This window comes from Apus apus, chromosome 15 (genome assembly GCF_020740795.1).
Source record: "Apus apus isolate bApuApu2 chromosome 15, bApuApu2.pri.cur, whole genome shotgun sequence".
Classification (NCBI taxonomy): domain Eukaryota; kingdom Metazoa; phylum Chordata; class Aves; order Apodiformes; family Apodidae; genus Apus; species Apus apus.
Genome location: NC_067296.1, coordinates 11,268,428 through 11,338,900, shown reverse-complemented (window position 1 = coordinate 11,338,900; position 70,473 = coordinate 11,268,428). Strand labels below are relative to the sequence as shown.

The 70,473-nt window shown below is 38.6% G+C and overlaps 5 protein-coding genes across 8 annotated transcripts; 2 read left to right on the top strand and 3 right to left on the bottom strand.

Moving 5' to 3' along the window:
* Positions 1-14,936: 14,936 nt before the first annotated feature.
* On the bottom strand, positions 14,937-26,766 carry CDH26 (cadherin 26). The gene is made up of 16 exons (XM_051633412.1): positions 26,734-26,766; positions 25,106-25,183; positions 24,881-25,003; positions 24,263-24,424; positions 23,346-23,493; positions 22,509-22,675; positions 22,218-22,346; positions 20,208-20,393; positions 19,766-20,034; positions 19,163-19,305; positions 18,687-18,920; positions 17,937-18,164; positions 17,281-17,369; positions 16,724-16,867; positions 15,693-15,776; positions 14,937-15,146 (listed from the first exon to the last, which is right to left on the bottom strand). The coding sequence occupies exons 1-16, from the start codon at positions 26,764-26,766 to the stop codon at positions 14,937-14,939; spliced, it is 2,427 nt and encodes an 808-aa protein (XP_051489372.1).
* Positions 26,767-28,515: 1,749 nt separating this feature from the next.
* FAM217B (family with sequence similarity 217 member B) lies at positions 28,516-34,747 on the bottom strand. 4 transcript variants are annotated; one of them, XM_051633115.1, is made up of 4 exons: positions 33,427-34,747; positions 32,466-32,571; positions 32,285-32,370; positions 28,516-31,925 (listed from the first exon to the last, which is right to left on the bottom strand). In XM_051633115.1, the coding sequence occupies exons 1-4, from the start codon at positions 33,519-33,521 to the stop codon at positions 30,740-30,742; spliced, it is 1,473 nt and encodes a 490-aa protein (XP_051489075.1). In that variant the 5' UTR covers positions 33,522-34,747; the 3' UTR covers positions 28,516-30,739. The 4 variants fall into 4 exon arrangements, with proteins under 4 accessions (XP_051489075.1, XP_051489074.1, XP_051489076.1 ...); XM_051633114.1 differs by having other exon boundaries at positions 32,466-32,577; positions 33,427-34,746; XM_051633116.1 differs by having other exon boundaries at positions 32,466-32,577; positions 33,432-33,529.
* On the bottom strand, positions 33,543-35,365 carry LOC127390946 (sterile alpha motif domain-containing protein 1-like). Its single transcript, XM_051633119.1, has 2 exons — positions 34,964-35,365; positions 33,543-33,629 (listed from the first exon to the last, which is right to left on the bottom strand). The coding sequence occupies exons 1-2, from the start codon at positions 35,363-35,365 to the stop codon at positions 33,555-33,557; spliced, it is 477 nt and encodes a 158-aa protein (XP_051489079.1). The 3' UTR covers positions 33,543-33,554.
* On the top strand, positions 35,133-39,958 carry PPP1R3D (protein phosphatase 1 regulatory subunit 3D). The gene has a single exon (XM_051633118.1). The coding sequence runs from the start codon at positions 36,113-36,115 to the stop codon at positions 37,034-37,036; it is 924 nt and encodes a 307-aa protein (XP_051489078.1). The 5' UTR covers positions 35,133-36,112; the 3' UTR covers positions 37,037-39,958.
* A 4,226-nt stretch (positions 39,959-44,184) lies between these two features.
* On the top strand, positions 44,185-70,072 carry SYCP2 (synaptonemal complex protein 2). The gene is made up of 43 exons (XM_051633305.1): positions 44,185-44,208; positions 44,886-45,026; positions 45,256-45,384; positions 46,300-46,404; positions 46,965-46,989; positions 47,912-47,997; positions 48,836-48,924; positions 49,469-49,503; positions 50,090-50,232; positions 50,311-50,363; positions 51,283-51,328; positions 51,550-51,645; positions 52,100-52,160; positions 52,704-52,852; positions 53,702-53,776; positions 54,223-54,378; positions 55,347-55,446; positions 56,585-56,703; positions 57,675-57,747; positions 57,852-57,909; positions 58,082-58,218; positions 58,500-58,597; positions 59,110-59,228; positions 60,019-60,049; positions 60,645-60,706; positions 60,814-60,871; positions 61,553-61,608; positions 62,058-62,106; positions 62,216-62,390; positions 62,615-62,685; positions 63,189-63,368; positions 63,870-64,059; positions 64,483-64,733; positions 64,851-65,021; positions 65,254-65,347; positions 65,934-66,095; positions 66,413-66,540; positions 67,198-67,292; positions 67,374-67,473; positions 68,233-68,291; positions 68,635-68,713; positions 69,129-69,185; positions 69,483-70,072. The coding sequence occupies exons 1-43, from the start codon at positions 44,185-44,187 to the stop codon at positions 69,549-69,551; spliced, it is 4,254 nt and encodes a 1,417-aa protein (XP_051489265.1). The 3' UTR covers positions 69,552-70,072.
* The last annotated feature ends 401 nt before the right edge of the window (positions 70,073-70,473 follow it).

The following is a 70,473-nucleotide window of genomic DNA, read 5'->3' as shown; positions in this document are numbered from 1 at the left end:
GTATGAAAAATGTGACAGCACCCAGGATGGAAAGGAAGGTAACATGTTCCAGATGACAGGGCATGTAAATAAGTCTCTCATGCTTTTAGGCGCCACAGTAATTGTCATTTTTTAATCCAAAAAGTATAGTCACATCATTTCTTTCTGTGTTGAAGAGCTGACTTGATAACATGAGCTTGTGCTACTGCTCAGGGTTACAAATTCACACAGGCATTTCCCTCCTCTCTTGTTCAGCCCTCATGCTTTGCCCTTTCCCCATCAGCAGGGAGTCCAGGTCACTTTACAAGTCCCTTCACCTTTCCTGAAGGCTGCCAGGTGAGCTGTGGTCTGCTGCTCCTGTTTCACCCAATTAGTGCCTCTCAGTGCAGCATCTCCTGTCAATCAGTGTCATGCCAGTGGTGTTGCTCCCAGCAATGCCAGTTCAACAAAGAAGACACAAACAGTCTAATGGTTGCCAGCAGCTGAAGTGAGGCTCAGGCAGAAGAACTGTTTTGAGTATTTTAGGCATTTCTGAAACATTCACATGCACAAGAACAAATTGCTATACATGTAGATGAATGAATGGCAAAGTGACATCTGAGTTTAGCTCTTTGGTACCAGCTGTAGTTCATTCCTGTTGCCAGTTGCAGAGATGTTCACTAATTGAAAGGAAAGCTCCAGGATTTGCCTGTGCATCCTCTCCTGCTTGGATGCCTGAGTCAGTCAAACACAACTCTGCGATCACCCTGACTTTCCCAGCTCCTCAGGTTCAGCAGAAGGATTCCTCTGTACGAGGAGGAATCACACTGCCAGCCTGGCCCATGGAGGCTGCAGGGCCCAACCTCTGCCATCATGTCATTAAAAGACAGGAACAACAGCTGGTTTACATTTAAGAGACAGGAATTAATCATTCTTGGAAGGAAAGAAAAATAAACAAGTTTCTGAACAAACCCACCTGCAAACACTACTAAGTGCTTCACACAGGTTCCTGTTCCAAGCAGCCTCTGGGCTGAGTGACATGCCAATAAAGAGGTATTACCTCTTCATTCTTGCAGCTCTACTGCACTACTTAACTTGTCAATTTACAGCTGCAGCACAAACTTTTGATTTCATTTTCTTAGAAGTGTCTGATGAGAGAAAAGTGTCTCCTAAGCTACCAAGTCTGTCTCTGACTCACTAACCTGATATTTAAGGGCTGACATATTAATTTCTTCCTACATTGTTCAGAATTTCCTGATCATAGACTCCCTGACTGGAATATACATCCTGAGGACAGGGTGGTGCTGTCATACTTTACATGCTGTTTAACACTGATATGAAATCATTCCTCTTCAGGCATGCAAATATCCTACAGATATATGATCCAGTTATGTGTGTGCACACTAAAAACACAGAAAATACTTGAGTCACTGCTCATAAAAATCAATTTTAAAAGTTAAAGAAAAAAAAAACAAACCCATTGCCATTTTTCTGTCCTAACAGGAATTTGATTCCTAATAGTTATTTAATCTGTGTTATAGTACTAACAGTGTGAAGCCTGTTACCAATGAAAAAAATCTTTGCCCTAAAGGACACAAAAATCATCTTTGCTCTAGGATTCTGCATTTCCTTTAGGACATTTGCAGTGGCCTTGCAGATTACAGCCAACTAACAGTTTGGGTATCTTTTATCTAGTCCATTTCTCCTCTTCTGATGATCAGGTATACTTTGTCCATCCTTACCACTGTTTTTTAAGTTATTCAAAGATGATGATTCCACTGCATCCTTAAGTAATCTGTTCCCATACTAACATTAGAAAACTGACCCTTTCCATTATCCTTTAGTGAAAGGGAAATGATATACTTCTTGTCCTAGTTTCCATGGACAGCTGTAACAATTCAGTAACAACATATTTTAAAAGTATTGTCATCCTCATCTCCTTCAGTCTCTCTTTTCTTCAGCAAACCAGTCCAAGTGTTCTGTTCACATCTACTGCATTTGTATCCCTCTCCTCTGGCTTCTCTTCCTTTTACCAACAGCTTTCCCAAAGCATGAATTTTAGATCCAGGTATAATTGACCTGGTTAGTTTTACATCAATGTCAACATATGCAGGATTTTCAAGCATCATTATATACTGTATTCCTGTTGATGCTTCTCCGCTTATTGCTGTGGTAATACATTTGGCACAAGGGACATATATAATGTTAACATTTTTATATATGTCATTAATTTGACAGGCAGATTCCACTAATACATCCACAACAATCATGTTCCTTCAGAATCAAAGAGAAAAGGATTATTCAAAGTTATAGTCAATACCCTTAATCTCTCCAAATTCACTTTACAATTTCTGTCAACATCAATAATGCCAGACAATATAATCAGGTTTGTAGAAAACATCAGAACTTGGGTATTCTCCAAAGAGAATTTCTTTCCTCACCCAACAGTGCAACTGGTATCTTTTTTTCAGTCACAAACATGTCTCCAAATGCCTCTGGAGAAGATCTGTGCTGTATGATAGCCAGGTTGCAGCTCTCTCATCTCATCCCAGTCTCCATGCTGTACCTTTGATCCATCTTTCTGTTTCAAAACCAGGTCATAAATAATGAGAGGAAAAGGCCTTGCTTTGGAAGAGGAAAGAACTTGGAGAATCCATGTATCTTCCTCTTCAGGTGTGATAGGTTGCATGGGAGTCACCAGAAGTGGAGGCTACTAGCCAGCAGGGAAATTACTTAAGAGTGTGTTGAGAGCTCATTTGTTTGCACTACTGATTTACTCCTCAATATAAGATAGAAGTTGAAATAATATGGCAAGTAATTTTTTGTCCTGGTTTTAGTGTGGATTTTAAAGAATGCTCATTGCACTGTTGTTAGGCTTTATATTTAAAGTGCTCTAGTGGCATTCTTAAACACAGCTAACGTTGGTAGAATTCACCTCTTACTAATTTTGATACATGGAGCAACTAAACCCTTGATAAAATCCACATTTTCATTAAGACATTGTGGGGGGGAAACCATATTATCTTAATGTATATTGCTTCTTAATGAAACTCTACCTACTGATTTCATCTTTCTTTATACTAAATTTTCAATATCAGTATCAACTCTCATTCTGAGCAACCCTGTATTCAACATTTATAAAATCAGTTTCTATCATGGCATTGTACAGAACAACTGTGTGCACCCATATTCATACCAGGCTTATCAGTTAACCTATCAAACAAACAAAGCACAGTTTAGTTTTTCCATTAGTTTCCTGGAAAGGCAAGCTAAGTGTGAGCAGCTGGGGTTTACTACTGGTCTCTGATATGGCTTTCTAACAATTCTATGAGTTGTCAGGCAAAGATTACTAAGATACAGAGGTATTTGTATCTTAAATCAAAAGTAGTTCAAACTGGGAAGTGAGTGACACACTGCTGAATGTCTGTACAGGTTTCCAACAGCGTGTTGTTCAGTAACAACTGCTTAACAGCACCCACTTTATATCACACAAAGGGCTTTTATCCTTTTTTATGCTGATGTTGTCTAAATGTATTGCAAGAATCTCTGACAAGGAAGACACATAACAGAGAATGGCTCCAATGTCTGAGCTGTAACCAAACATCGATAGCATATATAGCATATATGTTTAATAAATTGAACATGAATTATGACCCCTAATCCCAGTACAGTCAGGGCTGCAGTCAGATAATCTGATTCCTCTCTACTCAGTGCCCAGTTAGTAAGATAGATACATCAGATATATGCATATGGATATAGATCAAAAGGGTGACTGCACACGTTGACAGGACGCTAATTAAATTGATCCACAGTTAGTGATTACCTATTCTGAGCTGTTAATTTTGCAAGTGATAAAATAGGCTGCCTTCTTTTTTCTAATTAGAGGCACAGATACTATCTCCTCAAAACAGTGAGTGCCACCTACTGTACACTGCCTGCCTCAGAACTGCCAAGAATTCATAACTTAGCATGAGCACACCTGAACAAAGAGAATATTCTGCAGTAATACAAAAAAGTGCTTCATGGTCAGAGCCAATGCCTTAGTTCTAACCTGCAATATGTAAATCATCTCACAGTACAGATAGAGAATAGACTGAAAGTTTTATGCAAGTGTATGGGAAGTTGGTAAGTAAAGGTTCTTCCATGATCGAAAAGCTGTGACCCTGACACCTGCCAGCACCGTGGCACTGGGTTTTGTGCTGATGGCTCCATAGATATGCTATGGTCCAACCTTGATTAAGATCAGAAAGTAAAAGTACTGAAACAGATTAAAGTGTTGATATTTAGCAAAATAAAACCTGGTTATATCTCTCAGTGAACCAAAGCAGGAAAAAGAGATTATAAGGCATCTGTCAATAATTCCTTACTAAGAGAAACATCATGAATAATCCTGAAAAAAATATGCTTTGTGGGGTTCAACAAGCCCTTGAGTGACTGTCCAAAGACAAATACTAGAAGAATATTGTTAGGAGAAGCTGGATTTAATAGTGTATGTAAGATTCTGTAGTATTTCAGACAGAGGTACCGTTTTTTATCCTTAGGAATAACAGTTATCTCAGGAAATACTACTGAGAGGGTTTCTTGACAAACTGTTACCAAAGAGATTGTGCAAATGCACAGTGTTTTGCATGCAGTTCATTTTTCAAAGCAAAATGGCATATCCATGCCAAAAGGAGATAGGCATGACTTCCCTGATGGATGAGACAGAACAAGGGGATTCCAAACAAAAGGCAGAAATGCTGAAGTTTGACTAAACTCAAAATTAGTTCAAGAAAGGAATTCTAGTTAGTCCATTGTCCTTTGAATTTCACTTTAGTGGGATATTAGAAGCTGAAAATGTATTTCAAATGATCACACAGAAATCTTTGCAACTGTTCTACAAGAGGGATTTGCCTGTAAGCAAAAAGATACAGGCATATGTACCTTGCTTAGGGTCTGAGCCAATGACCATAGAATGAATAATATTATTTTTCTTATTTCAGAGAGCTTTGGTTCAGATAGATGGCAATGAAAAATGAAATAAAAAGTGAAATTAAGAAATAAAAACAGTTCAAGATCATAAGATTTTACAAGTCATGAGCTAACACAACAGAACTAGGTATATTTAATACATAATGATCAGCGTCTCATGAACAAAGGATTTAGGATGGAACCATACTTTATTGCAAACATTTATTTCAATCTGATAGATTTTTTTGTTTATAGGCCAGATTTTTAATTTAAGGGAAGGATTTATAAGAGGAGCCTAAAGGATGTAAGCACTCAGTTGTTTATGAAGTTCAGTGGCATTTCAGTGTCTGAGTCCCTCAGGCTCTCTTACGAATTCAAACTGTAACTTATTCACAAGAGTCTTTCAGTTCAGAAAGCACAAAATTTTTACCCCCTTACAAGAACAGAATATTTGTTTTGTAGCCAAAACAATAATCTAGTCTGCCTTCCAGGGACTATTTTGCACCAAAGTAGTCCCTAATTGACACAATTTACCTCAATGGAAAAATCTGCTTGGTGTATGTGGGAGTGCTGACTTTACTATAGATTTACAATTACAAGTTCCTCCCTCTAAGATGTTATTGCCTTCTCCAGCTTCTCCATTCAGAAAATTTTCTCTCGTCTGCTCCCTGACCACATATATTCAGTAGACCCTCATTCCAGACCAGAAATGTTTCTTCAACTTCTTTAACCTGGACCTGGTCCAAGGCCTCACAGACTTTATTCCCAGCTTCCTTTCCCCAGGAATTAGTCTTATTCCAGAAGACACTCCAGTCCATCATCTCACTGCTGCTGTCTTGCTCTAAGAGTCTAAATTACATCTTAGGACATAAAACCAAGAGTTAGGCGTGATGGAGATGGGTCTGGAGTTTTAGGTAAAGATGCAGTTTGTCTTCTGGTCTTCACAGATAGATTTTGCAGGAGCAAATTCTAATAAATATCTGTATGTGCACAAAAGACACTCTCTCTCTGCAGCTTAGCTACACTTAGTGTGAGGTCTGGAGAAAGGAGCAGACAGGGCCTAGAGACACATCTGCTGTCCTGATAGTTGCACTGGCTAGAGGCAGGGACAGATGCCTGGTTTGTAGTTCATGTTAGATAAAGGATATTAAACCTTAGAGCTGTCCTTGCATAACATTCCTTGTCTACTAAAATGTCTGCTAAAAGGTGCAGAGACAGGAAATTGAATGCCTCTGCAATAGGGCCAAAATAAGGATGGTGATAGCTATTATGGGAATACTTAATAAGGTCTCTGAATTGCTCTAGCAGCTCAACATATCCTTTTGACACAATGCCTATAAACAGTGATTACTGCTTGACTGAGGGTGTGAGGAGGGAAAATCTAAGACAAAGTTAATTTACATCTTAAAAGAGTTTCCTCTTAAAAAACACACCATGGTAACAAAATTTCAGTACTGTGATGATTAATGTCACCACACTGTACTGACTCTACTGCCTCATAATTAAATAGAAGATATTCTGTTGTATAGCACTTGAATACAATAATGGTTTATGTATTAACTTATTCACCTTGCAATTTCTTGACCTATTTCTCATTTTTAGAGACACATAATGATGGAATATGTACAATAGCACAGATTTTGAGAGCAGTGTCTGAGTAGTCATGGAGCAAGGAGAGAGGCTGTTGCTGTTGGCTTTACAGAAGCCTTCCTGATAAACTGAAATCAACACCTGGAAATATATTTTTGGATGACTTTCTGAGTATTCCAATCCAATTTATGGACTAGATACTTAATTCCTAGATTATGGTTCTAAAAATTTTCTGTGAACCAAATGACAGCTAAAAACAAATGTTGGGAACTGTGCTATTCCTTTAGGTGTGAATTGCCTGTTGTTGATTGCAGGGATTGCTGTCAGAGAAAAGAGTTAAACTCCAGTTCAAACACACCTTTCCCATCCGCCAGTAATCCAGGAAGTGCAAATAGTGTAGTCTGTCAGTTTTGCTCCTCATTTCTGACATAATTAGCTTCTCTACATGAAAGCACAGACTATAAATAATACTGGATCTTTAGCTTAAAAAATGTGTATCCTGATTAATATTTATTCAGCAAATTAAAAAATATCATCCATGCTTTGCTGTCCTTTGGCTCAGAAACCTGGATATTGCAAAAAAACTAAAGACAATATTTATTCAGCAGATCAACATAGCATCAGTTAAGGAAAACTTCATATTTCTCTTCAGTATAGTTACACATTTGCTATTACTATCCAGTGAGAACACTTCATAATCTTCAAAAGTATTTCTTTCAGACAGAAAGGACTGTTCATATTTCACTGCTGGAGAGATATAGTAGACAGATTTATGACATTTGATTTCCACTAATTCCTGTGGAGGTAGATGCTGAATGCTGTTAAAATCTAGCTGCAAGTCACTGACCCGGGGTTACAGAGGAATATCATGGAGCATGATTTTCAGAGTTGCTGATCAGTGATCAACCTTCTGGAATGCTTGGCTTCCTGATTTTCCTCTCATGCTGAGGGTACTTTATTTTGAGTACCATGACTAGGTATATACAGCAGTATTAGCTTAGACTTTCAGCTTAAACTTGAGCCAAAACTTCCCCATTACCCATCCATAGTGGCAGCTTACACTCTGTCCCTTTTTTGGAGTAAGACAACTGGATCTTGAAGCAAGAAAAATTACTCTATCTAAATTATTGGCCTTGGCAGTGCTTCCTAGCTCCTGTGATGGATGCAGGCTCCAGTTACCTTTTGCTGTGCTGCTGGAACAAGATGCAAACACGAACTGTCTCCTCCAGCTGATGTCCTGATTTTCTTGGGAAGAGGCACTGCTGTGTCTGGAGAGAGATTTTGCAGTTTAAGTACCTTTCCATGTGTGGAGGTGCTCTGGAAACACAGCACCTCTCTAGTACCCTTGTGTCTAGGTTTGCCTTACACACTTCCCAGCACAGTGCTTTGGTGTTGAGTTACTCCAGATTTCTTTAATCTTGTTAATTCCAGTTTGGATTTGATATATGCTGGGATTTCTAGGAATGTCTCAATAAGAAGTTGCCCGGATTCTGCAGCCCAAGCTTTCTCAACTTTTGCCATCATTGGGAAATTTTAGCTTGTTTTTCCAAATTCTCTAAGTTTATTTCCTTTTGAATATATACTTTCCAAAATGTCCTCTCTTCAGCAAGACATGTGGTTCCTCCTATGTAATGCTGTTATCTGTGAGCAGAAGGCCCTGGACACAATAATGAATGCTCCGACCAAGAAATGTGTGGGGCCCCATCCTCTCTGTTTCCCTTATATGATCACAGTGGCTTTACTGGAATAATTCCCAATTTGTGCTAGCACAATGGAAAGAAGGATCAGGCACTAAAGTGAGAAAATCTTTTCACCATAGATGGAAAGGGGAACTCACTTGTCGCTATTGCTTTCAAATGAATTTCTAAATGAAAATACCTTTTATATTGTCAGTAATATAACACATAGATGACAGGTTCTGTTGGGTTTCCATCGGTTATGGCCTGTGTCAGCAGCTTTTCAGGATCTGGAATACACTCCAGTTTCTACACTAAAAGCCATTTCTTGATCTTTACTTTTTTACTAGGAAAAACTGTGAGTGCTAATTCCTTGTAAAACCTTTGTTATTCTTTTTTTCATAGAAAAATCTGTAACGTGTTCTTTGGAAGATTGTTGCTACAGCTTCCACAGTCACTTTCTATCCTTTTCCATATCTCTTCTAAATGCAGTTCAAATAAATAGATTGATGGTGTTTGCATTAATCTCAGCAGAATTCTTTGCAACATGACAAGCTGAGCTGGATTGAGTTTTTGTGGTTTTATTATACCTGGCCATAGCTGATGTGTCTGAAACTAAATGTTTGAAAACAAACACATAGGTTTATTTTAAATGTGAGCTTCCTATCTCTGGTCATGCGGAAGCTGTTATGGGCAGGAGAAAATACTGCAGGATAAAAAATGCCTTTTCACAGATACCCTGCAAAATATGCTGGAAAAAAATTCAAAAGCACATGTAATAGTTCTGTGTCTTAGTACTTTTATTGTGGAAGCATCTTGGAGCCCTAATTAAGGACCAAAATCTCTTGTTTCAGGCTCTACCAAGGCATAAGAGATGGCTACTCCCCCTACAATATGTAGACTAAGATTCACTGTTGTTTGATGGAGATTAAAAAGGATGGTGAAGTGATGGTTCTGAAAGAATTAGGTAAGTTTAATGTTTTTTCTTCTCTTTTGTATATATGCTCATCTCTTCTAATCCTTTCTCACTTCCTGGGAATTAATTCAGAACTTACAAATGTAATGCTTGCCTTGCCAGCTGTTTACAAATTTCACTACATAAACTATTGCATCTCATAAGTGATTTGCAACAACTGTACTAACTCAGCCCTTCACCTTTCATAAGGGGAGGCTTCAACTATGACATTCTGTGGCCCTTTGCAAATGCCTAGAAAAAAAGATGTGCATGCAGCATCTATTAAGATCACTTCCATCACCTGCATAATCAGGATTTGACCCAAGGTCTAAGAAGAGTGTTTGTTTAATTGCATTTCTCCATGGTTTCAGTTCTGGACAATAACCTTAGTGTGACAGAGAACAGATTTCAGGTTAGAAAATTTCATAGTAATTCCAAGCACATTTATATTGTCAAGAACTACAGTTTGACACTATCATGTGTCTCCCTGAGCCATCATCTAGGCATTTAAAAACACTGAATGAAGAGAAGGAAACTGATCTCCCCTAATTTTTATTTGCTTCTTTGAAGTATCAATTCCTGCAGTCTGCAGAGCATCTTCGCTGTTTCTGGAATGTATGGGTTTGAATACTGAAAATGTACACTGGGATACCTAAATTGCTTCTGTGGAAAGTTACATATTGAAGGCCAGTTGCAAGCACAAATCCCCTTTTTGTGTTTGGAAGTGGCTTTTTGCTAGTGTTAATGGATTCACCCACTTGCTCTATAATTTTAGACATTTTTTTAAATGAAGCCCTCTGGAAAAGCAAACAATGGAATGAGCTAGGCAGAGTACAATACAGGTACAAAAATACAGAGCTATCTTTCTTATCAGTCATTATTGCTGTCTATTCATCAAAAGAAACAGTGGGAAAATAGAAAGTTTTCTATATAATGAACATAGCCTAAAGGTCTGTTTAGGATTTTCATATTAGCCTCCTCATATTCCTTATTCTCAGTACTGCTGTATAGCTATTAAGTGGTACTTTCCTTGCATGATGCTGATGAGGAGAGGGCTGTGTCTTCAGCAAGAGAACTCCTCTCCACTGGCCATATCAAATATACCTTTTTAGAAGTATACTTGTTTTGAAATAGGATATTACTAAGCCTTCCTGAGTTTTACTTCTTGGTACTGGAAAGTCAATAACTGGCCTACTTATGCCATCTTCTGGATAATTACAGAACTGTCTTTACACAGGAAAAGTCTCTATTAAAGCGTTAATGACTATTGGTGCCTTTAAATAATTTGATAATTGAATTTTCTGCTGAATTGTCTTTCTTGTATAGCTTTTAGAACAAACAAAAAACTACAGAATTATTAATAATGTATCATATTCAGCTGTTGTGAATAATCCATAGACTGTACAAAAAAGATCTTTGTGTGGTCCAAATAATATTGATATATTTTGTGAAGTTATGGTTTATGAAAAAAATACCTTTTTATACTGATACTTTACCAGTGATGGTTCCCATTTTATCAGAAGGCTGGGTTTTCATCTCTTGGGAATGATCAGAAAAAAGGAATAGATGTTAGTCATATTGCATAATTTGTTACTGGAGACACCTGTGCTGTGTGACACTTCATTACCATTCTGATGCAAGTGGTAGAGCAGCCTGCAAAGAGCAGATGATGTTGTTTGAGCTTCTGGAAAATTTAGCTTTGGTATTCTATTTATTCAGTTAAACTCTCTCGCCAAATCTCACATTGAATAGTTACATCTGCTTAGGGAACAGGGAAGAAGGCTGAAGGGCCTCTGCTGTCTTCTGTGGTTTCAGTTGGCTTCATTTTCCGTAGTACAGAATGGTTACCTTGCAAACTGGGATTTACTGCAGCATCCTCAGCAGGAGAGATCTGGCACAAGCAGAGCAGAAGAAATGTAGGGGTTTATCTATCAGAGTAAAACATGTTTTGTGAGTTTGAGTTTCAGTTCACACCTCACAGGTAACTGGAAACAGTACAATCCTACCACAAATGTTAAGCAAAATAAATCTGAAATATCAAGGTTTTCCAAATGTCTCCTGTTTTTTGAGAAATGTGCCAGTGCCTGAGTGTGCATTCAACATAGAATTAAGTAATGAGAGTAGACTTTGTGAATTACATTATTCTAGACATCAAAAATGTATCCTGGTCAGATCCAGGTCAATGTGCCATGTTTAACAGGGTTAGCACAAGAGAGATTTCCATTCTAAAGACTTCTCATTACTTTTGAAAAATGTGGAATAATGGGAATAAGAAGAGCACAAGAAGCACAGGGATGTGATGGTTCAGCATCTGCTTCCTGTGCTTTGCATGTGGCTTCCATCAGCTTTCCCATCCAAGTGCAATGTGCAATGGCAGGCTAAAATGTAAAGTCACATTGGAATGATGTAGCTCTACCATTATTCTCAGTCTTCAGCATCAGCACCTATTAAGAAAGAAAAAGTCCATTTGCAATTTCTTTGAAGGTGATAGTGGCTTTTGAACTGAGTTGAGAATCTTTGCCACTACCACAAGTGCTACAATGTCTGTTCCCTGCTTGCTCTCAGAAAACCTTGAGTAAAGTACCCGTCTTGACCTATGGGTTTGTTTTTTTTTAAACACTAATCCAACACTTTGTTACTAGGAGTTTAATTATTGGGACTGTGAAGTACACCTCCACCTAAGGTATTAATAGAAGGAACTAATTATAGCCCACTCAGCACGTGCTTTACCCTTCACTTTTAAAATCTCTTGTCATTTATTTGTCCTTTAAATGGCTTCTTGTAATACCTTAATCAAGAAAAATGGATCCTTCAGAAGGGAGAAAATGACCCCAAACCGGCACAGAAATATTTGATTAAAACTTAATACTCCTTCTGTGGCAGCCTAGAGATCCCCGGGGATCTGCCATTGCTCAGCAGAGTAGAGGAAATGGCAGACAGGGGAAATGCTTCTGTCTGAGACAAAAGATTTTATTGCTAATGTGCTGACATCCACTCTCTGTAGGACCATCCTATGATCAGTCTCTCTTGTTTCCTTTAAAACTCAGTGTCAGGAGTTTGGTTCCAGTGTGATTAATTTCCCCTTTACTGATTGTGTGTCATTTACTTTTAAGTAAGATTTTTATAAATGAGGCAAAACAAAGACAGAGATGAAGACTGTGCGGAGATAAACATTTGTGCTGCTGGGACTCCCACTGACTCGGGCACAGCAGGGGCCAGAAGTAATGGGGATTCACAGGCATCATGATTAGACCTCTCACTGTGAACAGGTAATTGAAACACTATAGCCCATCACCAGCATTTACAAAACAGCAAGCCATGGAGGTACCTAGTTTAAAGCAGACCCTGAACAAAGCAGAGACTTTATACACTCCCTCTGTCATGATGTGTGAGCAAAGCATAAACTGAGGCCATTGATAATATCTCTTTGGGCTTGCACAGACAGCACAGCTCTGCCACCAGCCCTGCAACTGTCCCCTGAGCACTGGCTGTTTCTGTGCAATTCTGGGGGTGATGCATGAGCTGTCTGCCTGGCTTGAGGGGCCACAGGGCACAAGCAGAAGGGACTTGGGAAGAAATATGACGACTTGTCTTGACTCAAGGTCTAGTCCCTCAGGCCAGGTTTGCTGCAGAGCACTGGTGGAGAAGGGGTATCAGGCAGAGACTTCGGATCAACCTTCATGTGAACATTTGAAAGCTCCCTCAGTGACTGGGAGTTGGACAGTTCATTGTCACTCCCAGTGGAAATGGGGTAACAGCAGGTTACCCCAAAGCTGGATTGGGATAGCATCATACTATAAATTGTGTGGCACAAGTACACATGCTGCTCCAGACACTTATCTCTGTCTCCTGGTGGAGATATCAGCTACACATGGTTAAGAGCACTTACTGACTAGCTCCCTGCAATAGTATCTTTAGAAGTGTGATTGATGTAAATGTGTGATGTAGGTAGCAACTGTGGGTCTGAGCACATCTAGTGTTTTGGTGTTTGTAAGCATGGTGTGCTAGAGATCCAACACAAGTGTACATGAACAATAAACACATAGAATACTTTCATTATTGTTTTTAATAATGCCTAATTATCAGAAGAAATAGCAAAACACAGCACAGCTCTAATCTTACCAATATGGTTATAATTAGCAATAAATAAGCCATCTTGGTTATTAGAATCATAGAATTATTTTGGTTGAAAAAGTCCTTTAAGATCATCAATTCCAACCACGAACACAGCACTGCAACTAAACCATGTCCCTCAGCACCACAACTACATATCTTTTAAATCCCTCCAGGGATGGTCATTCAACCACTTTCCTTGGCAGCCTGTGCCAGGGCCTGACAACCCTTTCAGTAAAGAAATTTTTCCTAATCTAAACCTCCCCTGGCACAACCTGAGGCCATTCCCTCTTGTTCTATTGCTTGTTACTTTGGGGAAGAAACCAACACCCACCTCAGTACAATTCAGTAGTGCACTACAAAATAGCAGTGCCATTAGCCGTGCTGCTAAATCACAGGCCTGATTTGAAGTCTCCCATCTGGAATTGTAAGAAGAGTATACCAGAGTAGTGATTTATTGTGTAAACAGAACCTGCTGCTGGCATTTAGGAAAACCTAGCTGCCTGCCACTCAGCCAAATTATCACACTTCACTGAAGATTTCAACCTTGAATTATTAGTTAATAATATCTGAGTAAAAGCATAACTTATTGTTTAAGTACACTTTGAAACAGATGAACAGTGCCTAAGATACCAGAATTAGTGCTTGTTTTAGGCAAAGGATTTTTCCTTTAGCTCAGAATTTTGAGAGAAGTAAAATTTGTGAAGAACTCCATCTTTTATTGCCTGTAAACCTTATCTACTGATAGAATATAGCTCAGAATAGCTCAGAATGTTTTGAGCTATTCTTTCCTCCTGCAGGCATTGTAACACCACTAGCCATCGTGCCATAACTGAGCCTAGGTGAGCTGCACACATTCAGGCCTAACACTGTGGTTTCCATATAGGGAATTTTGATACTATCCTTTCTTATCATGTCATCTCTTTTATCAATGGTGCTTGAGGAAACTCTTTAATTTTTTCATCATGGTCACGTAGTGAACTTAGAGAGGGTAGTTATTTGAATGAAAGGAATAACCATAACTGGTCCTCCGTCAACAGCTTCTTAGCATTCAGAGCATTTACAATATTGTAATAACACTACTAGCCACCAGATGCCAGCATAAGCAAACAGGCACTATCCCTAAAAGTATTTGTGCAGACCTCTTAGGTCACGGTGTGGTTACAGTCACACTAAAAGCAGAAGAGCACTTTCTATTAGATCTTGTGAGGTCATCTAGAAATAAAAGATCTGTTCATCTAGCACAGTGCCATGCAGATCTGACTTAAGTTAATCTTGGATTTAAACAGACCACTTCCTGGATAAAGGACTGTACTGCTGGTCTAGCTCATAATTGCCTTCTCTGTTCCAAACTTTGACTGGACTGTCTAGCCTAGTAGATCTGTTTTTTTTGTTTGTTTTTTTTCCTCTGTATACTAAATTGAGGATCCTTAATATCAGATCTTCTATTCACATAAGCCTGCACGGAATATGCCAAAATCAGTCATCATCTGAGTAGAGTGCTCCTTCCAGACATGTCATATTTCTGCCCCAGGCATAAGCACAGTGTAGGCAGGAAGAAAAAGGCCAGGCAGGTACTCTTGGTGCAAACATACTGCAATGCTTTCTAATGCAGATGGCTCTTTTTTTCCCAAACTTGTCAGTGCTTCTGCTCACAGTCTTTGCAACCCCATAAAGTAGTCAGACTTCTGAAATTAATTGAATGATGGAAATTGCTTCTGACAGATTCCTTCCAGAGCAGAAAACTTTGGTCCCAGAGTGTTCAAAAAATCAGCAGGCACATCCTCACTGCCAATGGAGCCAGAGCAGACAGAGTGACTTTGTTCTAGGTCTCCTTCTTCAGCATATCTGTAGGGTTCATAGATGGCCCCATAATCTTCCAGTGCGTTTTGGTAATACAGTTTCTAAACAAGGGAAGAAACAATGGAAATCATCATGAAAGCTCCTATTTCCCTTTCAGAAATTCAAGTAATTCATTATATGCAAATTAGGCAGGTAAACCAAGTTAAAATGAAGAGTATTAGTCTTTCCCTGATAAGGAAAGTTTTACTGAAACAGCCCTATGAACATCCAGAAAGGACATGGCAAGAGGAACTGGGATTTCCCTTGATAGCACAGCAGTGAAAGAGCAGGCAGCTGGACTTTAACCCCTGCACAGCAGCCGAAAGCATTTTAGCCCTGCTTCCCTTCCCCATCATGAAGAATTTGTTAGAGGTGATAGATCTCAGCCTTGAAGTGACCAGCTAGGGGCAACAAGAAGTTTAAGAGACAAGACTGAAAAGTCTTCAATGTTTCCCCACCAAATATATGCCTTGCTTTTGATTGTAATGCTTCCTAGATGTGGGCTGAGAGAGTAGCTGAAGTCATTTCAGCTTTCCAGTTTTGCCAGCCTTTTTTCCTATTCTTACAAGCCAACTTGACAAAGGAGGGATTCAACATTCGTTTCTTACCTGACCCAGTATTTTGTCCACTGTCTGTGTGATGTGATCAAGGTGTCTTGTTCGGAATGCCTCATAACTAGAGTACAGGCTATCCTGGCAGACAGAGCATCTCAGGTTTGACCAGCATAAAGCCACACACTTTCTTTCAGATACAAATAAATCCAACTATCTTTCTCTCTGTTACATCCATTTCTCTTGTGCTGTCTTATCCAGTTACACTGCAGCTTTTTCTGTTCAGGGACTGTTTCTTATGAGTACATACTCCATGTTGTACATGGAGTCACCAGTAGTAGATGTTCTTCATAATCTCCAGTAATTAAGTATGTTTCTTCCTCTAAATGTATTGGATTCCTTTTCATTAGTAGCATGACCTCAGAACTTAATGTTTATTCACACAGGTAATCCTAGCTCCTAATGACAGCCTTAAGGATTGTGAAATCAGGTTCTCAAATATATTAAAAAGACTATTTTACATTTTCTTTGCCTGCTGTAAGACAGATTGTTCTTAGAGTCTCTTGGTGGTCATGACATACTTATGAACAGAAGACATGGCAGTCACCTACTGATTTAGATCAGAATTTTCTTCAGGTGTTCTTTACAATAAAAACAGACATCTGTTAGAGAATACAGCACAAAAATCTACAGAATGAAACTAAAAAGCCTTCAAACTCCCAGAAGTACATCTTAAGATTCATAAAAATACTCATAAATCCTATCCACACTTTTACAGTATATTAAGTAGATGTTGACCAGCATGTTTTGATAGATATTTGAAGAACAATGGTTCCATTTCACTTATGCCAAGAACTGAATAAAATCTTGTGCATATCAATTCAGTTACTGTGATAAGGATTTTGGAAGAAATTACACTTCCAAATATTTAGAACAATAACTAATGAAAAGTGCCAGTTTCAAACTGAAAGCTGTTAGATAAAAATAAGTTGTCAGCAGTATTTTAAATTCCAGTGGAATCTCCAACAAGTGATATTTTCTAATTTAACTATATTGCAATATTCTTCCCACTATTATTAATATCAAACCTCATCCTTGGGATTATCAAATTGTGTGGTATAGAAAAAGGGCATTTGTATAAGCAAACAGGCGGTTACCTCAGCAATCGATGCTTTTCCAGACTTCACAGACACAGGTGGGAGAGCAGCATGATCTGTTAGATCCAGCTTAACCTGCAGAGAGGGCAACGGATGGTATTAATAAGAAACTGAACTAGGCTGGGAAGGATCACACTTTTTTTGCAGACTATTCCCTTTTTCACTTTCAGTTACTCCTTTGGTGAAAACACTAGTATGTGCAGTGTGAAAAGAGATGATGTGCCTCCTCATCTGTTGGATTCATCAGCAGGATGATGCATCTGGGAAGGTCCTGCAGATACTGAAAAATGGTAGGAGTGATTATAGCCTGTCACCAGAGTAGCATTATCCAGTCCATGCCACTACTCCCAAGACATGCTTAGCAGTAAAAAAAAAGATTGCTTTTGCTTAATACCAAAACCAGAGGAAACATGATGAAAGAGATGAATAGTACCAGATTCAGCCACACAACACTGGTGGGTAATGTGAATGTGTGCTTCTGCACTTACCTGAGACCAATATGTTCCGCTCTCTTCATTATAATTAATGAAAGTCTGTTCACTTTCTCCAGGTAGAATAATGGCTTTGCTTTTAGATCCTGGCACATAAAATTGGCAAAGTAGAATACTGGAAACTGTTGAAAGAAGAAAGGGAATGGTGTAGTGGGCACTGTGACTACATCTGTATGGCTCAATAGAGTGGGTTGGTTGGGTACCCAGCCCAATTCCAAATGAGCAAACTCAGAAACTCCAGCAATGTAGCTCTACAGATAAAATGCTGGGTGTGGACTGGTTCATCTGCTCCAGGAAGCCAAGCTGTTGTCTGCAGAGAGCCTGCACTGAGCAGGCAGACATACTGGGTCACTCAGGGGTAGTCAGAGGAATAGCAGTCAGATAATCTATCAATTTTTGGTTAGGTAGAAAACTAAGGTCTTCCTAAAGTTTAAAGAGAGAATGGGTCATGGACTAGGACACATGGATGAAAGCACCATAAAGAGTGCAAGTATTAACTGCTTAAACCTTGACTACACTCCAACACACAATGGCAAATGGTCTTTCCTGTTAAGGCTGGTAGATTTTAGCACATGTTCACGAGCTGCAATTGCAATGAGAGCCAATGGGCAGGCAACAGATAACTTGCTTGCATAAGTTAGGAGGTTACTTACCCAGTAGTAATAAGAAAACCATCACTATTATTGCAATGGCACTACCTCCAAGTCTCACTGCTGTTTGTGGAAGTGGAGAATCTTTGCATGTATGTCCATCTGGGCAAAAGCAAAGCCTAACTTGCTGATTCTGCCTTGTAGAAAATCCTTGGCTGTCCTGAATAATGATGGGCACCAAGTAGGTACCTTGTGGGAGACTTCTTAACATTAAAAGCTCAACTGACTCCCCTAAAAAGAAGACAAGCAAATCATTTCAAAGCTCATAGAAAGAAGTCTGATATTCTATAGACCCTTCTGTTGATAATTAAAGGGAAACTCATTTGCACCCCATTTTCAAATACTGTTTCAAGCCTTAATGCACCATAGTAAATAGGACAATATGACATCCCACTTTAGCACCCTGCAGAGCCTTCTGGGCAAAGAGATTGTCCCAGTCTTGTTGCATTCTGGTATGGCTGCATTGATAACCCCTGGAATTCACTAGGTTGTTAATCAAAAGTAGAAGTGGTTCCTCCCACTTTCTGCAACTGGAGCACATTGCTTCTGGTCCTGTCCTCAGCAGAGATGAACAACCATGAAACTTGTTTCAAATTGCTCTAAGTTTATATTTTGAAAGCTGTCCTTCTATGTCCTTTCAGTCTCATTGAGACAAATCAGTAACAAACCGTAAAGGTAAAAGACACTGAAATAACTAGCCAGCACGCAAGCGACAATAAGGTTGCCATGAAGGACATGAAAGGAAGAACTCACCAAAGTTTCTTCCTAATTTCCAATTATGCTTCACATCTTCAGAGTCCTCAGCCAGCTCAAATGTAAATGGCCCAGAATGTGAACTGATGGGAGCAGACTTAGCTTTAATAATGAGAGGGGTCCCTTCATTTTTGTCACACACATCTAAAGAAGGATCCACTAACATTGGCATATGATCATTAATGTCAGACAAGTAAAGCAGGATAGTGCCAGTAGCAGTCTGTGGTGGAATACCTAGACAGAGCAAAAGAAACAGAAAAACATTCATAACTAGGTATGGGCAACACCCAGTCCCCTGGCAGGATGTCTGTCATTTATGCTACCATGTCACAAATAATACAAGTTTTAAACGTTAGGGTGTTCTGCTTTATCATTCTCCACTTATATCCTTAGGCTTGCTATCATTTTATATCTAACATGTACCTCATCTCAAACAGGCTGAATACTGTTTAAATATTTGCTGGCTGGCTACTTACCATGATCAATACCATGAACAATGATGGTGTATAGGCTGTTGTTCACATGAGGAGATTCTTGATCAAATTCTTTTGCCACAGTAAGAATTCCAGAATTCTCATCCACACTCAGCCAACTGTCTGGGTCATGGGCTAGTTCATATCTTAAAAAGAAAGGAAAAGTTACAAGTGCCATATTTTCTTAAAAGGATTTTGAATAATAGAAATTTTCTACTGCATTTTTCTTTGTCCTTTTGAGCTCTGTAGGTATTTTGACATGTTAGTGATGCTTAATTTGTTAACTCTATCAAAATCAAAATCTTGACATCAGAAGTAAAATACAAATAATGCAACCTGATTTTATGCAAAAGTATTATGAAGACAATAGAAACATTGAGCAACCAAGGACTGACTGAACCTTTAAATTGTATCTTAGAGAACCAGCTATCTGGATCTGCAGTATCATCAGTAGGAAACCTGCACCTCTAATGCTTATGTTCGTATAACTGTAAATATATATGTGCATGTTTATTCATATATGTACATATACCAAATTAAACTTGAAAGCCGCTTTATATTCCTAAGCTATTTCTTATTCTGAGAGTTAAAAGCATCTCTACTTACTTTATCTTATTGGGCACATCATCTGGATATGTGGCAGGATACCTCCTAAACACTCTCCCAGGCTTCACTGAATCTTCTCTTTGGACAATAAGTATAGGAGGATGAAACCTCAGAACACGTTGTGACTCCAAGACCTTGATGTACACAGTTGTATTTGTGGATTCTAGACTTGGGATCATCACAGTGCCATTTTTACAGAGGAAAAAAGCTTCTTCATTTTCTACAGAAATGACAAGTCTCATCTCAGAGGCATCTTCATAGTCGATAGGCTGAAAACCCCAGACAAAAGTCTGATCAGCAGTTGTGACCTGTGGTTTGGCAGTCATATCTGTCTACCTGGAGCATACAGCTCAGCTCACCAAACTCAGCTCAGTTGCTAAACTATTGGTCCTGTAATCAGACTGGCCACGCGACACAATGCTCATCTGTTACTACTCCTTACCTTGGTAATACTCAAAATGCCTTCGTTTGTGTCTGGGTCTGTCTCAATGGTGAACTGTTCCTTCTCATTGCCTTTCATCACTCTGTATTTTGCTCTCCAAGCAGGAGTGTTGGGAGAGTCTTTATCTTCCACGTGGAGCCTTAGTACAGCTGGATGTTCTTGACCTGCTGAAATCTGCAGCTGGTACTGGGAGGGGAAAGGAAAGAAATGAGGATTATTTCTATTCCCTGAAAGGAAGAAGCTTGTTAGCCAGTTCTGAGCCAGAGCTCCACCACCAGACTATGTGGAGCTATTTTCTGCACAGACTGGCATTATCTGCACTGGTTCATGTGTCTCCACTCGGTGACAGAGAACCCCTATGGGAGTTACAGAATTAACTTTCCTTCAACACATTCCCACTGACTTCATATATTACTAAACCTGATCTTCATCTAAAATCAGGAGACTACTTATCTCTTCTAATATTGGCTATACCAATAGGGCCATAAATGCCACTGCGGCTTTTCATCCAAGATTGTCTTCTGCTGTGTTGGAGAGATTGGTGCATACAGGTTTTGGCCAGAACTAGTCTGCAGATGTTACATACCTGACCATGTAGAAACCAAGTTTGTGTGAGACTTAGGTAATTTCTTCACAGTGGCTGAAGTTTTTGGTGGTGCAATGTAGCCACCAGCTTGCATAACTAGCACTCCAAAGACAGGCTAAAAAATGCCAGTTAAATCACCTGAGGCAGAAATATGACTTAGAAGACAAGATGGTACTAAAATGTATTTTGTGTTAATTTACTTCATATAAGTTGGTCACTGGTTGAGATCTGAAAATTCAGACTCTTGCCTTCTAATATGTAAATAATACTGTCCTTGCATCACAATTTTTAAAAGAATAATACATGCACTCAGGAAGCAAATCACTGCTGTGAGAAGGCTAGGGATCTTACTATACTGGACTTAGTGATGAGGCAGTATGGATTTCTTGTATAAACCTGTTCTGGCAGATTAGCTAACCTTATTCTCTCAAGTCTTCCAAACACCATTCTGCAGATAGGAGACCTACCATAGTAACAGACTCCAGTGTGTTTACCTTCACGGGTGAATTTGTATGCACCGTTGTAACTTGGTACCTCTCTTACTGTTCACACCTTCAAATACTAACACATACCAGTGCCTGACATGACTTTGCACTCTGGAGGCATGCCCTGATGTTGGCTAGGGTAGTTTATTTTCTTCATAGGAGCTTGTCTGATGCTATGCTTTGGATTTGTGATGAAAATGGTGTTGATCACACAGGGTTGTTTTTGTCACTGCTTAAAGGTGCTAACACAGTGTCTAGGCCTTGTTCTGCTTCTCACACTGCCCCACTAGCAGGTAGGCTGGGGGTGCACAAGAAGATGGGAGAGGACACAGCCAGGACAGCTGACCCCAAAGGACCAAAGGGATATCCCATACCATATGGCATCCTGCTCAGCAATAAAAGCTGCAGGCAAGAAGGAGGAAAGGGAGGACACTTAGAGTTAGGGCATTTATCTTGCCAAGTATCTGTTATATGTGATGAAGCCCTGCTTTCTTGGGTATGGCTAAACATCTGCCTGCCAATGGGAAGTGGTGAATGAATTCCTTATTTTGCTTTGTTTCCACATGTGGCTTTTGCTTTACCTATTTTGCCTTTCCTGTCCTCTCCCCCATCCCATCTCAGGGGAGTGAGCAAGCAGCTGCATGGTGCTGCCAGCCAGGGCTGAACCACATCAATGGGCCAACATGCAAATCGCGACAGTCTTTATGGGACCTGAGCTCCTAATGGGACCAGAGCCTGAAAACGGACAGCTCTTATCTGAAATAAAGTGTAGCTGTCTTCTCCTTCAGAGCTTTTCACTCATCAGAGCACATGTTCTGGCCGTGTTCTGCACGTGTCTGAGGGTTCCCATTTCCACTGCTTGGCATGTTTAGCAGCTTGAAGCAGTTTTAAATACCAAACTGCATTAGGGAAGTTCAGTAAAGTAAAGTTTCTCCTTACATTATCACTAGTAAACACAGGACGGTGGTTGTTTGCATCTTCAACAGCTACATTCACTGTTACAGTAGATGACAGCTGGGGAGTTCCATGGTCACTGGCTTTAATCAGAAGTTTGAAAGAGCTGGCAGTCTGAAAAACAGTAGAAAGAAACTTCCAAACTTAGTTCAGAAGCAGTTCCCACATCATGGCTACAAAGCTGGATATGAGACTCTCCATCCCCTTACACCTCATTAACATGTACTTAATACATATAATGCATTAAATGATAAGAAGCTGTCATATGTACATCACCTCATAATCCAAGCATCCTGACAGAAGTATTAATCCTGTGGCAGGATCAATATTAAATTTGAATCCATCTGAAAGGGGCTTTTGCATACTTAGAGAATAGGACACCTGAGAATTTGCACTGCCATCTTCATCTTTGTCCAAGGCAGTAACTTGAAAAACTGGCTCATCTAGGATGAAGAATTGAGATATTAATAAAAGCATTTAGCCTTCACATGGAGTTTCTCATGGCTGTCTTCAGACTTTTGGACACACAAGTCCTAGGAACACCTATAACTTCTCCTGTGGCTATGGTTATCCCTGCAAAGGCTCTGGCCTCCACCTTATTTCTGTAGCAAATCTGCCTAAAATACTTAGACACTAGAGAGAGCTATCACACTCCTGAATTAACTTTATCAAAAACATTCACTAGTTATTTATTTCAGCTCTCATCCAGCTTCTGAGGAGTTGGCACCATGCCTAAATGTCTACACAACCCAGATTAAATCTTTGTATTTCTACAACAGTGTGTCCGACCACCTTCTGTGAAGCAATATGCATGTACAGGTTCTAGATCCAGAGTGCAGATTAGCTGAAGTCTTGGCTTGTAGTTAAGAAGAAGTATCTTCAGAGTTTTTCCAGAATGTCTCCAACATTATGCTAATGTACATTGAGGATAATCAGACAAGGAGTCAAGAGGCAGGAAACAGTCCATCACAGGAAATACCTAAACCCATGAGAGTTTAAGTAAAACCTGGGGGGGAGAACAGACATAGTAACAAAGAAAAAAGAAAGACAGAGGAAATAAAAGAAAGCAGTCATACGCAAACCAGTGTTCTCCCTTGTTTGGATGGCACTTACCTTTACTGTGGGTCTCTCTTATTGTAACACTATATTCCTCCTTGGGAAACTCGGGTGCGTTGTCATTAATATCCTTAACGTCTATCTTGAAAAGTAAAGGATGGTCCAATGGTTGACCAGTTTTTCTGTGCACAATATCAAAACGTATCTAAATGAGCAGAGACACAGATATTAGAATGGAGTGAATGGTATCATTTAGATAACAGAATGGAACAAGGAATGTTGAATTTTGAAGGCGCTTCAGTCAAATTTGGCTGGCATTTGCTTTGACTTGCATCACTAAGTCATTATTTCACCTTTCAAAGGTAGTAGATTCATAATGGCAATTATTTGCATTAAACAATACTTTTCAAAAAGTCAGTACCTGGAGTTGGATCTGGGTTATTTGAAATGACCGCCTAATAGAAAATACGTCATTATCCTTGGGGACAGACAAAATAATTCTTTCACATGTGCTTCCCAGTTCTGAATTATTTATTTGAGTAATGCATTCGGTTTTCTCTAGCTGCATTTCTATGATGTTTTGTCTCCATATCTAACTAATAGTTAGTCCACAGAGACACAAATAGAAATAATCACAGAATAAACCTAAGGACACCACAACTATTTGCTTCCCTTCTCTTGGATTAGGAGTTTTTGGGTTTACAACTCGGGGTTCTGGCCACTATGGCTGTAACATGCTTTGAATTTTAGGACAACCTTTTCATTTTTTTATCATTATCAAAGGTCATGTCAAAAATAAGATAGAAGTGTACAGATATTTGTGTAAGATGAAACAAGCCACAAGGGTTTCTAAACGATAGTGGTGAGGAAGTTACCAGTTCTTAAAGGTGTGTCTCATTCTTGTGAATCATTTAGCCATGAAAAAGCAGTAAATACTTGTAAACAGCTTTAAGTATTTTTCTAAAGAGTGTTACCTGAAAAGTTGAGGTCTTTTCTCTGTCAATGGTACGATGTACAAAGACATGTCCATTAGCATCATCTTCTATAGAAAACAATCCAATCTCTGGAGATTCATCTACCCCAGGTCCACTGATTAAGTATTTTATTGATGTATTAAATGATTTGTTATTGAACAGCTTTTGAAAAGAGGAACAGTACAATGCAGTGTGAGTGGGGAAGACAAAACAGAAATAAAAAGACTTTAGACCAATTATTTTCCTTCCTACATTCTCTTTGTAGATAGGGCCTCACTTACAGGCTTTTTCTCAGCCAACTCAATAACTTCCTGGGTCACAGCATGAGTTGTCTCTGCACAATGTGCAGGTACACAGCTCTCTGCCGTGACTCTCTTACCTCTCTGACCCCATAGTCTTCTTTCTCCTGCCTGCAGTTCCCATAGAAAGGAGCAAATAACCCACTAAATACACAATTCTACACAACCCTGTGTAAGTAAGACAACTCTGAACAAGTAAGTTGTGTGGTTTTTTTTAAAGGTGCTGTTTGATGCACAATTCTTGCCCTCTCCTATCTTTGGTGTTTTATTGTAAAATCTATGTGAGGTTCGAGAACTTCTACTAAAAGGTTGTTTGTACCTGTCCAGCGTATTTTGGGAATGGTCCTTTGTCCTCCTCTTGAATATCAATGGTAGTGATAATCCAGGTCCTTTTTGTACGACGTAGAGGACGTAGACTGTCTAATTGATAATAATCTATCCACTGTCAGATAAAGAAGTGTATTTAGTGTCAGAGTTTACACATTAGCTGTTGTGTATCTGTGTATGTTATACAATCTGTTATTGTATAATATAGGCTACAAACCTGAACATTCCTCTTTTGGATGGCTTGCCTTAGATGGATATTTTCAATCTCACGAGAAAAAGCGTTGGCAGCAGTAACCTTGTGGAGGAGAAAAAGGTGACTGTAACAACATGGTTAACTAGAAACCATTGATACGTTGTCTAGGAGGAAAGTGACTTCACAGAAAAATAATGATCCAGTTTTGACAGCATCGTATTGAATTTTATCTAACCCTGGAAATGCCACAAACTTCATCTCATTCCAAATGAATTGGCATGACAGCTTGGATGTTAATTTCTCTGGTCAGGTGATGCCAGTCCCAGAAACATGCAAACAGTCCATCTAAAAAGCCATGGTATTACCTCTAAGGCTTTTCTCAAATAAAGTATCTCCAGTCTTTAAAATAGTCACCTCTGTCTCAATGTCTAGTGCTCCTTCAGAATTGCCTGGGGCTGGCAGGACACAAATATTCTACTGGAAACAGTTACATCTAGAGAGTATTTCAGGTTCTCAGGGACTCTAATACATGACTTTAAGTGTCCCAAACACAGCTGATTTCCCAGAAGATGAACACTGGACCAGAGTCTCTAATCCAAATGAGTAAAATAAATTGTTGGGAATGGTGACTGCACCCTAATTGGCAGGATTTGCCCTTTTATAAGCACAAAATTCCTGCACCAGCTTCGAACACTGCTTTTTACTTTAAATCTTTCACCACAAAGGAGTATGGCAGTACTCAAATTACACTGCTGCCACTAGCTCACAGGTAACTTGAACACCTTCCTCCTAGTTCTCACTGCTTTTCTTGGAAACTTTGGGGTTTTATGACTCATTCCATCAAATGTTTTCAGTGGCTCTTAAAAAAAAAAACAAGCAGAGCTCTTCCTGCCTAGACTTGGGCAAAGGTCAAGCTTTTACCCTGTGACCATCATATGAAGAAACAAAATACTTATAAAATTGCCATGGTTAGAAACTTGCCAAGCACTGGGGGCTCACCAGGACTGCCTTGGAGCTGTTCAGTAAAGCTGTTGTATGACCTGGGGAAAACCTCTGTGATGGGAAAACAGCAAGGAAGGCTTTAACATGGCACTTACCTGTAGTAGTTACTAGCTTTGTTCCAGGCTCAGCACTGCCAGCTCAATTAAACTTTGTGCTGGACCCCCCAGACAAGCTGCTTGCTGCTTTGTGTCTGTGTGGCCACTTTTAATGATATTGGAAGCTTTGATTGTATATGTTATGGCTTCCACACTCCTCCTTGTGCACCAGTTGCACAGCAATGGCTCAGACCGCTGCCATAGCAGTTCCTGATGTTGTCACTGCTAGAAAGGAACAACCCAATTCAGGCCCACGAATCCCACAGAAACACTCGTGGAAATGCCACTGAATTACTGCTGGGGGTCCTTAATCCCAAAGAGCCAACACCAGTGCCCTATGCGAGGCAGGAACCTTGGTGTCCCTAGCAGGAGGAGCAGAGGGCCCGCGACCCTGGCAGCTCCCTTCCAAGAGACCTGAGCGCGGTACCTGGGGACAGAGGAGCCACCGTTTCTCGGAGGCACCGCGGGACAAGCAACGCGCCCCGCGCGGCCGGAGCCCTCGCCCCTGCGGGAAGGGAAGGGAGCGCAGCTCCCGCAGCCCCGCCCGGCACCCACCTGCAGGAGCAGCAGCGCAGCGAGCAGCTCCATGGGGCGCGGGCAGCGGAGCAGAGCCCGGGAACGTCCCGAAGAAGCCGGCACAGCCCCGAGCATCGCGGAGCGGCGGGAGGAGGGACCGGCCGCCCCGATCCAGCCGCTGCAGCGCGGGGCGCGCCCGGCGGCTCCGGCAGCAGCTCCCGGGACAGCGGCTACAGCAGCTCCAGAATCTCACCTAGCTAGCTCCTCGGAAGTTCATGCAGTGGCTCGTTCAGTCGAAATCTCTTTCGCTAAGTCGCCACCTGTGGTTCCGGGTGGCACTGGAGCCGTCCCAGAGGACAAGCGAAAATCTTCGCCCACCAGGCAAAATTAGAAACGAACGAACTGTCGGTTCTGTGAAACTGAAAGGACTCGAAGCGAAGCTCAGTCCTCTGGTGGCTTTTTGAGTCAGTTTGCAACAGCCACATCCAGTGAACTCACAAATGTTCGATGAGTGCACTTTTATAACCATTATACACCTAGAATAAACAGGTGACTTTCCTTATCAGTTCCTTGGAAATGACATTTCCTAGGAACGTCATGTTTAATGGTGACCTACTTTTATCTGTCATGCCCAGGAGTCTTATTTTTGTGTTACTTCAGACTTTGAACCAAGAGCAAGTTCTGCAAAAGCTTAAAAACTGATGCAAACATTAGATTGTCAATCAACCCAGAAGCCATCAAGGAAGTACGAACTTGCATGCATGAATCTGAACTTCCCCGTCAGCTTGTAAAAAATCAATTTTAAATAAAACTACATAAAGAAGCAGAAAATTAAAAATTAAGTCTTTTAAAACCACATAAAAAGAAGACTGAGTGGGGAAGATCCTGGCTTCTAGGAAAACAACTTTTAGAGCATTTTCTATGCTCCTATATTGCTTTTGCTGGGCACAAGTAAGTTTATTTTTTTAACTGGAAAAATTATTAATTTAGTGTTCAGGAAGATGTGAAAGAACACTTAGTGAGGATCTTCTTTTCAGGGAGAAGCCATAGATCATGTCAAACAGGGTACAATATTTTAAATAAAATAAATTTAAATAAAAGTGTGTGTGAGGAGGAAGGCAGGCAGGTATCTTCTGAGATTCACTATTAACAGGGCAGTAAGTAGCAGGCTTCAAAAAGAGCATGGGATGGGACGGTTGAGACATCAGGAAAACTCAATTAGCAAGGAAGTTCTGATTGTAAAATTCTTGTGTGATATCTAATGAAGGAGTTTTGTAGTGCTTAATATAAAGATTACAGAAAAAGCAAAGGGATTTTCACCAATAGGAAATGCCATTTTTTCCCCTTTGAATCTCTCCCCTTTTTCCTCTGGATCAGTCTCAGCTGAACACATGAACATGGAGTGTGTGAAATGAAGTTGTATTTATCCAGGTATACTAGCAACACCAGAATGGGGGGCTCTGCAAGCATCTACCCACATGTCTTTGCTGTTCTTTGGATCTTGTCTTAAGTGTCCTGAAGATTGTAATACACAATACGAAACTCATTGATTAGTGCATTTAAAACCACCCAACAAATTGTATTAATATGATGAAATCAGTTTTTTTCACCTATTATGATACCTTAGCACAGCCATTACAGAAATGACTGCCACGTGGAGCAGAAATAATCATGAGCTTTAACTACCTGGCTTGGTTAGCAGCAACAATATAGCTGAGATAAACTGAGCTACAAGCTCCATCCTACCCCTCAGGAAAGGAATTTTCTAAAAGAAAACCTCAGAGGCGACATCTTGTGGATGATGAAAGAAATACAACTGGGTCACAGGCAGTATTTCACTTTTAATATAATAATATACAGTAACTCTGAACTACAAGATCACTTTCCAATGAAATCACTAGCAAAAATAGCCACCAAAAATTCAAATAAATAGGAACACATGATCGCCAACACAAAAAGCTGGGCTGCAAATTCTCTAGTTAACTGAGGTCCAGCCTTTGCAGACAGAGGGGTCTGTTTAGTTATTTTTCAGAAGAAAACCCACCAATGCCAATGAGAAACACAATACCTTTAAAATAAGGCAAAAAAAGCTGAAATACATGATGAATCTGAAACAAAACAAAAGGATGAAATAGCAACAATAGAATGTGCTGGTCCTTTGCAGTTGCTGGTGTTGAATGCCATCCTCTGAATTTCACCATACCTCTGACACAGCCAATTTATTTGATCTTTAAGCATGTCAGATTAAGTTTCACTTTAATTGCATAGAGCTGAATGTACATGCAACTACAATTCATTTTAACTGCAACCTCACAAATACTGAACATGGAAATGTAATACTGCACATTACATTTGTTTCCTTTATCAAGTTAAAATTTCACATTTGGTCTCCAGTAGACTAGGAAAAAACCACTAAAAATATTCCTTAGACAATTCCTGAGCAATGTTTTTATGTACTGTAAAATACTCTAGTTTACAATTACATTTATTAACATTCTCACATTTTAAACTACTACAAATCCATGCTTTGAAATTTTAGAAAGCTGAAGATCTGGTAGGCACGATGAAAGAATAGAAACATCTAAGCATCTTAAATACCAAGAGATCAACAAGAGAAGTGCAATTTATCTATATACATAATGTACCCTTTCGTATATGCTACTTTTTCATTTTCTCCCACAATGTGAAGGATCCACTTGTAAAATCTGGTCCATCAGACCTCAGCTCACTTCTCATAAACAGTTCACTGTGACTGAGGATGAAGTTAATGCTGCTCAGTATTTAATTTTAAAATGAAAGTAAGAAACATCCTCTAGAATTCCATCTTTAACAAGATCATGTCCCCAGCTCCTGTGATTGATTTGAAATTGTAACAGATGAACTGACACTTGAATATTCACTGAACTATCCTTCATATTCTCTTGTATCTCACAGACACAAGAGAAAAGACCTGGCTGTACAATTTCGTTCTGTAGGATCTTTCTCCATGTTGCTTAAATCTTTAAACAAGAAGCCAAGCTAACTGGAGTAGACTGGACCATGGGATAAATAATAGTCATATCAGGTAACTGAAAATAGATATCTTTTGTATCAAAATATATCTTTCCTTGAACTTACAATAGTCTTTACATTCATCTACTAAGAGTCTATTTTTGTTTTGAGAGGCTACCAGTTCTGAAAATTAGGTCACAGAGTCTCTAGTAATAACCTCACTTGGCATTAGTCATAAATATCTATGTGCAATTTTAAATTTGGTCATTCCTTCTAAATGGCAAAAACCATCAAGGCTTACAAAATTAACTTCAAGGAAAGCTGTCTGTAAACACAGTGGACATTTCTGGGTATAAAAATACACATTCCATTTCCTTAATCTGTCAGTGTTGAAGCTGTCTGCTGTTTATTAAGTTTTTATCTTAAAAAGAATCCTTTCTGCATTAAAATATTTCAAAACATTGTCTCCCTTCTTCTTATATAAAAGAAAACAAACAACTAAAAACAACTAATGCATAAAAAAATCCAATTCGTCATCTTCTGTGAAGAACTATTTTGACTTTGCATAGATAAGCATGCTCCATTATGTTACAAAAACAGTTGAGCCCTTTTCCATCAGAAACCACCACCATCAAACCTGTCCCACAAAATTGCACATCTGCTCAAGAACATGGCTCCTATTTCCTCAAACACACCAAGGTAAGCATGAGAAACACCACAGACTTCAATGGACTTCAACTGGTGCAAACAGGAGGAAATGTAGTAATTACGTATTTCTCTAAATTTTCATACTCTGCTATTATTATTTTCACTGAACCCTTGTAATTATCTTTGAGGAAAGATCAATGGAAGACACTTGCCTTCAGGGAAAAGATTTCCTGCTGGCCTTGCTGGCTTAAGATCAGATGTATTGAAATGAACTGTGCTGACTGAGAACCCTGCATTGAGAACATACTTTCTCAGGATCTTCCTATGAAGAAAACATGACCCTTCTGCATTGGCCAAATGCTTTCTAGCAGTCAAGAAGCATCAACATTTACTAATGAATTTTTCTTCATTTAAATTTGCACGTTTGCTTTGTGCCATTTGTTTTTATTTTCCTGTCCCCTGTTGGTTTCTTAGAAGGAACATAATTGTTGGCATTGCCATTTTTCTTTGGATTTGTGCTGGCGTATGTTTTTAAGCCTTTGATGGGAGCAGCTGAACCGTGAAATGGGGGTTGCTTAGGGGGTCTGATATTACCAACACTTTGAATTTTAGAACTGTTCTCAGAGGGCTGCAGATTGAGAAGCTGTTGCTTTACAGTTGGTTTTTTTTTCAGTTCACTCCTTACTTCACCAGCTTGTCGCAGAGAAGACAGCGCATATCCTGTCCTCTCAGAAAGTTTCAAGTGACCTGGATGAGAATGTAACTGGTGACTTTCTTCACAGTATGATATTCCCCTGTGACCTGAACAGCTTCTGGGCAGCTTTGTAACACTTTCTTGGGGAACCACTTGCTTGTTGGGCAAAGGGCTGAGCAATGCTTTGCCTTTGCCAGGACTTTTTAGGGTACGGATAGAACCAGGAGTAGTCTGTGGCCTGGCTTTGGCTGCCTTTCCCTTCTCGTTCTGCACAGTCTGCATTTGCAGCCATTCCAGCTGCAAAAGGCGATCAATGTACTTCTCAAGAAATCCTGTTGGCTTTGGTCGAAATTCAGTTTTACCCTCTACATTAACAAAGATGGCCAGTTGCTTCAAGTCCCATGAGTTGAAAGGGGGTGGGAGGAAGTCTGGGTAGTAATATTCTGATTCTTTAAAACCCATATCAGGGACGTGTTCCAAACAAACGGGATCAATTTCTTCAGCTCTGAGAATGAGTTCTGGTGGTGTGCAGGGAGATGGGGGAATGGGAATCCTTTCGGAATCAGAGAGATCACTGGCACTGTCATCTTCAGCATCTTCTTTAATACTTTGTACTGATTCAAAATCAAGAAACTTTTCATCTACAGATGCTTCTTGCCATTTAGAAGAGCACGGACTGGCTTCAGCAATATCTTCTTCATGATTCTGTTCCAACTGTTCTTTTTTACCGCAATAGAAATGTTGCATTGGGACATCTTTAACCCTACAGTAGCTACCTTGTGTGCTGCCTTTTATGCTAGGAGGGATCCTGTGCAGAAAAGATTCATTTTGCCTTCTTTCTGGGAGAGTCCTCTTTGGTCCTTGTGCTCTGTGCAGTGATGTGCAAACAGTCGAGACCCTAAATTAAAAAAAAATGATCATATCCTGTTAGCCTGATTCATGTATTTGGAACAACAGTTCTTGCTACCTTCTTCAAGGACATGAATCCAAATGAATGAAGCTAAAATTGGCATGGAAACTTTGTCATGAGGTAAAATCAACATTTGCTGGCAGAGATAACACAGGAATTTTTTTGTTTTATTTTATTCTGATTTTGCCTGAGAACTCACAACTTAAATTTGTTGTCCTTGTAAATGCTGAATTCTAGGACCAGTTAAGTTGAGGGCAAAATAGAAAAGCTGAGATTTCAGCACAAGCATTTTATGCACCAGTTTGAAATATCTACAAATTAAACAGACAATCTTAACATAAAATTACCTTTTTGACTGAGTAGTGTCATCCAGCTGGTTTCTTCCCTTCTTAAAAATACTTGGTTGGTTACCATCTTGAGTGTCATGGGAAGTCTGAAAAAATAAGAAAGCATGTGATGTTATTGAGAAGCTGACATAAACTTAATACCCTTTCTCTGTAAACAAACAAACAAAAAAAAATTATTTACCTTTTCAATGGCACTTGATACATTTTTGCCTAATCTTCCAGGAGAAGGTTTCACATGAGAAAGTGGTTTACTTAGGCCTTTGGTGCTTGGATGGTTTTTTCCATTACTGTAACTAGCAAGGATTAAACAGAGTATCACATATAAATAGCAACAATCATCACAATGAGGAATCGCAGATACCGAACACAATAAAAGTTGAGAGTGCAATTCAGTTTAAAAAAGACAGAGAGTTGATTGCAACTATTCTTAGCCTTAATCAGAACTATGCCATGGTCACTTTTTATTTTTTTATACTACAAATGCAAAATATCAGCTGGTATGATAATAGTTTGACCCTTACATAGAAAACTTTATCAGAAGATCCGAAAGTATTTTGGGGATAATAAATTGTAAAAATGTTAGAGACTACAAATTTAACTACTATTTTTGTAGTAACTGATACATGGTCCTACTACAATTTAACAAAATTAATTATGAAGTACAACTTCAAGCCATGTCTTGACTCTCTCATTTGCATACTCTCAACTAAATTTAAAATAGTATTCCTATGAAGTTCATAACAAAGGCATGAACAAAAGTCACCATTTTATATTATACTGGGGTTGTGGAAAATAAAATGCCGTTTTAGAACAGGAATAAGCAAACTGTGCCCTCCCAGTCTAATCTAGTTTGACTGAAGTTCAATTAATTTGTCAGGCTGTACATTTTGTTCACAGTTTTGATGTCAGCATAATAAGATTTTGCTTTAAAACACAATTTCACCAACTCAATTCTTGTGCCTCCACGGCTGCTGCAGTCACCTCTGTCACTTTGTGACCTGCATGATCATACTGCACCATCATTTCTTTTGCAGTGGATGAGGAGAGGATGAGAATCTAAAAAGTACAGCCATACACTTATTAACTAATCTACAGTATTTTGAGATTTCTGTAACTAGAAAGAGAGAAAATAATTTCCTTACTTTACCATTCCTTTGTGGTTTTCATTGATTTGGGTTTCCTTTTTCTGTGCCTCTCTGTGCAGTAATAAGGGATGTTCTTGAATGCCTGGTCCCATTCCTATTCTTAAAGAGTATCTGCACCTTTATTTTTACATAATCTTCCGGTGACTCCAGTCTTGTGGGTTTGTAAGGCACAGCCTATCAAATGCAGACATCACCACGTCCTGGAGGCGCAGTAAACAAACACCATGCGATTACTGGCAACGTGATTTAGATTTAAAGGAGTAAGATAAACATAATCGACTACCAAACGGTGCTGGAAAACACTGCCTGTCGTCCCCAGTGCTCACTTAATGGGCACCAGAACCATTCACTGCTGCCCCACGCCGAGCTGCGGGCGCGGAGCGGAGCCGGGCAGGGGGGCAGCCCTGCTCCCCTCCCAGGGGCACAGCTTGGCCACCAAAGCTGTGGAGCAGGGCGAGACAAAGCCAGGCAGGGCTGCCAGGCAGGGCCAGCGCTGCGGGAAGCCCCGCAGCTCCTGCAGCCTCCGGCCACAGCCCGCCGCGACCCCCGCAGGATGGGCCAGAGCCCGCAAACCACCGAGCTCCTGCCAGGGGGTTACAAGCCCCTTCCTGAAAGACTGTTGGTAAAACAAGGGAAACATCTGGGGGTGCAGCACTGTCAGAAGAGCTACTGTTCATTGTGTGATGTGCTCATCATCGCTTTCTTCCTCCTGCGCAGCGTTACATGTATTGACTGGAGCCAAGTATCACAGTCAAATGGTGGTGGGTGTTTCTGCTCTGAATTTAACCAGAGCAGATGATCAACCACCCGTGTTCTGTGTGCATGTGGAGTTGTCTTTTTTGGATGGAAAATGCACTCTTCCTGTATTCATATATGCAAACTTTGTACCAAATACTTTTTTTTTTCTCCTTCTTGCAAAACGAATCTCTAAATACTCACAAACTCCTACTAAAAATACTCAGGGAACAACTGGTAGTGTTCTTTTGTTTTCCAGAAGCTGCATTCCCAGAGCAGGGTGCATGTGATTGGCAAAAGGTGCCAGATGATGAGCACCAAAATACCTCTCCTTACCCACCTCTAGTTCTGTTGCAATGCTACTTATGTACTTGTATCTCTATTTACATTCGATCCTGTCATTTCTCCAGTGCTTCTCGACCCGGCATCTCCCGGCCGAGGGAAGGGGTCACGGCGGGATGTTCGCTCCCAGCGCCGGTCAGACCGCACGGAGGGGCACGCGCGGGCCCAGGACACGGCCGGGGAGCTCGGCAGCTCCCAAGGGCTAACGCCACGAAGCAGCGGCTGGTTTTGAGGCTCCGAGCCCCTCCTGGCAGGCTGTGCCCGCAGCGCCCGTGGGCGGCCGCCGAGCCGGGCCCCGCTCCCTCCCGGGATGCGCCAGCCATCCCCGCTGCTGGCTGCCACCGAGCTGCGTGATGCTCTTGAATTAGCAGACGGCACCCGCGCGTTTTCTGCCTTCCCGCCCCTCCGGCCCCGCCGCTGCCGCCTCCCGGCCCCGCCAGCCCTGCCCGGTACCTGCCTTGGCCTCAGCCGCCACCGGCACTAAGGGCAGCGCGCGGGCAGCGGCGTCAGGCGGGCAGTGCGCAGGCGCCCTTCGGCGGGGCAGGGCGGGGCTCCGCGCATGCGCCCTCCGTACGCGGTAGGGCTCGGGCGCGGGCCCGCGGGGCGGCGGTGCCGGGACGGGAGCTGCCTGAGGCCGCTCCGCCGCGGGGGCAGGCTGCGCACCGTCCTCCTTGCCCTGCCGGGGGGGCAGGCTGCGCACCGTCCTCCTTGCCCTGCCGGGGGGGCAGGCTGCGCACCGTCCTCCTTGCCCTGCCGCGGGGGCAGGCTGCGCATCGCCCTCCTTGCCCTGCCGCGGGGGCAGGCTGGGCATCGCCCTCCTTGCCCTGCCGCGGGGCGGAGAGAGGGCTGCGCAGCTCATGTGGGCTGTAGAGTCCCCAAACGCGGATTCCTCTTCCTCCAGCCACAGTACCGAGCCTGCCTCCACAGCCCCGCCCGACAGCCTCCGCCGCGACAGCCCCCGCGCTCCGTCCAGCCTTTGCAGCAGCCTCGGCTCCGGCTCCCTCCCGCCCGACAGCCTCCAAGCCTTCCCCTGCCTCGGCAGTCCCCGCGAGTCGCCCAGCATCCAGTGTGACAGCCTGGAGTGTCCCTGCTGCTGCTGCTGCGGGAGCGTGGGGTCGGCTGGTGTCTGCGAGGACAGCCTGCAGTCCCCTCTCTCCGTCTGTAACGGCCGAGGGTGCTTCGGGCCATGCAGTGACTTCTCCGACAGCCTGGAGTCCTTCGGTGTCCGGCACGACAGCCTCCAGTCAGTCTCCAGCCTGTGTGAGAGCTTCACGTCCTCCAGCATCAGGGGTGATAGCCTTGAATCCCTTTCCAGCCTGAGCAACGGGTCCACCAGCCAGCACAGCGGCCTCCAGTTCACCAGTCAGTGAGCCTGCCTTCATCTCCCCATAAAACACGCTGACGTGTGGTTCACTTCCAGCTACTGTGAGAGCTACCAGGTGCCCTTCATTCAGTGGTCTACGTTGTTCCAGTTGATTCTTGCTGTATCCTGTGCAGTAACCTCAGATACTCCCGGTGGCTGCCATTCCCAGGTTAGGTGCTTCAGAGAGTCAGTGCTCGTTATTACTTGCAGCGCTAACGCTGATTTTTGTGTCGTCAGTTAAGAATGGAGGTACGTGGTCCTCGCAGGAATCCCAGCTACCTCTCTGATCTCTATCAGAACATGTTACGGGCTGAAGAAGCACCAGCACAACGGCGGCAGCAGCCTCCAGAAGTCCATACAGGTAGCAGCATGACTCCTTGGAGCAGTGTCCTAGCCAAGGGGGGCCCTCAGCCAAATAAGCTTCTGAGTAGCACTTCCCCCAGCTGTGACCCGGCGTTGCGGCCCATCATACGGCGCCGAGCGAGATCTTTGCCTACATCGCCTGAAAGAAGGAAGCGAGCAGCAGTGCAGTGCCAAGTTCCTGGATGCCAGAGTCGTATGAACCGGGTGAGATTTGCTGATGCGTTTGGTTTGGAGCTCACCAAAGTGAAAGTCTTCCAGACTGGGGAGGATCCATCGATCCCCTTGCATGTCCTTTCCAGGCTCTCCATAAACTCAGACCTCTGGTACAGCAGCTGGGACTTGGAGTATACCATGCAGTGCTTGGTCCCTGACTTCCAGCAGCCTGCAGACTGTATAGATTTCTCCTCCCGACTTCAGGAGCAGCAGGTGTGCCTTGAACGAGTGACTAGCTCAGATTTGGGGCTCAATGGTACCATCCAGGTTCGCAACGTTGCTTTTGAGAAGCAGGTATCTGTGCGATACACCTTCAACCAGTGGAAAAGCCTCCATGAAGTGTGTGCTCGTTGGCAGAGTAGCATCCCTGAGAAAAACGGGCAGGATCAGGTTGATGTTTTCACTTTCTTTCTCCCTGTGCCTCCTTTCCTCCTTCAGCTGTGCTCCGTAGTCCAGTTTGCAGCAAGGTACCAAGTCAATGGCCGGGAGTACTGGGATAACAACAGAGGCAAAAACTACAGTCTGACCTGCTGGGCTCACCCTCTTAAGATGCCTAGAGAATGTGAGGAGAGCTGGATCCACTTTATCTGAATGAAGAAAGTGGGTGCACAGCAGCTTGTCAGTAGTCTTGGTGGCACTCTCTTCTTTGGCATGGCTCTTTGCTTCTATGGCAACAGTCTCCTTTTTAGAACCTGCCAAACCTGGCAGGGAAGTAGCTAATGACCCGTACAAACTGTTCTAAACCTCTCAGGAGGAAGAAAGGGCCAGAATGAGTATTGAGTTATATCCATTGAAAGCCCATGTGGTTTCTCCTAGTGTGTGCCTCAGTGCAGAGTGGTTCCAGGGGATGCTGTCGGACTACTGCAGAGCAAAACAAGTCACTTCATGTTGCTAGTAACATTGTAGGTTGCATAGAATATTTCTAACTCGTTTATTTTACCATTTTGTACTATCTGTTTTCTAAGTGGGCAGTGTGGTTTAACTTGGTTGGTTTCTAATTCTGTTTATATTATCTCACCAAGTCTGGGCACTATTCCATTTATGCATAATTTGGATGACAGACACCATAGGGAAGCACTTTTGAAAAAAAATAAATATATAATGAAGACTGTAACCATGTTAAATATTTTCATTAATATTTGGATTGGAAATGAAATGTTGCTGTGTGCAAAACAGATGAAAATGTCTCATCAGCCCCTTTATTTCCTTTTTAAAAAAGGGTGCCTTTTTATCTCCAGTGTTGGGAAGTTCTTATCCTTTCCAGGTGATGCATAGGTAGGCTTTTTCTCTAGGTGGTGGTTCCAAATTGTCCCTTTTCCTTGGCACTTGGTTTTGCTAAGGGAAACAAGAGCAGTTTTACATTTGTGTAAGCCACCCACAGCCAAGTATGTATTAGTCCAAAAAGTCTACTGAGTCATTCTGGAAGTGCAGAAACCTCAAGAAAATTAATGTGGCTGGCAACTTGATTGATACTCATTTAGTAAAGGTAGGACTTCAAGTGAAAAAGCTGCCTGGTTCCAAAGGAACCAAAGTCATGAATGATGATTCTATGTGCTGCTGAGCACCACTTGCAGAGTACTGACAAAACTCAATCCTATTTGAAACGTTGCAAATTGACTCTGTTGTTTGCTTTAACTTTGTATTGGAGCACTGTGAGGTTGAAGTTGTTTTGAAGGAGTGGGTGAGGCTGTGGTGCAACTGCCAACAACAGAGTGCTGCCTGCTTTCAATCCACCTGTGTTAAATTACTGTGTCTGGGTTAGAGGAATGACCATTACCAATCTGGTAGCAATTCTTTGTCTCTTAGAAGAATCAATGCAGGGAACTTGAAGTCTAGTCTTTCTCATACAGCACAAAAAATGGGAGCTCTGTAAGAAAGGGCTAAATTGTAAGGGTTTTTGCCTCTTATGGTGGGCTTCTGGTGACTACATGACATCCAACAATAAGGACACAACATATCTGAACTATTCAACTGATGCTCTGCATAGTCGATGGAGATGTCACTACAGTTAGCAGACAACCTGTGGTGTGACAAACTGTGTCATATCTGCTGAGTGCAGAAAGAACACTTGAGGGACTAGTTCTGCCATACTGAAAATCGCAGCATTAGTGCAAATTGTGCCAAATTATGCCAGAGTCTGTAGATGTCAAGTAAGATGAGCTGAAACATTCCTTCAGTGACTGCAGAAGAATGTTTCATAGCATGAATTGAAATTGCATACCCTTACTTTGGTGAACCTTGCTCACTTAAGAAATTCCATTAAAGTTTATACAGTTTATCCAGGTAAAATCCACAGAAAGAGTATTTAATGTACTTGCCAGTGAAGTAAGAAGAAAACGAGTATACATGTACAGAAGCACTTGTGCTGAATAAAAGGCACCTTTTAAAGTATAGTTCCTCCCCTATCCCTCCCCATCAAATTACTGTATTTTTTCCATGAGCAAAATCACTGAATTGCCTCTGCACACCATTAAAAATCCCTCTCTTGCAAGACTGGTATTTGACACTAGTTTACAATGGATGTTGCTGGAGCCCAATGCAATACTTGGCTTACTGGCAGAAAGATGCAGTTGCCAACTTCTGGGAGAGACTCTTGTGTGCTAGCAAATAAAAACTCTTGAGAGTTACTGCAGGCAAGGATAGATGATGTAAAGCTGAGGCTGTCAATTTAAAGGTTAATATCATGTTGGAGTCAGAGAGATAAGAAATTAGTATCTTAGCAGTATGAGTTTGGCTCTTACGGTCTTCCTTCCATAACCTCTCAGTGTATTTGCATGTGCAAAGTCTTGAATACTAAAGTATTTGTTGTCTTGCTCTGCTGGAGAAGAGTTGACAGTAGCTGTTACTAAACCAGATGTGTGGCATTGCTGAGTGAGCTGAGCAGTCCCCCCTTGTAACAAGTGATTTCTGTGTTAAGCTGTTAAACACTCACACGTTACTGCCACATGTCACATGGAAGATGAAATTTGCACTTACGTTCTCCTGTCATGTTCAGTAAAGAATATCAAAATTATTCTAGGTGACAAAAAAGGGATTAAGCCATTAAGTAGTGGTAATGCTCCCCTGTTGTGAAGGTAAAGTTATGACCACCTTTATAAATTCTCAGGACAACTTGACTGCTTGCACTGTGTTAAAATCACCCTTAAGCACCTCCCTTTTAATGAGGATTTTGTACAAGTGAATTCTTTACAAGGGTTATTGTCATATAATGCACTTTTTAAAACCTGTATTTATTATAGTTACACAATAAATTAATGTCTAGTAGTCCACAGTTTCAAGGTTTTTTCAAGCATGTTTTTCAAAGAAATGTAAGGAACCCATCTAAATGAAAAGAGGTGGTCTTTCCTGATTATGTGTCTTGTCCAGAATAAAGTACAATACACAATATATCAGTAAAGCACATATGCTAGACAAAAGGTCTTTTTGTTTTACTGGAGAGCTGTTTTAAAATCAATAATAAAACTATGGCTATTGTAATACAAAAGATTGCAATAAAAGCTTGTCACAATTTTATGTTGTTTTTGTCAATGGTATTCCTCTTAACAGTTAAGAAAACTCCTGAGGCAACCTAATGCTCAGTTGTCACTTTCAGAGCAACATACTCGGAAAAGTTAGGTGGGTTGAAGTTGATAAATATACAGTGATTAGTCTCCACAGCTGCAGAAATTACCAGGCTGCCACTTCTTCCATGGGGTTTGTTGTAGTTTCACAGTTCTGTGAAATGCAGCACCTGCAGGATTAAGATCTAATGTTGGAAAAAGGCACAATGCCAGCTGATTTTACTATGGTTTAATGGGAAAGAAGAGAAAGGGGTTTTCCTCTAATACCACTTTCCGAAGCTGTGCTGAGCTGTACTTAACTCATTAATTTCAGAGCCTCACAGTTGTGTTACTCTTTCTTCCATTTGTTCTTCCAGTTTTCATTGCTGCAGTTTTTCCCTCCTCTCAAACCATGTTCTTTTCACTCAAAGGTTTCTTGAAAGTATGTCTACATAGGGTATGTTAAGCAACATCTACAGCAACTTATTTATCCTCTGTATGAAAAGTATCTCCATCAGTGTCAAGCATTTTCTTGCTACAGTTCAAGATCTGAATGAGCTGTTGCCAGGTTTCTTCTAAAGCAAAAGAGACATTTAAGAAGAAGGCATAGGGAATAAAGACATATACTACCAATTACTTTTTAATCATTGTTAATAACTTCATCACTGCTCAGCAGAAAGATGATTATTGCAAATCACAGTTAAAATACATAGGAATATCTGTATTATCCCAAGTTGTTTAAGAATGTCAATGTCACTTTTTATTACAAAGTATACAGATTACGTTATAAATATATGCATGTAGAGGCATAATGAAGGTGCTTTTACATAGTATTATAATACCTTTATGATTGTTTTTCCCCTTCCCTATACTACTGATCTGAATCAGAACTAGCACTACCACCTTAATTGTCATAACTTTACCTATTAAAATAGAGTATTAAGCAATGTAGACTAACCAAAAGACCAGCAAAGGATAGAGTCATCTTTGATTTTAACAAATCACCAGCAGTCAGTGCAATGTTATGTACATGTTACAGCATTGCCTGCTAAGACACAGTGCATCAAGTCCGAAATGATTAGTCATTTGTCAATATGAGTCTAATGTTAGTACTGACTTTTGTCCTGATTTGGCTTTCTCCTTATGATCTCAGGTCTGCAGCTATTCCAGCTGACACTTGATATTAAAACTCTTGGCATCGATGCTTCTGACCCTTCTCAGCTTGACACAGAATGGCAGCTGGGCCAAAGATTCATTATACTGGCCAGTACAATGCCTGTAGTGAAGTTAAACATTAGTGCTACATGGTGCTAGCCTACCCTAAAGAGAGCTTCCACTTCCTCTGAAATGTTGAAGTGTAGTTGCCATGTCTCTGGCCCAAATAATGTCACTGCTTGTTCCAGACTGTTTAATGCATAACTTGATGAAAATTCTGCTTTCCATTGACCTCCTTCTGCTAGACTAGTGTACCTAGTGCAGGAGAATGGTATGATCCACTTCTGTACTCCGTGGCTCGCTTTTCTTTTGCTATAGAATGAGTAAAGCTGTTTTCTTTACAAGATCTGAAAATCTGTGGGTAGAGTCTATGCCTGTGCGTGACTGGCATTGTGACTGGTAAGGGAAAGCATCAAATGCAAATTAGCTTTTATTACTTCTGCTTCATATGATGAAAGTAGAATTCAAAATTCTGTTTTAATAGAAAACTTTTGATTGCTCCAAGTTCCTCATGGAAACTTGTCCCTAGTAGGTTCCTCAGTAAAGCTGTACTTGTGCAGATCTGCTTCAGACCCCCCACCACCCCACCAGCAGTTAATGCTGCAGTTCATGCAGCTGAGCATGTCTGCTGCAAAATCCTCAGCACTACTCACTCCCATGGCATCAACTCCGCGGAGATACATCAATGCTCTTACCACGTCACTTGCTTGAATCGCAGTGACATCTGGTGGTATTTTAAATACTTTGTGTACCGCTGTTTTGCCTTTTATAGTATTTATTTGTTTGCTTGTTTTTTTCCTTTAGAAAGTCAGTGGTGTTATTTTATTGACAACAGCTGCAGGTTTCTCTGCTGTGAAAGGTGATCATTCTCTGAGATTGCTACTTACTCTAGGTATGAATGGAGCTGCTTCCTGATACTCTAACTGGAATATACGAGATTCATGCTAAATTTTATCACCTGCACTTGTGATATGAGTGATAGACACACCAGCATCACTCCAGTACAGGTGAAGCCCCACTTTGGAACTGCTGGATTTCATTTGAACATGTTACGCAGTTTCCTCTCTGATAAAGATCACACATGTCAGTAGAAGCCCCTTATCAACAACAGATCCGTACCCGAGTTCCTCTATCTGTTCTACCTGATGGGAGGGAAAATGTGTCTGAATTAAGCATATGAATGAATTACACTGATTTGGCAAACTTACGCCCAGTAACTCTTGTCTGCACTATGCACTAAATTTAGCGCTCTAAATATTGGTTATCAATAAAGGCAATTTGTAATATAAAACAAGAACAGTGGGGGCCCTGTGTAAGCAGAAGCAGTATTGTGACAACGTGGCTATTGCACAGCATAAAACCACGCCACAGATCTCTCCTTCCCCGCGGCAGGGGGTGGCTTCCTTTTCCTTTTCCCTTTCCTTTTCCCTTCCCCCTTCCCTTTCCCCGTCCCTCCCGCGGTCTCGCTGTCCTGGTGCCGCGGCCGCAGCGGTTCCTGCTGCAGGAAACACTTGGCAAACGCTCCCAGCGATGCAGCGCGGCGGGAGAGCCGGGCCAGCGGGCAGGAAGGGTCGATCCCCCACCGCGGGGAGCGGCGGGGTTCGTTGCAGCCGCTGGGGCAGCCCCCTCCGCACCCCCGCGCCCGGGAGGGCTCCGAAGCCGCGAACGGGAGGGTCCCCGGCACGACCGCAGCACCGCCTCGGCAAAGCGCCGCCGCCTCCGCCGCAGCTTCTCGGCGAGGCCAGACCGCGCGGGTGCGAAGGGAGGAGAAACCCTGCGCGAGAAGGCGGGGGAAGCCCTCCTACCGCCCCGCAGCTCCCGCGGCGATTGGCCCGCACGCCGCGCTCGCAGGGAGTGATTGGCTGGAGGCTACGGGCGCTGGGAGTGATTGGCCGGCGGGAAGCGGCGCTTCTTTCTGCCGCGGCGGTGAGGTGAGGGGCGCCATGCTGGGAGCGGCCTCCCTGCCCGCCCGACGCCTGCCGCTCTGCTGAGAGAGCGGGGGGCGCTACGGGGCGTTTTCCTCTCAGTGACAAATCGCTTGGGGGAGATGACAGCCACCGTGTGCGTTTTGAGGGCGGAGGTCTCACAGCCTCGTCGAGAAGGGCTTGTCTGAGTAGGCAGGAAACGAGGCGTGTGAGGTGACAGCGAAGGCTTCAGCGTCGGCTGTCGCGTTCTTGTATTGGAAAAAATAATTCAAAAACCGCCCGGTATTTGTTGTTTCTGTGTTAATTTAGGAGTACAGAAGTGACTAGTGGTGTTGTCAGTTGCTTGTTCTACAGAAGGCCTTCTCTGTTTTTAGTTATTATTTCCCTTTGCTTTGTCTGTTTCTGTGTCATTTCTGGAATGGGGAAACCAAAGCTGCACATGGTAGATCGGTTGATGTAGATTAATTTATACAAAACACAGAAGAGTTCGGTGTTATCTCTCAAACTAAAACAGGGCTTTTGTCTGCTCTTGACTGTTAAGACAATGTTTTCAAAAAATGGTAATTTGATATCTTGCTTTTTGGTGGTAATAATAATAGTAGAGCCCATCACTCAATCTATAACTAAGGCAGCTTCATCCCTGAGTACATTTACCTTCTCTTAAATTATTTAATTACCATTTTATAATGGGGGGTGTCTGGAGTTCTGCTGTTTATTTACCTGTTCTGAATGACACGGTGTAGACAGTATAATTTGCCATCTTCATGCTTTTTTTCTCCATGAAAAATACTGAGAGTCTGCTGCAGGACCCTCTGTTCCTCCCTTGCCCAAGTAAATTGTTCTTTCACTCTGTTATTTTAAGCAGATGTTTTTCCAAGGATGTTTCCTTATATCCACAGTTAATTTCTTACATAGCTTTTATAGTGGTGACAAATTTTGCAATTTGTCATGTCATTTGATAGATGTGTTTGCAAAACCTGTTTAAATCTGTCAGTGAAACATGTTCTGGTCAAGTGATAATTGTTCTTTTGTTATGCAGCTGAGTAGATGAATTGCAAAAATGGCAGGCAGGAATGAGATGCAGGTATGTGCTTATGGACCGAAATACGAGTATTGATTGTTTTAATTACTAGGTTAAAGCACTCCTGATTTTAAATTCCAAGTAAAATTTGCAGTGTGGCAAAGAATGTGGTAGGAAGACATTTTCCTTTTACGTAGGTCAGTGCAGAGTAGTCAAGGAGAAACCAAGTGGAACTGGAAGTTGTTCTTGATGAAAATAAATCTTATGCCACGAATCGTGAATCAGTTGGGATGATACTTAGAGTGAAAATGTTGAAATCTGGTTATAATTGATTTACAAAGAATAGAGTGGCAAAATAGTTGAGTAAGGCAGCAGTCCTCAGACGTTAGTATCTTTCAAAGTCACTCATAGTTAACTTAGACACGCAGAATATTAAATGTACTAAGGAAGGGATATTAACACAGAGAGCACTGATGTAAGCATTTATTTGTAATATGAGGAAAGAAAAACCATTTAAATGAGGAAAAGGGCAAATAATAAAAAAATTGCTGAGTAAGTATTTGCATGATTAATGTATTCAATGTGGTGTTCTGCATTTTAGGCTTTACTTTTAATGATTTTGTAATTCAGAGTATTTGCTTAGAATGCAATAGATGATTGCATAAAACCAATCTATTAAATCTTGTTAAGTCAAGTGTTAAATGTGAGGTAATGCATTTGCTCTGTTTTATTGTTGACAGTTTGAAAAGTTAATTGATGAAGCTACAAGGAAAAAAGACTTCCACTTACTAGAACAATTTCTGGCAACAGAAGAGTGTGAGAATGTCTCTCACAAATGCAGCAAACAGTTTGTCAACAAATTAGACAAGCTTCTGTGTCGGGTAATGTAATTATTACATCAGAATCATCTCTACTGTCATAATAGTCTGAAAAAAAATTTTTTTTGTATTTGTCTTGTCTTATACCAGCAGTTGATTTGAAAAACTGAAATAAAATTTAAGAATGAAATCTCAACGTCGTGGCTTTTGTAGACAAAAAGGCATCTGGTTAGTTAAATGCAGGTTCTTCTAGAACTGTACACTAAAGCTTATGTTGTAATTTCAATTTCAGGAACTTGACAAACAAGAAGTCAAAAGCGTTTCCACTTTACTAAATTATATTCAGAAATTTGGGGAAAAAATCAGCATAGCAGGAGAAGATGGGCTCCCAGCCCTGATGAAATATGGCCTTATTGGAAGGATAAGTAAAACCATAAACATACATGAATTCTAGAAAAATTATGCATGCTTTACTGATTTATATATATGTAAGGAATGCTTCAGTGCTGAACAGCTTAGTGTTCTGTTTGGTCCTTGATTGTTTCTGAATTAAGAATCTCCCATATCTTTGCAACAAACATTGGGATTTAAACATTGTTTGACACATAGCTCCTTAAAAAGCAACACTGCTTTACCACAGTGCAGGTTTTGCAATACATAATTAATTTCAGTATGCTTCCAGAAATTACAAGAAGGTATCTTTGTATATGAGTTTGCTTTTGAGTCAGGAATTGGAATTTCCTCATCCAATTTAATTATTTTTTTTATTAATACTTGGAACAGCAGTAGTGTACCTGTTCTTTCAGTAGATTCTGGTGCTATCCTGATTATTTTGTAGTATTTCAAACTGCATGTTAAATGTGTTAATCAGTTGTAATTCAATGTAATAAATATACTGACAAATAGATGCCACTTGTTGTTTTCACCGAGGATTTCACCAAAGAAAATTAATGTCAGATGAATATTACTCAATTGTCTTCTCAACTGCTTTAATTTAAAAAAAGTAGTGTGGTGATAACTTCATGCTTGTATTCAGTCCTACAGATAAACTGTATTACTTCAGCCATTATCCATTTTCAGTGATGGCAGTTGTTAACATAGATCTCTAGTCTTGGTGTTAGAAAGTCAGCTACAGAAATTACTTGCATTAGTTTGAAATCCCACATTTGTATTTTGTGAGTGAAAAATTTCAGTCTGGGGCTAAAGTACAGTCATCAGACTGGTAATGTTGCTGTTTTAATAATTGTGTAGTTTTGTGTATTTTTACTTAAGCATAATACAAACCATTTTTCTCTTTCCTGCTGTTAAAATACATTTACTTCTGTTTTCCTTATACATGGTTAATTGGTTTGAAAAGGTGAAAGGAATTTTTATCCTCAGAGGAAATGAGAAGAGTGAAATGCTTACAAATCTGGCTGAGGATTTCTTCAACGTGTTGCTGGTAAAAATATATTGATAAAGAATACATTGTGTATATTTATCAAAATAATTACTACTAGTTTAACAACAAAGAGGCTTTCAAATGTGTTTCTATTCAATATCCTTCTGAAGTTAATCTTACAATAATATCTGAAATAGATCATAGGTCTTTTTGGGGAGATAGTTTGCCTATGTTCGTACTCATCTGTTCATGATTAGCATCATGAAACGGAATTTAAAAACCCTAACAACATAAGTGTTTGATGTACAAAAAAATTGCGTCTTGGTCAAATTTTGGTTACATACATTATTGGTATGCTAATTCCAGTGCCTCAAGTTTGTAACATTCCTGAGTTTTCTTCTGTTTGTCTTTGGGGAAATAATTTCCAGGAATGCAGCTGAAGTATAGTTTTGGGAAACTACACTTGGTGTTAGAAGTCTCTTACATTCTTCATTAAGGATGAAATAATTTTAAAATATTAAGTGCTTTTTGACTACTTGCTTCAGGTACATATTAACTGATTTTTATGCTGTAATATTGACAGTATCAACATGATGTGTTCTGCTTTGTTTTTATTGTAGGCCGTATGTGATAGCAGACCTGAAGGTGAGCCTGAAGTGTATGCTAGATATGATGAAGTGTTCTGAAAGAGACATTTTTAAAGTTACCAGACTTAAAATGGCTCTTACTACTTGTGGAGCCAGCTTGAGGCAAAGTAGTTCTGAGAAGAATGTGTAATGAGGGTTAAACAAAGCCTCTTAATCTGATGTAAATATACCACACAATCTATATGCTTCAACTAATAAACTGTAACAGAAAATGCCTTATTCTTGTGCACAAAGGACTGTATTTCTCATTGATATGAAAAAAGGTTGAATGTCAACTAAAACTTTGTTGTTTATTTTGAGGCTTCTTTACTGGCATTTTCTTTTAACTTGCTGATGTCAGTAGTAAAAAAGCAGGATGGTCTAGTCTTCTCAGAGATGGCAGCTGAACTGTTTTTCCTAGGAAGAACGTTGTTTCTAAGCTGCTCTTCTAGTTTAGCATAGTACGGGAGGCCTTTACTGACCTCATTACCATGTGTATCATATCACCCTGCTCTTGCCTTTCAGTGTAGCACCAGGTAGAAAGGCACTGCAGACTATTGTGCTGGCAGGATCAAAATGGAAGATTCATCTCCTTGTCCCTGGGAAGATAAATTCCAGAGTCTGAATTCTATCTCAGAGAGCGAAGTTACAGAATTGATCAGATTAGTTTTTAAAAACACTGATGCCCAGGGGACTCAGGCTGTGATGCACAGTAATAGAAACCTCACAAAGAGCCATATTTAATATAAATTACAGTAACTGCTGTTTTCCATTTAACCATGAAGCTTAAGATGTTTGTTTTTAGATATCACTAATCCTATAAGGAAAGGAAGGCATGCTACATTTTATTTTTAAATGAAAATGAATTTTTTTCCAAATGCAGATGAAGGGGCACCCTAATACGCTCTCGATAACTTGTAGGGTTTTTTTCTGTTCAATAGGTAAAATAGAAGTACTAGAAAACTTTGTTCTGAGAACATGTACCCTCATCGCTGATGTAAGAATTAGTATTTATGTTCAGCACGAGGTAAATATTCTGCTTTCTAATAACAGTTTTCTGGTTAGTGTTCTAACAGACTTCATGAAGGTAGTAATTTAATTGTACAGATGCTACAAAAAAAGTAAAAAAAATGTTGTAGTACTCCAGTATCAGAGGGATGATTTAATGTTTCTCTGGCAATGTTTGTTGTCATTTATATGTTGAGTTTTTTTCAGGTTACCTATAATTTTTGTTTTGGACAGTAAACTACAAAGCAGTGGTATTAAGATTGTGATGAAAAAGCTGTATAAAAGCCTAAGAAATAATACACTCTGTTACAACTGCTATAAATAGGTTTAAGCTTGTTGACTGTAAATCCTTCAGATACTTGCAAGCAAATTTGTATGCCTTCTAGTATACTGCAAATTTCTCCTATTTGTGTTCATAACCTCATGCTGTCAGGGATTTTTTTCCTCCTCTAAAGAAAGGGAAGGTTACAAGATGTCTTCTGTAAAGGCTGCATCCCCAAGGGAAAGGCTTTTTAATGCAAATTTAAGGTACACTTTAGCTGAGCAGACAACTGCAGACAGTACTCCAGCTTTGAAAGGTTTTTTACTGTATTTAAACCTGAAATAAGAAACATAACCCTTTAACAACGGATGCTCACGTTAAAGCTAATGTAATTTCTTGAAAACAAGGTAGTTACCTTAAGATAAATAGCAGTTAAGGTCAGATAGCATTCATCTTTTCTTGTTTTGCAATTATTTAAGCATGTTGTTTTCTTCGGTGGTATGAAATGTATTACAAAGGCTTGAAATAAAAACAACTTAAACTTTAACAGCTTGCTTTATATTTAATCCTTCTGCCTTCTCTCCACTTTCCTTAGGTAGTAAGAAAACTTAATTTAATGCTTGACAACACACCTCGAGATGCCAAGAAAAATATATTTTCTACAAAGGAAATGTTGCTTGCCATGTAAGTAATCTTCAGCATAATTTTTGTATTACTACACATTTGCATAGCTGAGAAGGCAGTTTTTACTTAGGGTGTTTATAATGCATGCAATTGGTCTCTCTTTAACTCACTTGTGTGTTTGCCAGTGGTGGTGGCCGTGGGCAGGTATTCTTATGTGTTATTCTCCATTACAAGATTAAATTTTCCTCTTTCCCAATCTGGGTTAGGCTTCTTCTCATTCTAGTTGTCTTAAAATAATTAAACTCTCATGTTATAAGAATGTGTGTAAAGCCCAGTGAGTCAGTAACTGGAAGGACAAACTATTCACATTGGGAATTCTTTTGCACATTTCAGAAATAAAATATGTATCACATGATAAACTTCCACAGTAGTACTTTCAGGTGTATATCCTTATCATAACAGACTTACTCCTTTGAAGTCTACTAGTTTAGTGGAATCAGGGTTTCATCTCATTTACTGAAAGCTGTCTCAAACATTTGGTAAACTTTTCTTCTATGCTTTGTGTTTTTGCCACGTTTTGATGAAATGTTACTTTGTCTGGCAGGAGTGACATGGGGAGGAGAATTTTGGATGCTGGAGGTGAGCGTGGGACTTAAACAATTTATACTGAGCTTCTTAAAAGTTCATGCTGACCCCTTAAAAAAATCTAGAGAAGACAAGCTGCAGAATGTTGCAGTTGCAGTCCTCTGAAAAGTACAAATACTGCATGAAAACAGTCTGCAAATGGGAATGTTTCAGAAGTATGTATATCAGTATGAATATATGTTTTAAAATAGCAAAAGCTTGTAAGGAATTCAGTCTTTGAGGACAGTAAACTGCTAGCCATGCTTGGTAGTACTATAACTTCTCTCAGGGTCACTTTGGTATCTTAACAATTTCCCAATTCAGGCAGGTGAAGGTTGAAAACTTTTATCTTGTTTCTATCCCCAGTGTTGTTCTGACATCCCTTGAAAGTTTGGTTGACATTTCATGTTGATAAGTTGTTTAGTCATCAATACTCACTTAGTTCTTTATATCCTTTATGGGTTGCATATTTGGATACAGTGTGATGCATAATATGAAATGTTCAGCCCTGCTTATACCTGTTTCCTACATAATGATTTTTTTTTTTCACATCAGTTGTATCTTTAAAACTCCTGTTCTTGTAACATGTATTGTGCTGTAGACTATGACCTGCAGGTAGCCATCACAGAAGCTTTATGCAGAATGGTGTCAGAGAAACAAAGAGGAGAACTGGCATGCCAGTGGTTTTCCATGGAGTTTGTGTCAAATGCATTTAAAGGAATTAAAGATTCTGAGTTTGAAACAGTAAGTCATATGAGCAATATTTCCAGGAAGGTAGACTTTCATTTAACAGTTCTTAAAGAAATTTCTGTCTTTTAATAGGATTGCAGAAAATTTCTTAACCAGGTCAATGGCATGCTTGGAGACAAAAGAAGGTAAAACTGTTTTGTTTTTTTTAAAAAATGCTAATGTATTTTCTTTTTTGGATTTTATGGCTATTCATCAGGAGTAACCTTTCAATCAGAAAAACTGGTTTTGGGAAACTCTTGAATGAAAATAATACAGGCAAGTAAGATCAATATTGCTGTGGTATAAAGTTAAGGAACAACAGAGACTTAAGATATTTTTTTAATATTAAATAATAAAGAAATTGAGTGATAATATCTTTTAGCACATTGTCACTCATACTGTCTTCTCTATCAAGGTGTTAATTTTATATAATTCCTATATTAGGAGTAAAAGGCAACCATGAGGTAAGTTTCAGATTATTAGATAACAGCTTGAAGAAACTGTTCACTAAAAGAACATTCATTTGAGAAGATTTTTGATATAAAGCATATGCTACACTGCCTTTAACTGTAGCTAGGAATCTGTTGGTATATATTCCTTTAGTTATTTATTTAGGATATTTACATTGAAATAATGATCAATGAGGATGTCTGTTAGAGAAATTGGATACAAAAAGAAAGAGAAAATATTTCTTACCTATAGGGCCATATGCTCTGCATGTTACTTTTATTTGTCATGACAGCAGAGAGATTGCCTGGTGTGTCTTTGTATCAGGTGTATATTCAGTTTGAGTACCATTTTTAAATGCCAGCAGATAAGCTAGAAATATTAACATGATGACAAGAGGTCTGAGACCACTGCTTTCGTGTTAGGATATATAAGATTTCATGTTATCTCCCTTTGGGAAGAAGTGAAGTCAAGTGACTTTTCTTTTGATTACTGTGATCCCTTAGTCTCTAAAGCACACAAGTTTTGTGCTGAAAACACAATCCACTTGTTTTGTTCAGATAGAAAAGAATATTTACAGCATTTTTGGATACTTGACACAATATCCTTTTCTTGCAGGGTTTTTACATACCCATGTTTATCAGCAGCTCTTGATAAATATGAGGTAAGTTACAGGTGTAATCATATATCCACAGATTTTCATTTGTGCAGCTGAAGAAGTTCTTTGCCGTCTACTTAAGAAAAAATAAGGATAGACTAAGAATTTTTTGTTTGTTTTTTTGAAGGTGTACCATGTGCATGCCTTTCAATTGTGTCAGACTGTAGCACAAAGCCTGGTAGCTGGTATGAATCGTTGCTCTTACTCTTTCTGTTTGTCTGTTTTAGCTACAGATACCATTGGATGAAAACCTTGAAGAATTTTGGGTTGATTTCAATGTTGGTAGCAGAAGTATATCTTTCTATGTGGCAGCAGATGATGCAGTAAGCTAATTGTTGTCTGTCCTACAAGATGTTCTGAGGCAGCAGATAAATGTTTTTTCGAGTATATCAAATTTGTGTCCCCAGATCGACATGTGGAAGTTACGTGTGTATCTATAGTGTGAAGGAGGACAAATGATCTAGATCTGGCACAGTAATTTAAATTAAAAAAATTTCAAAGTAATGACTTTTACTACTGTTTGTGAGCAGTTTAATGTGCACACATGAACAAGAAGCTATTTGCAAAATTCCAGTGACAGTTATTTTAGATGAGACTCAACTGTTTCAGTTAATGTCTCTACCAAAGCTCTTCTGAAGCATTGTTCATTGTTATCAATGAAGCATGTGTTCATTTAAAATGTTGACAGTTGTCCTCAATACCTTTCTGATTGCTTTACTTCATTTGATTGTAATGTAATGGTATTTGAGCTTTAAAAATATGTCTTTTTCTTACAAGGATCATCAGTGGGAAACAGTCATTATACCAGAAGAAGGGGTAGACCTATACAGCCTTGAAGGTACTCACAAATGTGACCTTTTATTGCACAATAACTTGTATTTTAAAACTGATTAATCCTAGAGTACTGATTCAATTCTCATCAAAGACAAATTCCCACTTAAAATATTATACATGCTGTTCTTTTTTAAGAATTAAATTGCACTGCAGTCACATTTGCATTTTAGGCATGCAGGTGGGATTTTATGTAAATAATTTTAACATAATGTCTTACAGTTACCTCAATGCAAAATATGGCATTAGACAATGGCATAAATAATTTTCCTTTTAAACATTTTAAAATAATTTTGTAAATATATATTATTTGTCTGTGGCTATAGTAAATAACCTTCAAACAAAATTCTACAGGATAACACCCAGAATAAGTGTTTCTAAAAGACTGAATCTTTAATTGTTTCACTAATAAAATTTAGCATAGGTTAGAGTGAACTAAATAAATATATATTTTGTATTCTTCAGTTCAGCTAAGTTTAATGTATTTACAAACATATGAGATATTATTAAATTGTAATGAAACTACTTTTCAAATTCTGTTTTTGTCCAGAAAAAGATTCAAAAATATTACTAACAATAGATCTTAAAAGCCCAATGAATGTGGGTAATCAAGAAGGAGAGAAATTTTTTTTATATTTTGATTCTATCTTGGAAATCAGAGATGTAACCAGAAAGATTTATGGATCTAGTAAATGTAAGGTAAGCTTTAAAAACCTTTAATGGATTAAAAATTAATGTCTCATTGGTATATAGGTATTGTTATGACTATTATTATTGGTACCTGTTTATACAGAGATATTCTGATTAACATTGCCACTATAAAATAGCATTTCTCCCATGATATGTTAAGCTTGGGTAAAGATCCCTAATAAGGATGAGAGAAAATGGCCTCAAGTTGTGCCAGGGGAGGTTTAGATTGGGTATTAGGAAATAGTTCTTCACTGAAAGGGGTGGTCAGGCCCTGGAACAGGCTGCCCAGGGAAGTGGTTGAGCTGTCATCCCTGGAGGTAAAGATGTGTAGTCCTGGCTGTTAGAGTCTTGGCTTAATGGTGGATTTGGCAGTGTTAAGTTAGTGATTGGACTCAATTATCTTAAAGGTATTTTACAACCTAAATGATTCTATGATTCTAAGTTCTAAATTAATTGCAATAAAAATTAACTGTCTGGAAAGGAATTGCCATAGTTTAATGTCAGGTTTTACGTATGTGTTGTTCCAGAATCACAAGAACTGAATGCTTACAGATACAGAAGTCATTATTCCTTAGCTATCCAATTTTCAGTACACTTACCACTCTTAAGAATTTACTCATTCAGTAAAAAATTACAGCAAGCAATAGCTTACTCCTTACTGCTTGTAGTAAACTACTTTTCCCTCAACTCTGACTGCAGAAGTTGTAAGAAATGGAACTGCTATGAGCTTGTAGAATCTATTTTCCCTTATAACATGGTTTCAGACACTTAGGATCTCTGACTTAAATATTTTCTTTCTATTTCTTGTTTAAAAAAGGTAAAATATGTATTTTACATGGGTGGTTACTCAATTTGTAGGGCTTTACTAAGAAGCGGTCTGCATCAGTGTCTGAAACAACTGTACATGTTGTCTTTGATGAAAGTGGATCACAGGTATTTGACTTCAGTATGCTGAGATGGTTGTTTTCTTTTATTATATATTTAGCCAGATTATTAGCTAATTTAAGCACATTCACCATAAAACAAGCTTGTTTCAAATTCTGGGAGGTAAAGTTAACTCTGAGAGCAGTTAAGTGATTTCTAGTAAGAATGTGTTGTTTATCTGGGGAGATGATAATGTTAATATCCAAACCACAGAATACTTCAGACAGATAAACACCACAGAAATTATTTTATGTGAATTTTGATTTGGTAATCCATCCTTTATTAGTGAAGGTAGCAATTAGGTTGGATACTGTAAAGCTAAAACTATATAAGCTCTGAAGTTTATAAAACTCTGCAGTGAGAAATGTGTTACTTAGGGTAAAGAAGTTGCTCTCTGTGTGTTTGTATATAAAATATAAAACACAAATTCTTTAAAAATAGCAAATATTGTATAGGTTCTGGTACCAGAAAGTCAGTTGTCACCACGTTTGGAAGCAAAATCTAAAGAAGAGGAGAAACTCAGTAAGTACGAAGCCCAGCAACTTCCTGGAACTCTGACGACTCTGGATAAAAATAACAATCAAGAAAAATGCAGAGATAGTTCCTCCAAGGTAAGGAGGTTTATCAAAATAGAAAAGAGCACTGAAACAATACAAGTCAACTTGTTTATTCAAGCATAAGTCAACTTGTATCAATTAATGCTTTGGTTCTGGTGTGACACTATTTTTTTAAACCACTGTGCTCTGAGAAATCTCTTTAAAGAGAACGGTTTTCAAGACATGCAGGAGTCTATTATAGCCTCTGGAGACAACAGTAACAGCTGTTACTAGAGACTAGTCCTACAGGTTTGGCCTTTCACAAAGTCTGATTACAAAAAAAAAAGCACGTGGCTGTCAGGGTGAATCCTGTGTCCTGGTTATTCAACTCACAGTTTCATGGCACTGCTCCTACAAATATGATCTCCAGAGGTCCCTTCCGACCCCTCCCATTGTGACTGTGGGAATAGCTGATTCTCTGGTTTAAACTGAGAGGAGCCCAGTTCATTAAGCCTGGTGTTTCTTCTGTCCCATGATCACTCTAAAATTACAAACATGTTGTGGTTATTCTGGGACTAAATCCACATGTGCTAAAGGGTGAGGGAAAAGATGAAGCAATGTCACCATATCTTCATCTTGCAACAGACATGCAGAGCATGTCTTGCAGTAGCCTACTCAACCTGTTCCTGAGGGTCTGCTACTTATGTGGTGGCCTTGCAGAAACTCCTGGGAATCATCTTGGTTACTTTAGCTGTTAACAAGGAACGGGATTTGTCCATACTTACTGAATTAATTTAGAAAACAAGGATCCCCAATGTCATTTGAAAAATATTAGTTTTAAGTATTACATAATTCAAGTGTTTTGGTGAGCTTTCTCTGAAAAGGGAACTGTGTAAAATTCACATTACATTGATGTGTGCAGCAGTAGCAATTGGCATTCCAGTAACAGAAAGTGTCAAAGGTTTTGGAAATAGATTTTCTGAAATCTTGTGTTGTTATCCTTAAATCTCTGCATTATGGTCAATTTTTTTCTGTTCCTCAAGTCGACTACATCTTGTAAAAGGAAAGTGTCTGAAGCATCTGTGCTTATTCCTGCAATGACAAGATTTTCCACAAGAAGTCCACTGGTATTTGTTAGCACAGGTAGGCTTACATGTAACTTTCAGGGAAATAATCTATAAATCATCTTTGAAATACAAGCATGTATCCTTTGCAGAGCTGGAAGTTAAAAGTAGACCTTATAAAATCTCCCTAGCAGGTGCTTTAAAGTTGAATTATTTAAACTAGGCCACTTGGTACTGGTCCATAGACGATGCATTCCAAACAGCTGAGGGCCACCTATGAATTTTACCGCTGCTGTCAGTCAGCTGTTTGTGCTGAAGCTAGTTCAGAAGTCAGGAGTCAGAGGCCCATCATGCATAGGTGTTCTTTCATCTTGCTCTTCGTATGCTCTTGGTTTAAAGAACTCTCAGCAGTTAGTGCTTTTATAGCAGCTGTGGTGGAAAATCAGCTTTCTCCAATACGTACATTTATAATTTTATTTTATTCTAGAAACTGCATGTGATTCTTGGAAGGGTGGTTGATGGTATGGCTAGTGAGCAGGGTGGGATCCAGTGCTATTGGTGCTTATGTCAAAGTGCTTCTTACAGAGAAGAGGATAAGGAAGAGTTGTTATCACAAATAGGAGTCATCACTTTCCCACTAGTAGTCTTACTATACCAGAGATGTTTAATACTTTCTTCAAGGGAGAGACAAAGACCAGTAGAGGCTGGAGATGCAACCAGTGGCAGAACAGCATGACTAACAGACTTCCTTTAACTGGCTCAAGTGTACCATCATCCTTAGTCATGTATATCCATGTGTCATGTACAAATTATGTGTAACAGAGGCTAGAAAAAAAAAGCCTTTTCAGATTAAGACGGAACAAGACAAATAACTTCTTTATTTGGAACTAACAACACAGTCTATTCCAGCAAAAATATATTACAGTGAAGTCTTTAAACAGGTGACCAGCTGCTTTCTGCCATGGTCAAGCTGTAAGAAGCATTGTTTGTCTTCAGACATCCACAGACTATGGGCTTATTAAATTCCATGTAAATAATTGAAATTAGTAGAATTCTACAAGGTACCTAATGAGTTGAAATAAATGCTAGCCATCCTAAAAGAGTTTATAGAATAGATGTGATCACAGGTAAAACTCTGTATACTGATGCCACAGACATGACAGCAATCATAACAGAAGAAATGGTAGAATTCTAACCTGTCTCTGGTTTGTTTTCAGCCACTCCTTATAAAGGACGATTTAAATTACCTTTGGAAATGATGAGCTCTGCTGAAAGGTCTAACAATAATGAAATAAATGAGACCAAAACAAAGAATTTATATCAAGAACCTACTGGAGTATGCATGTCGTCTATAGCTAAGTTTTTTGCTTAGAAAAACATTTCTATTTTATTTTTTTCCTAATTACTGTAAAGAGCTAGAGTTTTGCAGTCAGCAGCTCACTTTCAGAAAATAGTGTGATTTATTTTGTTGCATAATGTTTTCTCATCCTCTGGATTTCAGGTTTAATATGTCTAAAGTCATAGTGAACTGTTAGGAAATTAGTGAAAATTTGCATTCACTCATCAGTTCTGACCCCAGAGCTAACTTGCATTTACTAGAACCAGAAATCTTACTTTGTGTATAATACAAGAACGGTGTATGCCTGGAATCTCAAATGAATTAAACATATAATACATTCAGCTGTAGCTGTGAAATGTTAATGTCTTCAGGTTGTAGCATTTATAGCATTGTTTTTAGTGCATTTGTGATTAGGCATTCAGTAAAATCAAACAAAATTGCATAGCTGTTACTGAACTGTGGTTTGAGTGTATGTATTTTTGCTTCCATTCCAGTTGAACAAAAACTTCGAAGTAACATTTTTATTTTATTTACTGTTTTAAAGGTCTTTCTGGATCAGATTCAGGTCAAATCCCAGACTGTGGAATTCTGAAACATTTTTTTATATACCTACGCTTTAGAAAAAGGCTTTAACATATACAATGTGTAGTTTAGAATGTTTCAAATGGTACTTTCTGGGATAATTTTATTTGTTTTGATTCTGTGGATAGTAATTGTCAGTGTTACTTATTGTACTTTTTAGAGTGGGCAAAGATGTGCACTAGACAACAAATTTTGTGAAACAGAACAGAAGATCAGGAAGTCAAATACTGGAACTGGGGCAAAACTACCTGAAAAGGTACTGGAAAAACCACTTCTCTGAAATGAAAAAATAAATGCATATTTTGTTAGGAAAAACACCAGTTTACAAGGTTATGCTGTTTATGGACCTGTGCTAATATTTTCTTTTGGGTGTTATCCGACTGCAGCGAATGTGTGCTGAGGAAGTTTTAGACATGGTACAGGAGCTAGAAATTGAGGTCACACAAAAGCAGACTTTAGGCAAGTAGTTTTATAAGTGTTCGTAGTCCTTACTTTTAGTATTATTTTAATTTGTTCAATTTTTGTTGTGATAGTAATTGATATAAAATTAATGTCTCCTTTAGATGAAGCATTAGGTATTGTTCCTGATTCTCAGCCGGTAGGAAGAAGTAACAAACCTGTGTAAGTATTGGAAAAGAGTTGCCACTCTTGTCACTGACTTTGAAGGGAGTATTTTCAAGTATTGCCAGAATTGAAATTACCACTGTTTTCCTATTTTTGTGATGCATGCTCATTATAATTAAGACTCACTTTCTACAATTCACTGATAGTAAGGTGGTCTTCTCTTTATTAGGCTGTCTGATCTTTTGGAGAGTTCTTTAGATAAAAGCAAAACGTGGAAGAAAAGAGCATGCTCAGTTCCTGAGAAGAATATAACAATTGGTGACAAGCAAAAGCTAAATCCATCATTGGCCCATTCATCCCATCCAGGTTATGTTCACACTTTGTTAATATTAAAAATATTCAAGATCAATTTTTAACGTACAGCTGTGCTTTCTTCCTGTATTAGTTTCTATTGTTAGTGAAAGGGCTGTGAAACAAAAAGCATTTATTCAATTTTTTTGAAGTCTCTATTCAGATAAAGAAATTTAAAAGGACAAGAAAACCAATGTAATTTAATGGATACCATGAGGGATTTCAACTGCATAATACTCTAGTAAATAGTCAGATTGTTAATAACTTTGAACAGAAATTTAAAACATTTCTTTCAGGTAGAGCATCTGAAACGTCTCTGCATTTGGATTTTGCAAAAGAGGAACCTGATGTTCTCTTTAGAAAAGATGCTGCAAATCCAAGCCCGTCAAAAGCGGTGAGAGTTTCTTACCTTTGTTTCTTCGAATTGCAGTTCAGAGAACTGTCAAATTTTCAGTCTTTCAAAGTTTGTGTTTTAATTTCATTTAGTAACAAACTTATTTTTAATTGACTTTGCACTAAGACAGAGTGAATTAAATAATGGCAGCTTCACTGTTTACTTTTTCAGTGGGATCTGCTTTAGATTACTTTACTCTGAATCCATTTTGAAAAATAATATTTTAAAAAAATAATTCTTAAATGAGCACCAGCTTGTGCTTTTCATGCACTTATTCACTTTTGCATGTCATATTACACAAAGCCACATTATTATAAGAAAAGACCTGCCATACTGATGTTTTATTGCTCACTGTTTGGGCAATGCAAGGTAAAATGGTTTTCAAAGGAATGTGATTTAGTACATCTAGAAGACATTTAGTGATTGTGATTGTTGGGAGCCCGTAGTTCTGTTTGCAGCTTTGCCTTTTTGTTGAATGCGTTTGAAATTGAGTCTTAAACTATTTTTTACAGAAAACAAAGTCTAAAGAAGTGACAGATGCAACAAAATCACTAATTAGTAAAATCAGTGACAGATATACAGTCAAGACTTACAATACAAGCAAAGCAAGAGACTCCTTGGGTTTTAACAGGTATGATGTGAACTATTTGCTTTTGTGCTTATTCTTACTGTGCATGTGGCTTTGTCTGTGATCTAGTCCTCTGTTTACAATTAATTCACATCCTGCTTTCATCTGAATTGTTTGGTCACTTCTGATAAATCTGTTGTACCCAAAGAGTAGAGACTAGTAGTCAAACGATTCCAGTGGTTGAAATGACTACCAAGGTTGTTAGAAACCCTTCAGTGGTTGTTCACTCATTCACTCACAACATGTTTCATGGAGAGGAGTAAACTGGGATAGTTCACAGACACTGCACATGTAGGGTATCCTACCATCGTAGCTTGGGGGTCAAACTTGGATAAAGTTACCAATTTTCTGATTATCTAAAGTTCCTGGCTCTCTTCCTCAGAGAGTTGACTGGTTAGAGAGGTGAAATTTAACAAATTCTTAAATAAGAAAATCAGTCTTGCCTTGCTGGTACTCATGATTGGACATGTGCTTTAGATGTAATTACACACTTTCTGAGACTGATTGACACTGGATGACAAAGGACCGGAATAGTTAGGTTATGTCACCTTTTAAACCTTTTGGACTGGGACTTGGAATACAAGCAGAACCTGTAGTATAGATGTATGATCTGGAATTAAATTTTTTTAGAGTACAAAAATGAAAGGGGCTGATCTCTTTTAATCCACTTTTTATTTGTGTTTAACTGCCTGAATAAATGTATTGTGTTTGATAAGGCTTGTATTTATATAAGCAGTACTCTAATGCACATATTCCACTTAGCATTTAATAAAATCTATCCTTTCTTTCTTAGGCCACACTTAAAGAAATACTGTGTCTCTAAGGTAACATAATACTGCTTTTCTTGGATTATTTTTTTTTTTTTTCATATAATATATGTACAAAGATGGTGTTAACTAGTAGATACAAAGTACAAGTTAACAAATATTGATCAATGTTATATATCTGTAGATGTTAATTATGCATTGACATTATATGCTTAAAATACTTGTTATGTGTCTACTTCTGATTAATAATGTTTTTACAGCCGTCAGCCAGTGAAACCCAAATTAGTTTCTGTTTACATATTACATAATTGAAGCTGTTCTTTTTGAACATGGCAATGCTAAATATTTAGAATAAAAATATTATAGTAAATGAGATTATAGAATCCTCAAATGGCAAATGTACAGGACAAATAAATTGATCTTAATGGTTTTTGGGGGAAAAAAATTCAGAGGTTTTATTGATGTCCTTAAAGGATAAATTCTAAACATTTAGTTTATATTAGCTCTTGTCCCCTTTTGCTGTATTGAACTTCTGTGAATAAGTGGAAGTTTGAGCAGCTGCTGTATTTTTTCATATGTTTATCATGAGATGACACGTTGCATGAATGGCTAGTCCAAATGTGACATGAGTTAACATTTCATTTATGTATAGGAAGTTCAGGATAGAAAACTGAAAACCACTTCTGTTCTTAATATAACTGCTGGTCATACTATGTAAGTAGCTAAAACATTTTCAAACAGAATTTCTAATTACCCATATGTAACTTTGCAAAATATTCAGTAATTCAGTCACAAAATTGATCCCTGGGTGTGTTTCACAGGGATGATGTCTACAACTTTACCACCAGTGGGTTTGATGAGCCTACCATAAAGCTCGGGGTAAGAATATAACTGAAACTGATGTTATGAATATAATGTAAAGAAGCTCAGTCAACTTAAATTACATCTATCCAAAGTATAGTTAGCGTCTAAAAATTCAAGTAATATCACTGAACTAAGTGGAGAAAAAAGTTTGCCATGGAAATACCACCATCACTTTCAAATGTATAATGACAGATGCTGTCCTAAGCTTTTGGCCACTTAAATAATGACATTTTCCTGAATTAAAAATAAAACAGTTTGTTAGAAGTATCATTATTTTTAATTTAACCTATTATCCTGAAAGAGTTATTGCCATCCTTTCAATCCCCACTGTAAAGACATCCTTTCCCAGATGTTGGAGTAAAAGAAAGTCTAGCTAAGATAAAAGCAGAAGATGACAAAAGATAGTTTTGCTTCTTATGGCTCAGAGGAGCCTGCTGGATTGGGTTAGGTAGTGAAGCAAGTGGTTGGAAACTAATGTATTAGTTTGAGATGCTGAAAACTTCCATCAGATCCAGCGGTTATTAACTGTGAGCTCCGTTCTTAAATGATTTATAAGATAGAAGTTAATTGTTGTAAGTTCATTGCTAAGTATAAAAGCCAAGCAAAAAGCTCTGTTACTGTCTGATGGCCTGTTTAATTTTGTTGAAATTGTGTAACAAATGAAAGCCTTTATTTGTTTCTTACTTCTATATTTAGATCAAAGAATTGTGTGTCACTGAACTGAGTGTTCATACAGATTCAAACAAAAAAAGGTAGGGTCCTAATCTCCTGATTATCATCAAGAATAGTACTGTCTGCATTCTCCAGCATTCCATCCAGGAAAATCCAGGAAATGTGTACTTAACAATAATACCTTGACTGTGTTGTTTTTTCAAGCAATGAACATAGCTGCTGTGGTCTCCTAGGCTGTTTCATGATTTTCCTTTGGGAGGCTGATAAAAAGCAAAGAATGTGTTTCATTAATTAAATACCGTTATTTCTCTTTATGGAATACCATGGGGACATGAACTGACTAGAGGGGGGTCCAAATAACACATCCTCTAGGGTTTAAGGTGAGTAGGTACTTCCAAAATGGATGTGAAAACACAAGTAGGTACATTTGTTTGAATCCTTAATCCATATAGCATGTGACTAGTAGAAGGATGTGAGCAAGAATTTTTAAATGTATCATTTCAAGGTGTTTTTTCTTTTTCTAATTAAGGAATGCAGATGACAGTAAAACCATCACTGAGCTGAAAGGAAGACAAAAAGTAAGGCTCAGATTTTTGGGGATCAGTATACCCTGTCTTCTGCCTTAATGCCAATTACGTAAGTGAAAGTTATGAATCAATGACTTAAGAACTTTTTTGTTTTTTGTAGACTAGAAACAATAAAAACAAGAAACATCTCTTTAGTGACACAGACACAGAATACAGAGGTGATGACAGCAAGACAGACATTAGTTGGCTACAAGAATCAAATAGAAAATCTAAAGCCCAGTTAATTGATTACAGTAGAAATAAAAACTCAAGGAAACTGATAATCACAGACAAAAGTAAGAATTTATTTTCATATTTCTTAAGAATAATGCATTGGTTTTTTTCATAGATATTTACTGTGCAGCATATAGTGTGCAGTGCTGCAGATTTAATGTGTTATGCTGTCTTATTTCCAAGAATAAGGAATTTTCAAATTAGTATGTTTGTGGGTATTCAACTAAATATCTAAATGTCAAACGCTTGAATAGTTTGCTGATTTTTCTGACTTTATGTATTGTAGCAGCAGATAAACTCTCTGAACCTGCTGGCCACCTGGATAAACCTAAAGGCAAAAAGGCAAATAAGAAAAAGGTAAATGTAAATTTGCAACTAGATTTGTTATTTGTATTAAAAATATCTTAACTCACTACAGAAACTGCTTCTAAATAATTTTTCATAAAATGTGCCATTTCTCCATGTTTAGTTCAACATAATTTGCTAAATACAGTTCTGTAGGCTTTTTGTTTTGTTCTATTTCAAACCAGTTACAGTCTAATTTAAATGTGCACATATTTCAGAGAGCAAGCTGTGGAAATCCTCTTTGGCTTTGCTGTTGTTCACAATTGGCAGCTATTTTGCCTCTTCTCTTTTTTACCCTTACATTCCTGACACTGTTCCCTCCCTACAGTGAAAATTTTCTTCCCAGAATGCTTAGTAGGCAGATGGTTGGATTCTCTGAGCTTTGGTTAAGTTAAACTTTTTTAGTTGTTTTGAAAAATGGATTTCAAGTAATTAAGCCAAGTTACATGCCTTTTATTCTTACATATTTATTTCTCATTCTTTCATGTACTGAAAATGTTTTTATTATTCCAAAGATTAAAAAATGTGAAAAACATAATTCCAAAACTGATGAAATGATTGAGCCAACCACCAGAAAAAAACTACCTCGAAGAGCAGCACCTGCAAAAAATTACAAAGAGCTTTCCAGTTCTGAGTCAGAGAGTGAAAGGAAATCTTCACTGTGCACTTCTAAGGAAGATAAATCAAAAATACAGGTATGTAGTTGCACTATTTTGAAAATATATATGAAACAGGAGATTTTACTGAGCCAAATTTTGTTGTTTTAAATAATGTGGTTTTGAGAATACTGTGCCTATTGTGTGTACAGTAGGAAAACACTGACTTGAGAAAGGGTATGTCAGTACACTTGCTGAATATCCACATAGGATTATTAGTAAACTAAGAAATGTTGTTGGGTGCTACAACATTTTCATTCTTTTTAGCATTTCAGTGTATATGGATAGGTCTGTAAAACTTACTGCCTGCAATAGCTGAAAACTTTTTAAGAATGAACATTTGGGTGCTAAATTAAACAAGTTCAGTTCTTACTGATAATAGAACACCTGATGTCCTTATGGATTTAAGTATTTTTAACCATGTTCCTTTTTGGACCTTCTGTTTGCTCAGTGCTACATATAGATAATATGCTCTCTACCTGCCTATATACTCACTTCCGTATGTTTACAAATGATGCTTATGTTTCTAATAAAATACAGAGTTTATATATGAGTGGAGAAAACAAGAATGATAATCAGCCAAAGCAACTCCAGAATACTGTATCTGTGGAGCAAAAGAGAATAGCTAACTATATACATAAATTATCTATTAAATCAAAGAACTCTGCAGAAGAAAAGGAAATTGACATGCCTTCACCTGAGAGTCCTGCATCTCCTGAGATGATGAGATGTAGGTATTTTGACTTTTAATTTATAGCAATACTGTGTCAACACTTGGAGGTTAAATTAGGATTTTCACAGTACTACCATTTCATATATTTCATACTTCTAAAGGAAGAAAGATCCGCTAATTCAGTATGTACCACATAATTTAAGGAAGTGTATTAATATGTCACCAGCACTTTTATAGGTTGGTACAGTTAACTGACATCAGAATAATATCTAAGTGCAATAGAGAAGTGTTAGAATTAATCTGGTAACCACTAAAATGGCACCAAGAGTGCAAGTGTGATGAATCAAATGCCAAGAAGTAAAAACCCACACATCTGAGACTTTCAAATGTCTAGAGTTGGCACAGGTAGCAAAATGGGGCTTTAACTTACCTTTCTTTCCTTCTATTCCTCATGCTGAAAGTTAAGGACCTGTTTTGTAGGTGCTGAAAGAATATCCGGAGAAGCTGTTACTCAAGAACGTGCTTCTAGTGAAACATCACCTGGTCTGCAGGAGTCAACACTAGAAAAAGGAGAAATGTTAAACTTTGAGAATGGAATCTCTCCCAATAATTTCTGTCCACAAGAAAAGATTATTCAAACTACATGTCTGAATCAGACCTCTGAGACAACTATTAAAAAATTAACCTTTGGAAGTAAAAGTTTCTCGCCGGTTTTAACTGAAGCATCTTTGGTAAGAATATTGAAGTTAGTCTACAGCTACTTTAACTGAAATTATTCCATTCAGCTGCCAACAGTTTTATGCTTCAGTTCATTTCCTTTCAATAACAATTTTTTTTGTCTATTGTAGCTCAGGTTATCAACGTACCAAACTCTAAGTGGAAAACACACAAAGGGAGCTGCATCTGAAACATGTGAAAATAAAGAAGATTCAAGTTTCAGACATTGCTTTTCAGAAACACTTGCTATTAAAGGAAAACTACAGGATGTCACTAAACATATTACCAAAAGTAAAGAAGAGGTATGTCACTGAATCCTTTGCTCTTCAGAAGAGAGCTGCAGCTTTTTGTCTATATTATCTACTTTACTGAAGGTGAGGTTTAAGGGAAATGCACCTTTTTTCTTTTTTTTTTCTTTCTGTAGTTGTGTTCATGTCCCTAGTTTAATGAAAAGCAACATTAATGTGAATTTCTGATTAAGACGTCTAAAAACTTTACTTTTTGAAGCTAATAAATCAGTGACTTTTCTTTTAGGACTGTCTACCACCATCTCCATTTTCTGTTTCCAGTGGAAGTAAAGCACAGTCTTGGAGTGAAGAACCTTATGTGCCCCCCATACATGAGTCAGGTACAAATACTGAATTTTAAGCAAAAGACTTTCTATGTGTCTCCATAAAGGTTAAGAAAAATGCTTGTTTTGCATAGACATTTGGCCCAAGTATTTAATCTTTCAATTATTTTCTCTATTTTTCAGTATTAGTCCATTTTTATGCTCTTCCTCATTTTCTGTGCTGTTTTAATTACCCCCCAAAAAACCAAAAATATGGCTTCAAAATGCAGTTCCTCTAAAAAGTGAGTTGCACTCTTAAGAAGGAGTTAGAAGCATTCTTACTGATACTGGGAAGAAAAAGTGGTGATAATAGTTTTATTAGGAAAAGAGGTATTAGGGTGAATCTCTTAAGTGAGCAAGTCTTACATGGATCAAGGAGTTCTGTGTTCCACTGAAATTCTGTTTTTAATTCACATCAAGTTCTCATATCTACTGAACATGCCCTCCATAAATGTAATGCTTATTTATTCTTTGATAGCTCTTGAGCTTTAAAATCACGACACATAGAGTTTGGATCCAAGGGGTCAATAAGCTGCTCTTTATCCTTCTATGTTGCTGTTCTAAATGATCCTAAAATTAAGCATAATTTTGGTGTTTATTGAAGGACCAATTATACAGACATTTTTCAAACGAAGGTACCCCAGTGATACAGAAAGCAATTCTGATGAAGTAGAAACAAGCAAAGAGGAGGAAAAGAAAGGAAAAAGGAGAACAAAGTTACAGCCTAGAAAATTATTTAAAATAGATGATGCTGTTACTCACAGAGGTTAGTCACAGTGAAAGTTGACTATAGTTGTGCAAATGTTTAAAATAATGTAAGAAATCAAAGTTTTAACACAAAAAGATAGTATCCATAAAAATAATTTTAATATATTTTAAGAAATAAAAAGAAATTCTAAATATTTAAAGACTATATCTGTTTTAAAAGTCTGAAATTTTGTATGAGGACAGAAACTGGTCTTAGTGATCTAATTGGTGAAATGAATATATAGGTAACAAAGGCTATTCTAGGTCCTGTTGTAACTTCAGACAGGATACTTTTTAATACTGAATTGTGACATTATCTTTTTTAATTCTCCTCAGTGTCTGAAAGCACATCTAATGTGTCTGTAAATGATCTGACTGGTTTGGATGAGGAAATCTGGGAACCTGGTTGTTCAACTATCAGTATATGTCAGAAGCTCCAAAAGGAATTTACTAAGAAAATTGAGGCAAGATGTTTCATATACAATATTAGTTGTCTGTGTTGGTATGTGGGCATATGAGTGATACCTTGTCTTACAGCACAGAACTTGCTTAAAAGGACATGTAAACAGCTATGTGCATAGAACTTCAAGAAATTACGGAATTGATGTTTCCTTTTATGCTATTTTCAATTTCTTTATGTACCTAACTCTCCAAAGACTTTATTTTTCAGGTCTGTTTTATTTTTATCCGATCTGTTGTCTCTAAACAGGGTTATGTCTCTAAACATATGAGCCTGCTGCATTTGGATTTTTTTTCAAATTATCATACCTGTGAATTAAATTTATTTGCAGAAAGGAAAACATGGGCCTGGATAATGTATTTTTTCATCCAAGACAGCTATAAGCAGACATTCCATGTGTACTTCCTCTATTTTGAGGAAACGAGGATTTTGAATACTTCTAATTAAATTAGGTAGAGTTTATAAAAAACATAAGCACAGGACTATTTATGTTCCATTAGCAGAAGGCTTTTCCTTAAAAAAGCAGTGAGACAATGAAAAAAACTAAAAAAGTTTTTTTGCTCAATATGATCTGTGATACTAGTCAATTACAGCACTAAACATACAGGTTTTTTTCCTAAAGTGAAAGTAATCTGAATTTAATGCTCAAACATCCTCATAGAGCCGCTCACGGAAAATGGATCATTTTTCTAAGCAATCAGTAAGAGCTGCCCATGAGCATTTGACAAAAATGAGTTACCAGCTCCGTGAATGCAGGTTTGTAACAAAAGATTTATTTTAAAACACCCTGAGAATGGAATGAATGCTTGTTAAAAGTTACTACTTTTGTTTTGGTAGGAGCAGGCAGCTGGACAAATTTCATTTTACTCTCCTTGAGGAAATTGAGAACTTTGAAAAAGATTCTCAGTCCTTGAAAAACATGGAAAAAGAGTTCTTGGTTTGTATTTTAATGGCTTATTCATGGCAAATTCTTACAGGATCCATAGTTCATTAATGTCATCTTTAACTTTAGATCGTTAATTCTGTTTTTAAAAGCTTTTATAATTTTGCTTAATGCTGGTTCAGATTTCAAGTAATGAATTTGAAGTGTCAGGATTGGCTAATGATATGCTCTTAACATTTCTAGATCACCACTATATGTTTTCCTTAGAATAAGCTACTGCATTTACTTTTAATGGGCACTTTACCTCACTTCATGAGCCTGTTTCAGCTGTGTTTCAGGAACAGCAAGTAGGCATTTGAGCCTGTGTGTTCCATGATGAACCAATGAACATTATGGGTCTACTACTTGCTGCAATGTAAAAATCAATATACAAGTATTCATATAAACACAAGGCTATATACACTTGATTCTTTTACTCTAAAGGCATAGTTTAAATTATATGAAAAGTCTGATTAAAGTTCTCTGCATATTATTTTTAATTGTTTTGAAATGGTTCTGTAGAACACATTTTTTGTGAAATTGGTTCTATGAAAATAGAATTCCTGAAGTGCCTTATCCTGCCAACTAAGCTTAGTGCTAGGTTCTTTTTTGTTTTTTTTTCTTTTCAAGCTTCTGTGGTGACTGTGTAACTCCTGCCCCTTCTGTGCTCAGTCTGTGGTTGTTGGTTATTTTATTCATATTAAATAGCAGTCAGTTTTATTCAAAAAATACTAATTCCTACTGATTATTATCTATTCATGTTTTTCTTTCCAGATCTTTTGGAAAAAACATACACATACTTTTAGTACATACATGAAAAATGAGCAGCAGAGGTTAGTAGGCTTCATTAATCCCAGGTGGAGATTGATGTTCTGTTCATTTGAGGTCCAGGTTAGGCCAACTACTATTCTCTCTGCAATTCCTTGCTTTCATAAAGCAGAGGTAGTAGATAATACAAGAGGATGAGATTTAAATGTTAGGTTACAGGAAACACGTAACTATTCTCCATCTGAATATCTTCACGTACCTGCTGGACTATTCCAGTAGTAACAATGCTGGTAATGTTTATCCATGCTTTTTAAGTGCAAGGAGGCTACCAATAATAGGATGTATTCAAAATGTGTGTGGAACATTCATATGTAGCAAAGCTAATTGAAATACCTCTTATTTCTTTAGAATTCAGATTCTTAAAACTTCATATGAAAAGAACATCTACCATACTGTTGACTATGAAGAAAATATTTTTACATCAGAGGTATGATGAAATTTTTTCATTCTTTCTTGTTTTTAATAATTTTGACTCTTTTTCTTTTTTCCAAAGAAGGTCTTTATCCTCACCATTGTATAAATGCCACATAAGTATTTTTGTACTACTTTATTGTTATAAAATATCCTTTAATGTAACTGTTCAGTGTTTTAGTGCTAGATTTCACCCGTAAGGCATGTGCAGTTATCTGGAAAAATGTGAGATTTTTTTCTGTGTTCCGTGGCTTTGTTTACCAGTATTAATCATCCAAGGAAGAACAATTTTAACACATCCCTTTCCCTAGGCAGGTGGATGCACGTGCATCTGTGTTGATCACTTGTAAACCTTTTAGGGGTGTAATTGTCTTCTTGAAAATGGGTTACCAGTTGTGATTGGAGAAGATGCATTCAGTATCTTTTTATAGATGCATCTGATGAAAGAAGACTTAAAAGGACTCCAAGAGAAACTTCTTAAAGAAATGGTAAACTAAGTTATATCTTGTTCTCATTTTTATTGTTTAAGTATAGCTGTTCGAACACTAAATTACTAGAAATGCTAATTTCTAGTCCCCTACCAAAAATAAAGATGAGTCAGAATTCAGGTATCACTAACAGCTTATACCTTAAACCTGGGTGATAAAAGCTGCAGGTAACTTCAGATATACTGTTTGAGTTCTGAGTCTTAATATGATGAATGTTGATGTGGAAAAGATTGCAGTACTTAAAACCCAGAAATATTTTATTTCAAGTATGTGATAAAAGTAATGCTCTTTGCACAGCAAGAAGAGGAGCTGTGTAATGTTCGCAGAGGACTGCAGGCCTTGTTCAATCAGAAGACAGAATTCTGAATTGATATTTTCAGATACCTTCCTGACATTGAAGGTGAATATAAATACACTTTTATAATGTAAAATTTGACAACTTTCTTTTTTTTTTCCCGTCAAGGAAATTGTTAAAATGAAAGTTTATTTTCTCTAATAATAGTAAAATCTCTGTGAATAAGGCTTCTCCTTTTCTATGGGAGATTTGGAATTATTTTACTGAGTCTGCTAAAATGTAACGTGTACATTTTTGGATTTTTAGCACATGCTATTTTTTAAGCAGTCTTTAACAATTTTTATGGTTTATTTAAATGAATTTCAGAGAAATTACTTCGAATTTCACTTTAAATCTATGTTTTGTGTACAGAATACCCCTTTTGTCTGATCCAGAATGCAATCAGAAATTATTTAGGACTCAAATTGCCTGTTTAGATTGCAGTCTTATTTGTCTGTGCTGTTAGACTTCAATAGGAGGTTCTAAGAGATAACAAAACTCTAAACACTTGTGGTTGAACTACGTTGCAAATATTTGTATTAAATATTTCAAGAAAAAGAAATATTGTCTGGTTTGGTTTTTTTTACAAAATGATGTCATTACTATTTTGCTTTAAACCAGTAATACATATTTGCACATCAGTCAAATAAAATTTACTGCTGTGCAAGTATTTCTTTTATGACAAAGTACAGCAAGAGGGTCTCTCTGTAGCTCAGAAACACATGCTCTACACACTTAATACAATTTGTTCCATATATTTAGGTTTCAGAAGATTTCCTAAGAAACTACCAGTGAGTCATGATTTGCACTTCTCTTTTGTTGCCATGTATCAACTACAAGGTTTATTCTGAATGTGTATAATATGCAACTTCTAAGCTAGTATTTCTGTTAATTTGCTTTAAATTAAAAAAACTACCTTGCATTTTATAGTTCCTTAGCAGCCTTTTAATTTTT

Bases quoted from the DNA above. Each gene is read 5' to 3' on its own strand.
- SYCP2 (XM_051633305.1), top strand. From the start codon at position 44,185: ATGGCAGGCAGGAATGAGATGCAG. The intron at 47,998-48,835 runs GTAAATATTCTG...CACTTTCCTTAG, and splicing joins GTATTTATGTTCAGCACGAG to GTAGTAAGAAAACTTAATTT. The intron at 65,348-65,933 runs GTACAAATACTG...TGTTTATTGAAG, and splicing joins GCCCCCCATACATGAGTCAG to GACCAATTATACAGACATTT.
- FAM217B (XM_051633114.1), bottom strand. From the start codon at position 33,521: ATGGGACCAGGCATTCAAGAACATCCCTTATTACTGCACAGAGAGGCA. The intron at 32,371-32,465 runs GTAAATAATTTT...TTATTTTTTCAG, and splicing joins TATCAAGTGCCATTGAAAAG to ACTTCCCATGACACTCAAGA. The intron at 31,926-32,284 runs GTAATTTTATGT...TTTTTAATTTAG, and splicing joins GACACTACTCAGTCAAAAAG to GGTCTCGACTGTTTGCACAT.
- PPP1R3D (XM_051633118.1), top strand. From the start codon at position 36,113: ATGGAGGTACGTGGTCCTCGCAGGAATCCCAGCTACCTCTCTGATCTC.
- LOC127390946 (XM_051633119.1), bottom strand. From the start codon at position 35,365: ATGAGCTGCGCAGCCCTCTCTCCGCCCCGCGGCAGGGCAAGGAGGGCG. The intron at 33,630-34,963 runs GCAGGTACCGGG...CTGCGCCTCCAG, and splicing joins CGGTGGCGGCTGAGGCCAAG to GACGTGGTGATGTCTGCATT.
- CDH26 (XM_051633412.1), bottom strand. From the start codon at position 26,766: ATGGAGCTGCTCGCTGCGCTGCTGCTCCTGCAG. The intron at 25,004-25,105 runs GTTTGTAGCCTA...TTTATCTGACAG, and splicing joins TCCAAAAGAGGAATGTTCAG to TGGATAGATTATTATCAATT. The intron at 15,147-15,692 runs GTAAGAAACGAA...TCCCTTGTTTAG, and splicing joins TGGACAAAATACTGGGTCAG to AAACTGTATTACCAAAACGC.